Source organism: Panthera uncia (assembly GCF_023721935.1).
Source record: "Panthera uncia isolate 11264 chromosome C1 unlocalized genomic scaffold, Puncia_PCG_1.0 HiC_scaffold_4, whole genome shotgun sequence".
NCBI classification, from domain to species: domain Eukaryota; kingdom Metazoa; phylum Chordata; class Mammalia; order Carnivora; family Felidae; genus Panthera; species Panthera uncia.
In genome coordinates this window covers 75,358,224-75,430,312 of record NW_026057585.1, presented here as the reverse complement: position 1 = coordinate 75,430,312, position 72,089 = coordinate 75,358,224, and the positions used below count along the sequence as shown (strand labels likewise).

General features: G+C 48.2%; 1 long non-coding RNA gene across 1 annotated transcript; it reads right to left on the bottom strand.

Moving 5' to 3' along the window:
- Positions 1-47,374: 47,374 nt before the first annotated feature.
- Positions 47,375-50,367, bottom strand: LOC125912743 (uncharacterized). Its single transcript, XR_007454819.1, has 2 exons — positions 50,105-50,367; positions 47,375-47,996 (listed from the first exon to the last, which is right to left on the bottom strand). It is a non-coding gene; the product is annotated as an uncharacterized LOC125912743 (long non-coding RNA).
- Positions 50,368-72,089: the final 21,722 nt, after the last annotated feature.

The window sequence follows — 72,089 nt, the reverse complement described above, 5'->3', positions numbered from 1 at the left end:
ATTCATGATGACCATTTAGTCATTATGAGGAGTCCCACCCCTCCCAGACCAAGGAGGGGTCAGTGGACAGTGTGCTGGTAACTCTCTTGCCACAAGGGAGGGCACGGCTGGAAAATCATTTGAGGGGCTCCCTGCTGAGGGGCTGGAACCCAAAACACACCCGTGACGTGAGTGGCAGCAACTCCGAATGCCCCTTTACAGATGCCAGTCCCTACCTACCCCTTCCGCCCAGGTCTCTTGGGAGCGCTGGGATTTCTTTATCTTCCAGGACCCTGGCGCCCAGCCCTGGAGCACACACTACCGGCTAGGTCTCCTCCTTGCTCCCTCTTCCCACCCACCTCCCTGTGACCAGGGACTGTCCCAGTCCCCAGAGGGAGGGCATAGCACAAGGAATGAAGGAACGAGGCTTTGGAGCTGGCAGACCCACGTTCAAACCCTAGCCTGCCTCTTGGCTGCCTGCTGCTTAGCTGCTCTGGGCTCAGTTTCTTCACCTGTAAGATGAGGAACGTGATGCTGACATCAAAGACCAGCTGACACGAAGTCACTGATATGTGCGGCTGAGGTCGCAGACCACATTTAGCTGGGATCGAGACCAGTGTGAAGGGCATGCCACACACGCTTCAAAGCAAGGTTCACAGTCAGACTTCTGGGATCTCCCTCCCAGCTTCTGCACTTATTCACCCGCTGTGTGTCTCTGGGAAAGTTACTCGCCATCTCTGAGCCCCTGATTCCTCACCTGTAAAATGCAATAAAATACCCCGGGGCTACTTTGCAATAAAAGGAGATAATTCACGCTATCGGCTTAGCACAGGGTCTGGCACTTAACCAGACTTTAAAAATGTTACCCATTAATTATTAGCCGTTGTTAACTAGGCCAGTGGATTGGTGGCCAAGTCTGGAAGGAGCTGATTTCCGTGAGGTTTTGGCTAAGGGAATGAGAAGGGAAATGAGTTAATGTCTGGGGTCCTTGGCACACCTGATGTCTAAGACCCACTGAGGAGTGGGTGGGCAGCAGAGGGATTGAAGGTGAAGGAGCCGTGTTTTCAGTCACCTGGGTTACGAAAGGTGACATAGGCTAGAGCACTGGCATCTCCAGTGAATCTAAGATAGCTCTTTATTGAGCAGCTACTATGTCCCCGGGCCTGTGCTTGGTGCTGAGGATTGAGTGGTGAACAGGAAACGCAGCCCTGCCCTCCTGGAGCATGTGGTCTAGTGAGCTTCTGGGCCTGCGCACTCAGAGCCACTTCCCCAGGGGTGAACCTTGGAGGTCTTGGGGTGTCCAGTGGCAGAGGCAGGGTGACGTGTCCCCTTGACCAGCTCAAGGCTGCAGACATTCGTGGAGGAGTTTAGGGGGTCAGAACATCAGAGAAGAGTCACTGAGCTCACACAAGACACCCCAGGAGGCTTCCAGAAATAACGGGGTGAGGCTGTGGATGGGCAGACATTCTGCGGGCGGGAGCATGAGTGAATTCAGGGCTGTGATAGTTGAGGGTCCACATTATCACCAAGTGGCCCCCGGAACTTGGGGAAATGGAGGTGTGGAATGGGTCCTACACCCTCAATGAGGGATGGTGTGTGCCCCCCGCATGGCCCTCCTCAGACACAGACGCACTGGAACACATCACCCACCATCCCTGCTGCACACTGAGCTCCCCACAGGGGTACGCAGCTCAGGGTACTCAGCAGGCGTGTCCCTCCCACACCAGAGCACCCTCTCCTGCCCACACCCCTCTCCGCTGCCCCCTCTTCTCCAGCACTATGTGGGCTTTGGGGCTTGACCCCCAGGCCCAGGCCCCGATGCCAGCTCTGCCTTAACTGTGTGGCTTGGAAGTGTTGCTGAAACTCTTTCAGCCTCAGTTTCCCCTAGAAAGGGGAAAAGCGGGAACTGTTAAGTGTCCCTTCCTCACAAGGCTGCCGTGAGGATGAGATGAGCTCCTGCAGGTCAGGTCCTTAAAACTACATATGGCACCCATCAGGCGCTTAACAAATGGGAGTGGCCCACGCCCCAGCCCACAGACACGTGCACGCCTGCACCCCACAAACGGCGCCTGTCTCTGTGGAACCCGTGCCCGCCGCCACCGGGTGGCACAGCAGCTAGCCCGGAAGGCCATCCCACCAGGCGGGGACGCAGCCACCCGGACGCCACCCCAAAGACCCCGAACCTGGCTCTCCTTCTGGGGGAGGCCCTGTGAAAGCAGCCCTGCAGAGGCAGTTTTGCGGGAGTGCGCCCAAGTCCAAGCCACCCAGAGACGTCCAGGAGCAGGTCTGCAGACGGGGACTGAGCGGCCTTGACCCAGGGGTGCGTCCCCCCTCTCCTGCCCATCCTAACGTCACCCACTCAGGACTCCAGCCCCGCAGCCGCCTCCGCACCTTCCCCCCTCCCTCCTCAGCCTTTGTTATCTCAACTACTTTAAGAGAGTTCGCTCTTCTCCCCCTCCACTCCTCTGATGCTAATCTCTCTCCATAAATCATACCCTCTAATCTTTTCATCACCTTTCTGTGATTAAAGCAGCCTGGGGCTGGGAGCCACAATCCTCAGTGACTAAAGTGCTTTGATGTCCGAACTCAGGCCCGGGGGCTGCGGTGCTGGCTGACTGGCTGGCTGGCGGTCAGGCCTCGCTCACCCAGCCCGGCCTGGTGCCGTCTACGCGGACGCCATCCTGAGTTGTCCTGGGCTGCCAGTGCGGCCCGGCACCTCGAGGGTTTCACAGATCTCTTCATGAATATTTCTCACTACACACTGGATGTCATTATTCTATTGAGAATCAATTAGCCCAAATGTTGTTATGACAGCTACAGAAAAATGATATTTTTAGCTTTGCTTTATGCTGCTCTGTCTCTTCACAGAATTATTGAAAACCTTAAAACTGATCTAGTGGCGACACGGGCCTCCGTGGCAAGCCGGGGGGAGCGATTGATCTGGGCATGTGGAATCGTGGGGGGAGGACAAGGCTTTTCTCAATGAAGCAGGAGCTTGTCAGGACCAACTCCCAGGATGGAAGGCAGAGCGGGACTGTGGGCAAGATCGTCGCCCCGTCTGGGCCTCAGTTTCTGTGCCCGTAAAATGGTCATAGTAATGGCCTTGCCTTTAGCGTTGGGACGAGAACGGAGCGTGACTGTGCATAGAAAGCACTTAGTGAGTGAGGCACACGGCCGCAGGCCCTCAACATACGAGTGGTACCCTGGAGGGGCAGAGAGAGAGGGAGAGAGCATCGGACACAGGGCTCGAACTCACGGAACCATGACATCAGGACCTGAGCCAAATCCAGGAGTCAGATGCTTAACCGACTGAGCCACCCAGGTGCCCCGGCCCCTTAGCCCTTTTAACATCTTCCCCTTCCCATCGTCGCATGCTCAAATCCTTTCCATGTTGAAGTCTAGCTCAACTGTCACCTCTGCCGCTGTGCCTGACAGATGGAGGCTGGGATGCTGGTGCCAGTAATCGTCGGGTGGCCCTGGACAGGGCAGTTATCTTCTTTGTCTTAGCTTCCCTGTTGGTAGGAGGGGATAATCGCTTCCTTAGCCCTCAGATGAGGGGCTGGCCGTGTCCGATTCTGAAGCCGGCTGGGCAATTCTGCACTCAAAGGTCAGTCCTCCTTGGATAGGTTCTAAAGGTCACCCGTACACTTCTTCCCCCACCGGGAGCAGTTTTACAGATTTACAGTATATAAGGAGCCTGCTTTATGGTAAAAAGGAAGAAAAAAAAATCATCTTTGGTCCAGAGGCCCCGGAATAGAGTGGAAGGAAGAGGCAGTTCCAGGATACTCCCCTGCAGCTGCACGTTCTGCCAAGACGGGGGCCGGTGTCAGAGGAGAGGTTGAGCCCATCTGAACACCTTTGCCTGCAGCCAAGTCACACCCCGCTCTCCTGTCCAGCGGGTTTTGTCCAGCTGGGATTTAACAGCACCTGATGGCTGACATCTTTTGGCAAGGAAAGGGCCAGAAGAACAGGCTGGCGGAACCCCCCCGGGGAGCCCCAGTGTGCCCTATATCCTGAGCTTGCCACGGCTGGCTCTCTGCCTGAATAAATCCTTGCTGTGTTGCACAGCTCGATGTGAATCAACCCTTATTTATGCAGCTTCCAAGTCCCTTCATTTGGGATTACCTTCTTCTGCCGCCCCCCATGTCCCCCCGCTTCGCACTCTCTCTGGCCACTGCTATAGCCCTTGTCACGGTCCCAACCTCTGACCCCAATAGTCTGTGTGCAGGGCTGCCTCCCTGCTGGACTGTGAGCAAACAGAGAACCAAGATGTAGCTCTAATTTGCTGAGTATTTTCAGCTCTGTCTTCCTTATCTCGTCGCCACGCTGCTTCCTGGGCACAACTGTCCTCCCTGGGAACTGTCCCACCCACTGCCACCCCCTCTTTGGACACTGGAAGAGCACTCTGCCTGACCTATGACCAGGGTCACCTCATACAGCTATGTAGGCTGTGCACTGCACAAGTCCCTGGTGCCATGCATGTAGACCATGGTCTGAATGATGCCTCTATGTGCCACAGCAGCCGTGCTTGGGTACGGGGCCTTTTAAAGACTTTCATTGATTCTGGATCCTCTGACTTTTGAAGATCCCACCCCATATGAAAATCCCCATATTATAAAAGTTACCCATATACTTCAGTTAGCATAATTTCTTGCTGCAAAAATATTTTGAAAAAAATATTTATAATTTGACTCTTGCCATTATTTGGCTATGAGTAGCTGATGTATGTTTGGCTATGATTTCTCAGCAGTCATTCTTGAGGATTCTTGAGAAAAAGGAAGAATTAAATCTGCAAGCAGGTTTCAAATGTAAAGCAGTTCTTATGAATCTAGGAAGGAACAAAGTTGACCTGGCATTCTATAGACATTAAACACCTATTCTTTTTTATCTTCAACAAAGTTTGGTTGTGCTTTGCATTTTGGAATCAATAACAATTTCTTTCAGAATTCAGATATTTTCATGGCCTCTAGCATGAGCACCAGCCCTGGATGGCAGAGATCGATCTATAACTTTTAACGACACTTACGGGGCAACGGGGTGGCTAAGTCGGTTAAGCGTCCGACTTCAGCCCAGGTCACGATCTCACAGAGCCCACTTTGGATCCTCAGTCCCCCTCTTTCTCTGCCCATCCTTGACTTGTGCACTCTCTCTCTCTCTGTCTCTCTCTCTCTGTCTCTCTCTCAAAAATAAATAAACAGTAAAAAAAAAAAAAGACACTTTACCAAAGGATTAGTGATGAGTGGTTACATGGTCACGTGGCTACATGCTGCCATCAGTTCCTGCACAAGCATATTTATTAATGGCTCCCCTTTTCCTCTCAAGGGTGTGTGAGTTTGGACTATTAATTGCCACCTTGTCATAAGAGAAGAAAGTACCTTAGAGAGGACGGCATAGACCCAGACCCGCTGGGTCAGGCTGGTAGCCTTCCTCTTGGCCTGCTCCCATGAGCTCACCTTCTGCCCTCTCCCCCACCCCACCTCCTCTAGGGATGTTCTGGGGACTGGTGCAATACCTCAGAATCCAGAACATACTGCCCTTCAAACCACAGACAGAAAGTCTTTCCTCACCCCCACCCAACACCCGCCTGCCAAAGTCCTCATTTCCTGTTGTGCGAATGACATCTTTCTTAGAAAACTGACAATGGACATTTTCATTTCCTTTTGTGAAAACCCCACTCCCATCCATAAGGATATGCTCCGGCCCTATGACCCCAACAATACAATCGCAAGATAGTTGCACAGTGATACACGTCCCAGAGTCTTAATCTACATATCTTTAAATCTTAAATCTTTCACGGAACAAGGCAGAATATCAATTAATCAGTCAATCAATTTCTCTTTAGCACCTATCAGATTGTATTATGATCGTATCCTTGGGTCCCCCTCCCTGGACTGTGAGTCCTTGGAGAGAGATGTGGGCACCTCATTCATCCCTGCATCACCAATGCCGGTCCCAACCTGGCACACAGAAATGCTTCCCGAAGAATGAGGGGATTAATAAATATGGCAGCAATGTTCTGTTAGACTGTCGACCATTTGTGTTCATTTCTGTTTCTACCATAGTACGTGATGGCCCTCAAGAGAGGCTCACTGGAGGGCAGAAGCTATGTAACATTTGATTGAGTAAAGGGAGGAAGGGAGGGAAGGAGCTAGGGAGGGAGGGAGGGAGGGAGGGAGGGAGGGAAGGAGGGAGGGAGGGAGGGATGGATAGATCATGTGACAGACATTTGGATAGATGGACGGTTGGACAGACGCTTAGGTAGGAGAATCCTTAGCCTGAGAGATTGGTGTCTGGGGAAAAGACAGAGCTGCTTTGACCTGTCCCAGCTCTGATCCCCATGAGACCTGACTGCCTTATGGTTCCCATCCTCAGATTCCCAAGAGAATTTTCTGTATCCTTGTAATAAACCTGTTTCTATTGGAGGCAGTATAGTGGATCCCTGTTTCTTTTAACCAAAAGAGCCTGACTCAGATAGGGGCCCTCCTCCCACCCAGGTGGGTGGGAGGATATAGTGGGTGAGCAGGAACTAATACTTGCCTCTTGGCTGCACCACCAGCAGGTCTTAGAAACGGCGTGTTGTTCCCTCTTGTGGTCTCCCCCCAAGACAGTGCCGGAAGGCAGTACTAGCTCATCTCGGTTTAATGAATCTGTCTCGGGAGTCTCCTCGGGACCTGTCTCAGGTCTGTGCCAAGGTGGGCTTCTGTGAAGAACTTGCCCTTGCCTTTGAAGTGGCCCACCCGCTCCTAGCATCACCCCCGAACAGTTGCTGTGTCACCTGTCACCCCCTGTTCTAGGCCTCAATTCTCCATCTATAAAATATGAAGTTGGGGCAATCATCAAGCCTTTCCTGCTTTAACATTTTGAAAGTTGCTCCAAGTCACAGATATAATCCCTCTTTATATGCCCCCCCCCATTCTTTGGGTGGGATAACAGGTTTTAGCTCACCAATCCTGATGCCACACCCCACCCCCTTTACTAGTCACTACAAAAGCACAGAGAGCATGCTGTGATTTTGCTATTTTTCTGAAGATGCGTGGGTTCACACACTTGCTTAACTCACGTTCTTCCTGCCATCCGGAATTCCTTCTCCATTTTCACATTTAAGGTTATGTATTTATTTTGAGAGAGAGAGAGAGAGAAAGAGAGCGCTCACAGGGCAGAGAGAGAGGGAGAAAGAATCTCAAGCAGGCTCCACACTGTCAGCACAGAGCCCGATGTGGGGCTCAAAACCCACAAACCACGAGATCATGACCTGAGCTGAAACCAAGAGTCGGATGCTTAACCGAATGAGCCACCCAGGCGCCCCTCCATTTTCACATTTAAACTTAGCCCACACTTCTATGCCAACCTTCTCCTCCAGGATACCTTCGCTGCCCCCACTTTTGGAAATGTCCCCTCCCTCCTGGCACTCCTCCCTCAGGGCTCAACACCTCCTGTCTTGTGTTTCTGGTCCCATCTCTCTTAGGTGCTCTGTTTTCCTTTGCAGGATGGTGAGGTCCAGGAGGCAGATAGCCTTTCTCCACTCATCCCTGCCATCTTCCAGCGAGGGGCTCCCTCACAGCTCTGCACACAGTAGGCACCGCTGTTTACTGGTATGGGCAGATAGGAAGTGATTTTTATGACGTTGTAGAATAGTTTATGACAAACCAAAGTTCACAAACTGTCGTTGGAATTTTTTAAAAGAAGATCACAAAACAGGAAGTATCATACACCATTTTTCTAAAATGTACTTGAAGGAGTGTGGGGAGATGTGCGTGCACCCAAGAACATTCATTCGTGGAGGCAGGATGTGGGGTGACTCTTAGTTTCTTCTTTCACCATATCTGTACCTCTAAGTGTTCTAGAATGAGCATGTATTACCTTCACAATGGGAAAAAGGAGAAAAGCTATTTACAAATAAATAAGTAAATGTGTGTTTAGTGAATGAAAAAACAGGGCTCTGGTGTGTTACCAGACTCTCATTTGAGCTGGATCTCGAAGCTGAAGTGAACCCCTGCCAGCCCAGCACCCCCTTACCCCACCCCCACCCCCACCCCTCGCCACTGGACCTCCAGAGGAGGGAGCTTCTAACAAGTAGAGTTGCCCCTACGGAGTTTTCAGTGATCATTCCCGGTTGAGTAGGACTCATGGGGTCGTGCTTTTGCTGACAGCAATCATCACAACCCCTCCATGAACACAGCACTTCACAGTTTACAAAGCATTTTTCTATACATTTCCTCACTTTCTCCTTAAGCCTCCTAAAAACAGATGAACAAACTGGGGCCTGGGGAGAATAACGGAGGTGGTCAAGGTCAAGGTCTCACAGCTAGCAAAGGGTAGAGCCCTTCCACTCAAGCCAGATCTAACTCCCCCAGGGCGTACCAATCTCTCCCGCAGCGCGGATCAGACAGGGCATCTGGGTTAACCGGGCACGTGGGCGGGTCCGTCCGCAGAAAGGCAGGTTTGGGGGGCCCGGCATTTCCTGTCTGGGGTCCGCAGTGCTCGGAGGCGCTCCGAGGAAGGTCCCGCAGGCACCATCCCGGCGCGTCTGCCACGGAGGCCCGAGTAAACCAGGTCGTGGCGCGCGGCGGGGTGGCCAGAGGGCGGGCAGGGCGCGGCGCGCGGGCGGACGCAGGTCTGGGATCGGCAGGCCGCAGCAGGGCCTGGACCCCAGGGGGCGGTCGAGCCTCTGGCGGTGGAATCCGGGAGTCCATCCTCTTGCGCTGTACTCCGGGAGGGAGAAGCGCAGCGGCGGCCCCCAAATCCGGGACTGTTCCTGACCAGGCACTGCTTCCCGTGCCCGGGGAAAAAAATACCCTCTGACCTGACCTTCAGTTAGAAATTCCCCATTTGCTGCCACCGTCTCACCAAAAGGCCAATTCTTTCGCTCCTCCACAGCCCTCGTGCAGATCCATGGGGAGGCGTCAAAAATTAATTATATTTTCTTTATAAAATGTAATTACGATAAGAAAAAAAATACAAAACACTAGAGAAGATATTAAATATTGAATTTGTATATAAGTTCCAAATTAAATCCTTTCAAATGTTTTATTGAGAAACTTGAGTTTGCTTCTGGAAACGTATTTCTTTTACCATCAGGTTTTATACTGGAAATGAGTACACACAATTTATCAAATGACTCCACACAAATCATCACAATTTTTAACGAGGACCTTTTCAAATTCTTGACAAGTACCATCAATGAGAAAGTTTGTTCCCACGTGTCCGTGATGAAATATTTAAAAACCATTTTTAAACAAGCATGCGTTCAACACAACAGTTGCAATTATATTTACAGACTCGAATAGGTCTTTATTGACAAGAGTAATGCTGGAATTTCTTGCGCTAAAGCAAAGGGTGCAGGATCTAATCGAATTTTTTCACACAGAGTATTGCAAAATGACGCAGCTCTAATCTGCAGACCAGGCAGCAGGCAGGGGTAGAGCAGGCAGGCTGCAGGGAGCCAGGCTGCAGGCAGCCCAGATGCCTCTTAAAGGGCAAATCAGGTGAGGAAGGGCAGAAATATTCCAAACACAGGTGAAATGGAGATTCAGGGTCACTGCTGGAGCTTCACCACTACCCCCCCCCCCCTACCTTCCAGCCTTCTTGACCTCACCGGGGCTGGGACACCTTGGACACCTGTCACACAAATTCCAGACACCCCTGGGGCCCCTTGTGCACCATGGACAGTACTCTGAAATTGATTGAGGTAGCTGGAAATTCCTTGACCACACCCAGCCCATTTCAGCAGATGCAGTGGTTCACCCTGCTGGCCACTTGCAGCAACCTGAGGGTGCCCCCTCCCAAGCCCCTCCAAGGAACCCCCTTCGCTGCTTGCTCCCTGCCAGAGACAACCAGCTAGGGAGTTTCAGGTGGCCCAGGACCATGTGGCTATTCTGAGGGTGGGTGGGGGTGGAGAATGGTATTTCCTGGCTGACCAGGTGAGTGGTTCTGGCTTAGAGGTCCCAACTGCTAAGAGAGGAGGGAAGGTCTGGAATCTCCCAGCAGGAATTCTCAGCCAGCTTCTGAAACAGTGGTGAAGAGGGGAGGTTGGAAGAAAGGAGCCAAGGGAACAGAGAGAACAACTATAACAGCAATGGCAAACTGGACTGGTGCCCGGAGCCAACCCCTTGGAAGTTTGAGCATACGCTGGTTGTCCCTGAAGTCAGATGGATAATGGGGTGTTTGGTCGGAATTGAGATCCAAGAGTCCTTCCCCTCTACCTTCCTGGGTCTCCGGGGACCCTCTGAAAGGACTTGAAAAGTACACTGGGGCCAAGCATCAGGCCCACGCCACCGGTGGGAACATAAGGCAAGACCTGCATCCTTATTGTTTAAAGAAAAGGAAGAGGAAGAGACAAGGACAGAACATGGTGGATGGGGGCGGGGGGGGGGGGGGGGGGGGAGGCTAGGAGAGGGCCAAGTGGAGGGGAGAGAGTGGGATGGAGGAAAAGAAACAGATGAAGTCAGCGATGGGGAGAGAGAGCTGGACTTGGGAGAGGGGGACGGATAGAGGCAGAAATGGAAAGGGATGAGGCACAGAAGAGACGGAGGGGACTGGAGGAAGGCAGACGGGGAGAACCTAGAAGGAGAGAGGATGGGCTGGAGAGAGCCAGAGGGGAGCAGGGAGGCCACCGGGAGAACAGAGAAACCGGAAGCTGGTGAGGCAGAGAGAGAGAGAGAGAGAGAGGGAGAGAGAGAGCGCGCCAGAGAGACGGGGTCCGGGTCCGCTTGGGTTCCTCAAACACTCAATGCGAGCGCCCTTTGGCGAAGTCGCGCTCGGCAGAAACGCTAACTCCACGGGCAAGTGCAAATGTAAAGAGGCCCTGAGAGCACTTTGTGCAAATATCAGGCCGGGAAGTGCTGCGCCCGCGGCGCTGCCGGGCACCTCGGCGCCCCCGCCCCCGCCCCCTGCGCCCCCGGCTGCGAGCTAATTCACTTTGCCGTCACCTCCCTGGCCGGCCAGGCAGGCGCGGGCAGGGAGAGCGCACAGGGAGCGGGGCACGGGCGGCCGGGGCCGTGGCCCTGCCTAATGGAGCAAAAGACAGATCAGCAGAAGCGCAGGTGGGGCTGGAGGGGGAGCGCGGGCACCCGGGATGAAGTCAGAGGAAGAGCGGCCGCGGAGGAAAGTGCTGGGCCAGGCCCTGGGCTTGAGTTGGGGGCTTCCGCTTGCTGGCAGGGAGACTGTGAGCAAGACCTCCTGAGCCTCAGTTTCCTCTACTATAAACAGGAAAATAAAGCCTTCCCTATTTACCTCAAAGGGTCTTTTGTGAGCCTGAAATGTGAAGGGGTTTGGAAAGCCATTAAGTTCGTAAATGCTAACTAGTGATGGTAATGATAATAATAATAACAATAATAATAGTTAACCGTTCTACAACTATATAAGTGTCTGACGCTATTCAGAAGGCTTTACACACATTTGCTCATGTAATCCTCTTAACTGCATTTATGCCCATTTTACAGATTATAAGATTGAGGCACAGAGAGGTTAAGGCACTCACCCAAGTTCACACGGGTTGTGCGAACGCTGACAATACGGCTCCAGAATCCGTGTTACACTATAGTGCAGGGGCATGCTTTAATTATTGCCCACATTTTACAGATGAGGGAAAGAAGGTTCAAAAAGTTGGGGCTTTGCAGTAGCAAAATTAATACTTGGGCTTTCAGAGGAGACAGTGGAAAGAACATGGACTCTGGAGTAGGTAGACTGAGGCTCAATGTCTTGTTCTGCCACTGTGATGTTTCGAGAGTGATTTAGCTCTCTGCGATGGGGAATGTTGACCAACTCCACAAGGGGATTGTAGAGATTAAATGAGAAAAAGGATATGAGGAATCTGACACATGGTTGGTGCCCAGTAAATGCATTTGGTCATATTTATTGAGCACTCTGCTGGGTCCTAAAAATACGGTGATGACTAGGAGAAGTTGCCTGCCCTCGTAAGGGGACTTGACTCTCAATAGGGGAGACAGATCACAAACAACTCATTAAGATTGTGACTAGGAAGGCTAGGAAGAAAATGAAGGGATTCATGTAAGGAAACTGGCTCAGAGAAATCTGGGAAGACCTCTGTGAGGAGGTGATATCGAAAATGAAAGGTGAGATGGCGCTAACCAGGAGAGGAGCTGGGAACCGTGTCCCAAGAGAAAAGACAGCTAGTGCAAAGGCACAGGTGCAGAAAAGAGTTGGGCTCCTTCTAGGAATTGGTAGCAGAAGCACAGGGTGTGGACAAGGACAAAAGAGGGGTTCAGACTGGCAGGCAGGAGCCTGGCCCCCCAGGGTCATCTAAGCCATGGATTTTATCCTAAGCTCAATGGGAAGTCATGGACGGCTTTTAAGCGGGAGTGACATGATCCAATTTACACTCTCAAAAATTAACATGGCGGCCAGGTGGAAACTGGAGAGAAGGAAGAGTGAAAGCAAGAGATGTCAGGGGAGATGGAAAGACATGAATGGATGCCAAACTATGTTATTACGACATAAATGCTAACTGCCGTTCACCCTGCCATCACTCATCAGTGCTATCTGGTCTCGGGCTCAGTTTCCAGGTCTGGTAGAATGGGGTTCACCAGTTCTCTTACAAACATGGGGCTTGTGGCCCCCTGGGGATCTTTACCTGACCTCCCTATCCAGTTGCTTCCTAAGTTGAGTTGGGGGTAAGGCCCCGTCAAAGCAACTGTCAGATCTTGGGACTGTAGGCACTGACCCCAGGACCAGAGACCAGTTAGCTCTCCTTCCTCCTCCGCCCGTCTGTGTGTCAGGTCTGTGAGGGTAGAAGAAATGATCAGTGAGGTCCCTGCTTCCAAGATGGAGTCTTCTGGGAAACAGGTCACTCTGGAGGAGATCTCAGGAGAACAAACTGAGGATTATCCTGTTGTGTTTCTTTAAGCATTTGTTGTTGAAATGGAAGTTACAATCCAAGCTAATTTGAATAACAGAATCATAGGAAAAACACCCTCTAACCACTAAAATGAATATTCAACATTCCCACCTTATCTTCTTTGCTTTTTGGGCTGTTTCTCAGCTGCATATTAAACGGCCCCTTCATGTGAAGCTGGCAGAGTGGTGGTTTTGCAAGACAGAATGCTGCTGGGCTAAGGTGCTACACTCAGAACAGAAGTCATTCCTGGCACCCAGAATTTCAAGGATCTTACAGGGACAGGCCTAGGGGGATGGGGAAGGACTGGAAGATTTGGATCCAGACCTCGGAAAGTGTTGAGCGAGACTTGTGTGCTCCTGCCTGGGTCCTCCATACCCAGAGACCAAGCCAATCCTGGTCCAGGTGGGGCTCATAAAGAAACCCCCAGGAGGGAGCATCTGATACCTGGATATCTCAGATGGTACCCACCCCTCCTCAAACGAGCGTTGTGTGCCCGCAAGTGCCACGGCAGAAATCCCCCAGGTTGTATTGACACTGAAAACTGAGGGTCCCCCGGATTCAGCTGGCCCTTCGGAAGTACTCAAGACACTGATGCTCTCTCTTTCGCCCACTTTTTCCACCGGGCAGAGCTCCCACGTACTCAGCCGCACGCACTAGATGCACCGCACTTCGAGCGGCTCCCTGAACACGACGCTAACTTTCCTGTCTCCCTGTCTTTGTATTTGCCGTGCTTTCCCCCCCCCCCCAAAATGCCTTTCCTCCCAGTTGGGCTCCTGACAAACACCTGCTCCAGGTTACCTCTGCTTGTGTTTCCCTACACCCGTCCCCACCACCACCAGGTTCTGACAGAACCAACACGCTTTGCTGTAATTCATGTGCTGCTTTTGTGCCCTCCGCCGAACCAGACTGTAGGTGCCCCAAGGGGATTTCTGCATCTGCAGCGCTTGGCCAGAACCCAGAGCTGAGGCCAATCTGGTCTCGTAAAGGCGCATACGAGACATGGGTGGCTTTGGGATGGGACTGGTGGGTGACACAAAGTAGAAGAATAGCGAACATGTTGGGTGGTGGGATGTTAGAAGGTCTGACTTGCAGCATCAGTGGACCTAATCCATCAAGAGGACATTTAGCAGGAATACATGTCATGTCTTGTACCTGTATTTCAAACCGAGAGCCTCAGAACAGGAACCGGGGAGAGGAGAGGTGACAGAAGGAGAGCCACCCCCTTTCATAAAAGAAAAGCTGGGCGTGAAGGGCACTGGCAGGTATGACTGCCATAAAAGCCAAAGTCATACGCAGAATTAATAGAGGTATGGTGCCTAGGACAAGAGAAGAAATATCCTGATGAATTCCAAAGAGACTCCAAAGGATGTAGTAGGAGGAATATCTCAAGGAAGTAAGATTAAGACACGAAGAGGAGCTGGTTTCGGATCTCCAAGGGGTTGGACAAGAAAGGCAAGGGCACAGGGGTTCTGTGGGGTTTCGAGAGGCAAAATGGGGCCAATGGTTAGAAGTTCATAGTAAGGAAGAAAGACTGAAAGTGAAGCCTGTCCTGATATGGGCGATGTGGCCTCAGGTGGAAGTGAGTTCCCCCATCCTTGGAGGCATGCAAGCAGAGGCAGGACCCCCCATTTGGGAGGGGCGCTGTAGAGCCTTGCTACCTCTGCAGCCTCCTTTCCTATCATTCTCCTCCCCACTCACTGAGCTCCTGCCCCACCAGCCTCTTTGCTGTTTCCTGGCCACACCAAGCACATCCCCACCTCAGGGACTCTGCACTTGGCTTTCCCCCTTGCCTGGAAGGTTCTTCCCCGAGATATTGGCACATCTTTCTCCCTCACTTCAATCAGACGTCTGCCTAACTGTCATCTCCAGAGTGACACATTGCCCGACCACCCCATTTAAAGTTAAATCTGTCTGTTTATTATATGTATCTCACCCCAGCAATGTAAACTCCTTGCAGGCAGGATCTTGGTCTCACTCACTCGCTGCATCTCCAATGCCTAGAAGGGCCTGGCACATAGTAGATGTGTATTAAATATTTTCCAAATAAAATGGGGCGCCTGGGTGGCTCAGTCGGTTAAGCGTCCGACTTTGGCTCAGGTCATGATCTCACAGTCCGTGGGTTCGAGCCCCGCGTCGGGCTCTGTGCTGACAGCTCAGAGCCTGGAGCCTGCTTCAGATTCTGTGTCTCCCTCTCTCTCTGACCATCCCCCATTCATGCTCTGTCTCTCTCTGTCTCAAAAATAAATAAACATTAAAAAAATTTTAAAAATAAATATTTTCCAAATAAAGACACGAATTATCTCATTTATTCTCTGCAACCCCCCTTGCTCAATTTAATTCCCACAAAAGCTTCTCATGGAAGGATAGAGCAGAGAAAGTTCCATCACCCATGATCTGTTCACTGGAAAACACATGGAGACACGGGTGGGAAAGACACTTCCCCCTGAGTGGGGCCCTGCCCTGCCAGGCACTGGGCCTGGGGCTTCCTACACATTGCTTCTCTGTAATGATGCCGTGCGGTGGGATTATTCCTCCCAAATTTCAAAGCTCAAAGGTCCCAGTACCACTAGTATTTATCGATTGCAAGCGACAGAAATATTCTTGCTAATGGAGGCACACGGCGGGGGATTCCATGGCAGGAAGGAGAAATGTGATGGATCGAGGGACACAATGAAGAACCAAGCTTCTGAGAAGAGGGGCAGAAGGGACTCCCCTTTGGTCAGGGGATGTGAGGAGGACTTGACGGACAAGTTCACCAGCAGCGTCCGTGACGGGAGATGGAAAAGTGGAGGTGCTGTTACCCAGCCCAACGAATGCAGGATGGGTGCTGGACAGGTAAAAACAAGGTCAGGCCCTCACAGATCATGGGTCCAATCCCCTGGTTTTGCAGAAAGCTCAGAAGGGCAAGTGTGGTCACACTTGCAAGTGTGGGAACAGACACAGACCTCCTGGCTCCGAGTGTGGTATGAACGTCAAGTCTCATCAGGCTTTGGTATCCAGATCCTTCCTCTTCAAACAAACCCTCAAGGTCCAACTCTTGTTCACATCATATGTGGAAGTCTTAGCATCGCGGTGGACTTTCTGAACAGCCTTCGGATTCCAGGCCCTAAAAAACACCCACACAAAGGCTTTCCTGAACTCTTTCACTGCAACTCCGATGGCCATCGGACCTCAAATGAGTACTAGCATTGCCGACTCCAGGAAGTGACTGTCATAACTAATTTATTTTCATGTCTATTAGGGAGCCCTCCCGGGGTGGTATAATCCACAGATACAAGCCCGCTTCACCTCTACTAGAGGGTTTAAAAAATGAAATTAGACATGTTTTTGAGGCAAAATCTCCCACAGTTAACTCCCTGGTACGGCACGAATTCTCTTAGCATTCGTGACCAAAGGAGACTTCTCCAAACCATTCCCTGTCATCCCCTCTGAGCTGTCAACTTTGATTACTCCTTTCCTGGTCCTGTGCCTTGTCTTATACTAAAGGAATAATAAGTACCTCCTTCCCCCTTTCTGAATCTAGGACTCCAGCACTTTGTTTCCCGCTTTACGCAAAACTTTGCAGAAAAAGCACAAAGGCTGTAACAGCAACTTCAGTCAATCACCTGGGAAGGAAGGAGATGGAGACTATTTCCAGGCAGTGACCCAGAAACAGGGCTGTTTGTCCCAGGCTTGGTGAGGCCTACTATGTGCCAGGCCTTCCCCAGGCCCTTTGCAGGCAGGTTTTATCCCCACCCCCTCTCTCCCCTGCACACCACTGCCCCCCCCACCCCGGGCCCTCCAGAACTGGATGGGATTTCATTCTCTCCCCCCTCCCTTTCGCCCCTCACTAAATGTTTGCATTCCTTGGGGCTCTCTCCTTGTTCCTCTGCTCTTCCCACTCTGCAGAGAGAACGCTCCATGAGTGATCTCATCCACTCCCACACTTAAAACTTCCATCCCCACACTGATGCATCAAGCCGAAAGTAGGGAAAAAAAAAAAAGGAAGAAAAGTAAAATTGTCGAGCTGGAAGCCCTTAGACACCTCAAAGCTTGGCAGGTTGAAGGTGTGGCAGAATAATGGATTGAAATTTTAATTTACATTTTGTTTTCCCTGATGTAGGAGAATCAGAGAACGGTGTGTATTTTAGTCTCTGTAATGTTTTCCTCACCAATTCTAAGAAAATCCCCAGGATGTCTTGCCTCGGGGACGGTGGCGTAGGCCAGGCTGAAAGTGAAAGTAGCCCGAAGCTTGGTACTTGACTTTGAAAACATAAACTCAGCGAGATTCTTCTGGATCCGGGTTTCTCACCCTCAGCGCTGTTGACACTCGGGAATGGAATTCTTCGCTTCGAGGCTCTCCTGTGCATTCACGATCTTTAATAGCATCCTTGGCCTGTGGATGCTAGCTAGCACTACCCACCTCTCACCCCAACAAGGAGGCTCGACCAAATGTCTCCAGACATTGTCCCCAGGAGGCAACATTGACTAGAATCACTCTTCTAGATTATGCACCCAAAAAGATAGAGGAGGGGCCCTATGGAAATTGCCACAAACTTGGAGACTGGGTAAGCTTCCCCTAGACCGGGAAGGGGGATGTTTCAAGGTTCCAGGAGCCACAGGGAACACTTGTCTCCTCCTTCCTGCTGCAGGACAGGTCATATCCAGTAAAAAACCACAGGTCTATTTTCCCAGCATTCCACTAGGGAGCACAGCCCCCGAGTCTTCCAAGGGAGCCTTGGAGTCTCCAGAGGCATCGGGGGTGTTGTCTCCTCAGTCCCTCCCCACTCTGCCCGGGGTTAACTGCTTATATGCTTCCCCACACTAACCTGCCTGGGTTCACAGGCCAGTGAACTTGTCCTTCTGCGCTCGAAACTGCTCTTGGCTGCCTCTTGCTGTCAGGAGGCCCCACTGGAGCCAGACACCCTCGGATCTTGTCTGTGGGAAGTTTGGCAATTCACATTAGGTACTTTGTGGTTTTTTTTTTTTTTAAGTTTATTTCTTTAATTTTGAGAGAAAGAAAGAGAGTGTGCAGGAGAGGGCAGAGAGAGAGGGAGAGAGAGAGAGAGAGAGAGAGAGAGAGAGAATCCCAAGCAGGCTCTGCACCGTCAGTGTGGAGACTGACACGGGGCTCAAACTCATGAACTGTGAGATCATGACCTGAGACGAAATCAAGAGTCAAGACGCTCAACTGACTGAGCCACCCAGGCGCCCCACATTAGGGTAGTTTTTGACAAACTGCCTAAAGCATCCCCCGAATCCTCTAAATGTCTTTAATCCTCCAAGGCTGAATCTTCTGGAAACGACTGACATGTCTGCTGGATCTCTGCTCCCTCCTTGTCAGAAAGAAGTCCTCTATTGAGTGTAAGAGAATGACTACTGTTCAATGAGTGATATTTCAACCCCACCTCCTCAACGTGATCCGGCACTTTATGGAATCTCCTGCTCCATTGAGGTCCTTGTGAACAAGTGACTTGATTTAAGCACACCAGCACTTTCCAACAGCTGCTGGCAGGTGGCTTTCCAGAGGCGTCCTTTCCACCTGGTAAATCTTACTGGACAAATAGAGGGTACTTTATCCTTTTCTACCAGGAGTGTCTGGTAATTCCAGTTCTTACAAATAACCTGAATGTCCCTGGATTCCTGCTAATCTATCTAAGGCATCCCAAACTCAGGGCATGTTGCCTCCATCACTCCTGGTTTGTTCAGTGTCCTGCAATGGACATACATTCTTATGTCCCCAAATTTCTATGTACAACCATAGACGAAGTCACAGGTACACTCTGGGGCTTGCAAATAATGCTCTGAACTAACAGTTCCTTAATATGCTCCCTTAAACCACTTTTTGTTTGTGGAGGAATCCTTCTAGAATGCTTTCAGAAGGGTCCTGTAACTCCCTTCTGAGGGTTCCTTCCTTGACAGGCCACAGCCCAGAGAAAATACCTTCTTCCTGGCTTGAGGTGTCCACATTGGCTTCTCTGTCCATTCCTCAAGTAGTGAAATCACCAAAGTCAAAATGGGTTCAACCCTTAGGACACTGTTAGCTAAAGCATGTCAGAGATTGCCTCTGTCTCCCAGTCTCTACAGTGGTAAATATCAGCAAAAAGGTCACATTGTCCACTGAGTGATGACCTACCCATCATCTGCCCATTGCTAAATACGGTGGGTGGGGGATGTGTGGGGAGGCTGTCCGTTACCAGCAAAGGTAGGCTGACACCAGAATGAGGGGACACCTGGTTTTACTGGGTGGCCCTCTCTGTCCAGAGGTGCTGAGACATGCTTCACTATAGCTGTGTCACAGCACCTCAACCCCCACCACCCCCTTGCGAAACCCCAGGCTCCCACAGATACCCTCTGCACATGGGCCTCCAAGATCACATCCCAACCAAATTTGTAAAGGAATATGGCCAAGTAATGGCCACAGAATGACTGAAAATATAAATGATCTCTATGTTTGACATAGTTCTTTCTTCATTTGCCTGAACCCCTTGTCCTGAGGCTCCACTGGCCTTGTTAGAAAGGTCTGGAATTGCAGCATCATAGCTTCAGTGGGAAGGCCTGGGTCATCAGCAGATTTGAACCCATGATTTCTTGGGCCTGATGTGCCCTGGCCTCCATCACACGATTTGCCCTGATCCTGCCCAGCTCCTGCCCTGGGGAGCTGCCTGGCTGGGTACCAGGGGTCCCACTCACCCCTCCTGCCAGTGGACGTAAGATGCAAGTAGCAGTGCCATTCTCAGGGTGGCCCATGCCAGGCCCCCAGGGGCCCACCGAGCTGCACTGTCCTCCCAGGTCACTGGGAGTGGGGGCCCTGTGTTGAGTCTCTGCCTTATAGACAGGTTCATCTCCGCTGGTTCTTCTGGACTTACATAGATCACCCTGAACCTGGTTCTGCAAAACCTTTTATGATAAGAAGGACCTTGGCCCAGGGACCTTGCTGGCCATGGGTCAAACCTCAAAGCAGAACCCTTAAAAGTCTTTGTGGGGCACATGAAACCTGTTTTTCCTCTGGTTTGTGAGTTAGGACTCGTGCGGAGCAAACCCATCAGGGACTTAATTTTCTCAGCCTTAGACAGGCCTTGTTCTTCTGCCAGACCTGTAGGCCAGGTCTTCTGCCCTGTTCCTACACCCTGCACCCTCCCCAGCACCCCGCACAGAGGTTCTGGATGCCCAGGGCAGATACCACATGGATGGAGCGGTTGGTAATATAATTCTGTGGGTTCGGAAACAGTCGACTATCTATACCGATCAATTGGTGTCCACCTGGAGAACAGTTTAAAGACCTCTCTTAACGTCTGTTTTTAATGTCCTAAATCAGCATCCACTTTTTTGGGGCACTGTTTGTGCCGGTTGCTGTGCACAGCATTTTCACAAATCCCATCCCTGATGACCCAGATAAAGGCATCCGGGGCTGACAGAGTAGGAGGCCAGGAGCCAGAATCGCAACACAAGAAGAACTCACCGGCTGGAGAGAAGAGACAGGATGGAAGGTACTGGGCACTTGTTGGGGGCCCTGGACTTGTAGCAGTGCAGTGAACGGAGACGACACAAAAGGCCTTCCCACCGCCCACAGCTACATGGAAATGCTAAGTAACATACAAGGTGAAGATGACAAGCGTGTGGTCAAGATTAGAAGAAAATAACTGAAAGTCCCAGGAGTCAGATAAAAGGGACCTCAGAGCCAAAGCAGTGAGCAGAAAGAGGTACTATGGTGGCCTTGGACCCAGGGACTTGGGGGCTGGGCTTTTAACACTTGTAGGGCAGCACTGTGGCCTGCAGCCCATGCGAGGTGAAAACATAAAACTCTCATAAAGGGTCAAGAAAACCTTTTTCCATCAACCCCAGGAAGCATCAGGCAAATTGCTGGGGCCATGGATGGAAACAAATTTTAAGTCGTCTGCAAGAATTCAAAATCCCAGGTGACTCTCATGTGTAGGCCTGAATTTATATTCCTTAGATGGTGCAGGAGCCCCAAGCTGCCTGCCCCTCTCTCCCTCCCTCTCTCTCTCTCTCCCTCTCTCCCTTGCACACACACACAGGGACACTGACCTAAAGGAGATTCCACAACCACAACCCAGGAAACAATCTGTCAACAGGCGAACTAATAAATTATAGTGTCTTCACACAATGGGAAAGTATTATGTAGCATGTAGGATGAACAACGTATAATTCTATGTATCAACATGGATAATTTTTTAAACATAATTTGAATAAAAAGAACAAACTGCAGGATTATACTTGTTTATTTTTCCCTATGAATTTTATAATCACCTTGTCTGTCTAGTGCCCCATTCCCCCTGTTTCCCCCCAAAAGAGCTGTTGGAATTCTTATTAGGATTGTGTGAAGCTTAAGTATTAGCTTAGAAAAAAATTAACTTAGGAGCGATAAAATAGTTATGAGGTCAAATTTCCCCATCCAAGCATGCATACGGACTTGTAATTTGTCCAAGATTCTTTCTGTAGCCTTCAGAGATGGTTTTTTTTCCAGGGCTTTGCTTTTTTCATACATGCTTTGGACATTTAAAAAATATTATTACTAGGTATTTTATCTTTTTGTGGATATTGTAAATAAGTGCATCCCTTCCATTTTATTCTCTAACTGGTTATTTATATATATAAAAGTTAATGATTTCTATATATTTACCTTATACACTGCTACTTTATTGAATTTTCTTATTGTTTGCAGTAATTCCAAAATGTGTCTTTCTAGGTTTTCCAGATATACAATACTATCATCTGAGAATTATAATTTTATTTCCCCTTTTACAATGTTCACACATTTAATTTCTTCTTCTTACCTAATTGCATTGCTGCCTCCAGTACAATATGAAATAAGAGTACTGAAAGTAGAAAGTCTTCTCTTGTCCCTGACTTTATTTTAATTAAAATTTTTAATTAACATACGATGTCATATTAGCTTCAGGTATACAACATACTGATTCTATACATTACACAACAATTGTATACATCATTCAATGCTCACCATAAGCGTGGTCACCATCTGTCACCATACAATGTCATTACAATGTTTTTGACTCTATTCCTTATGCTGTACTTTTCATCTCCATGATTTATTATTTTATAACTGAAAGTTTGTGCCTTTTAATCTCCTTTCTCTATTTTTTTTCAGTATTTATTTATTTTTGAGAGAAAGAGACAGAGCGTGAGCAGGTGAGGGGCAGAGAGAGAGGGAGACACAGAATCCAAAGCAAGCTCCAGGCTCTGAGCTGTCACCACAGAGCCCGACGTGGGGCCTGAACCCACGAGCTGTGAGATCAAGACCTGAGCTGAAGTGGATGTTTAACCAACTGAGCCACCCAGGCGCCCCACCGCTTTTTCTATTTTGCCCATCCCCGACTCTTGTTCCTGACCTTCGCAAGAAATCTTCTAGGGTTTTCCCACTATGAACAATGCTGGTGTTTGAGCTGAGATAAATTTTTTTCATCTTAAGGAAATGTCCATCTATTCCTATTTTATTGAGTACTTTTTTAAAAATCAAGAGCTGATCATTCCTTTTCATCAGTTCAGTATCATGGAGCATTTTGATTGGCTTCTTAATGTTAAACCATCCTTGTATTCCCAGAGTAAAGGCCACTTGGATACAACTTATACGTTAAGGGCTGCTAATTCTGCTTGTTAAAGTTTTCTTTAGGATTTTTAAATTACCACGAATGAAATTAGCCTGGCATTTCCTTTGTGTGCGGTCTTCACTGGGATTTGGTACCAATGAATTTCTTAATTAATTTACATGATCTGGCTTTTTCCTTTCTTTTAAATTTCTAGAACAGAATAATTAGCATTAGAATATCGGGATTATTTGTTTTTAAAGCAGAAACTATTTGACTTAATGCCTTTAGGCATATAGCTCTTTGACAGCTTTCTCTCTTTTTCCATGGATATGGTACATCTAGAATGTTTTATGTCTTCTGGAATCATTTTGGTAAATTATGTGTTCTTAGAAAATCCCATAGTCATCCTGGTTTTCAAATTTGTTTTCAAAGAGTTAGGCCAATGGTGTATGGGATTAATTCTGTCTCTGTGTTAATTCCTCTTCATTATTTCATATTCTGTGTATATTTGCCTTCTAAATGTTTTCTTTATTAGAGCTATAAATTCATCTATCTTCCTGATGGCTATTAAACCTTTTTTTGGATTTTACTTATATTACTGTTACTCTATTTTCCAGCTAATTAAACTATTCTTTAAAGGTACTTTATTAAGGAATCCTTCTGTTTTCCTTAGGTCTCTTTTGTTATTCTTTTTCTAACTTCCTGGGTTAGATGCTTTGTTCTCATTCTTGTTTATAGAATTTAAGGTGGATGGATCACTTAAGGTGTACATTTGCCGTCTGGCCTTGCCAGTCTATTCCCACTGCGCCTCTGCCCCTATAAAACAGGGCATTTTTGTTTTCTGATTTTTGTTATTTTCTACCTTATTGAATTGTGATCTGAAAATTATGTCTGTACTATGTTTAGTTGAGGGAGAGATTTATTGAGGTTTAATTTATGGCCTTATATATGGGAAGGTTTTGGATATGTCCCATGGGCACTTAAAGGAAAACCGTAGCCAAGGAGTTCTCTCTGTCTCCCACTGTCATGTGCATGTTGTACCTTGTTAAGTATATTATTTAGGTCTCGTTTGTTTATATATGTGTATTTTTTAATAAAATAGGTTTAAAATTTTTTAATGTTTATTTATTTTTGAGAGACAGAGAGAGACAGAACATGAGCAGGGGAGGGGCAGAGAGAGAGGGAGACACAAAATCTGAAGCAGGTTCCAGGCTCCGAGCTGTCAGCACAGAGCCTGATGTGGGGCTTGAACCCATGAGCTGTGAGATCATGACCTGAGCTGAAGTCGGACGCTTAACCGACTGAGCCACCAGGCACCCCAAAACAGGTTTTTAAAAAATGTTTATTTATTTTGAGAAGAGAGAGAGAATATGCATGCAAACAGGGGAAGGGCAAGGACAGAGAGAGAGGAGAGAGAGAATCCCAAGGAGGCTCCACCTTGAGAATGTGGCTTGATCCCACGAATTGTGAGATCATGACCTGAGCCAAAATCAAGATGAACTGACTGAGCCACCCAGGCGCCCCATTGTTCATTTACACTTTTTTATCCACTTAATCTGTCACACAGAAAAAAAGCAAACTCTTCTGTTAGCGTGTTCTCATTACTTGTGGCTTTGCACGGCTGTGACTTTAGTTGGCACATAGGTGGTTCATAACCATTACATTTTTATTGCAATTAAGTACATAATATTACTAATATACATATAAACATGATTGTATTATTAGAATTGGAAAGTTCTCTTCTTTGCCTCATTGAATTACTTCATTCTGAATTCTACTTTATCTGATGGCAATCCAACCCCCTGGGCCTTAGCACCTGCATTAGTTTTCTAGGGCAACAATAATAGAGTACCACAAACTGGGGGGCTTAAAACAACAGAAATGTGTTGGCTCACAGTTCTGGAGGCCAGATGTCTGAGCGAAGATGTGGGCAGGGCCACGTCCCTCTAATGGCTCTAGGCGAGAATCCCTCCTTGCCTCTTCTGGCCTCTGCTGTTGGCCTACAATCCTCAGGGTTCCTTGTCTTATAGACGCATCACAAATCCTATGGCCTCCCTCTCCCTTGTGTCTTATACCATCTCCCCGTGTGTGTGTCTGCCTCTATATCCAAATCCCCCATTTTTATAAGGACACCAGACATACTGGATTGCACCCACTTGTATGACCTTTTTTCAGAAGACTTTTTGTTTTGAGATCTCAAAGCGATGAGCCCTCTTCCTACTGCTAAGATTTCTCTGTCAGTTTTTGTGTCCTTTTCCTTCATTGATATCCTGCTTGGTCTCAGCTGGCTTAGGCTGCCCTAATTTCACATAAATTAGAGTCTGGAGATTAGGCCTGCCTTCTAGTTTCACTTAGAAAATGAAGTTTGCAGACTTTTTGTCTTGTTGCTTTGCGATGCTTTCTAGGAGAAGAAGAGGAAAATGCTGTTTAACACCGCCATGGATCAGAAGTCTTTACCAGTTTCTAAATAATAGTGATCAATTCAAATTGCTCTTAAAAGATTGTTAGATTAGGGGTGTCTGGCTGGCTCAGTCGGTCAAGCGTCTGACTCTTGATTTCAACTCAGTTCATGATCTCATGGTTTGTGAGATCAAGCCCCACATTGGGCTCTGTGCTGATAGCTCAGAGCCTGCTTGGGATTCTCCCTCTCTCTCTGAGCCTCCCCTGTTTGCACTTTCTCTCTCTCTCAAAATAAACAAATAGGCTTGATTAAAAAAAAAAAAAGATTGTTAGATCAAATCTATCTGTGGGTCACATTGAGCCCATGGTATGGCAGCACAGGATTTCTTCATTAGGGCATCATGGTCAAGCACAAAGCTTTGGAAAGAGCCTAGATCAGTGTCATGGGTTGCATGATGTCCCTTGCCAAAAACAAAACAAAAAAAAAGGTAAAAATAAGAAAGACATGTCCACTAGAAACCTGTAAATGTGATGTAAGTGAGCAAAAGGGTCACTGCTAATGTAATTAAGTTAGGGATCTAGAGATTAGATCATCCTGGATCATATGGGTGGGGCTAAACCAGTAACAAGCATCCTTAAAGGAAGAGAAGACACACAGAGGAGAAGGGCCATGTGAAGGCAGAGGCAGAGATTGGAGTCATGTGTCTATAAACCAAGGAATGTTGTCAGTCACCAGAAGCTAGAAGAGGCCAGGAACAATCTCTCTTAGAAGGAACCAACACTTCCAACACCCCAATCTCAGATTTCTAGTTTCCAGGACTGTGAAAGAATATATTTCTGTGGTTTTAAAATAACTTATGGTCACTTATTTTAGCAGCCACAGGAGACTAATACATCCAATTTGAATCCTGCCACACCAGTTCCAAGGCATGTGACCTTGAGCTAGTCTCCAGGATGCAATGGAAGGAAATGAGCCAGGGGAAAGCAAGACAGAGTTCAAACCTTTGCAGAGTTGCTGAAGGGCATCAGTAGTACCTATGTGCTGTATAGCCAGAGAGGACGGGGCTAAGATTGGGAAGTAAGTCTGGGCCTCAGGTAAGAGAAAGCCTTTCCAAGATTTAGGACAATCCAGACATGGAAAGGCACCCAGCTTCAGTGATTGCAGGGGCCCTGTGACTGCAGGTACAGAAGGAGAGATGAGGACCACCTGCAACAAGAATGTTAATAGTGCAAGGGGTGTCTGGGTGGCTCAGTCAGTTGAGCATCCGACTCTTGATTTCGGCTCAGGTCATGATCTCACAGTTGGTGAGATCGAGCCCCATGTGGGGCTCTGTGCTGACAGTATGGAACCTGCTTAGGATTCTCTCTCTCCCTCTCTCCCTCTCCCTCTCTCTCTCTCTCTCTCTCTGCCTCTCTCTCTCTCTCTCTTTCAAAATAAATAAATAAACTTGTTTTTAAAAAATGTGTGTCCAGGACAAACTGAGTTGTTCTGTCTGATACAGAGACCCTGCTGCCTCCCACCAGATTCTGCCCTTGGCTGGCTCCCGTCTGTTAGCTATAGGCAGATTTGGGTTGGGGGAGCAACAAGAGAGGAAAAAAAAATTACAATTTTGCTGCATGCGGGGCAATTTCTACAGACAATTCCTGGGGTCCGGAAACGCCCACCACCTCTGGCGCTTCCACCTGAAGCCCAAGGAGCATCATTTTCCATTCTTGTCTCTGAGATAATAAGTTGGAGAGAAGCTTCATATTTCAAATCAAAACTATTTTCCAACGAGAGGAAAGTGGAAACTTTTCAGGCAAATTTCATATGCAGTAACACAATTTCCTCCTGTTCCACTTCTTTTTTCACCTAATACATAATAAATATTCAAGATCTCCTTGAGGAAACACAAGCGGAGCTGGGGCGGGATCCGCACGGCTGCTGGGTGGAGGCAGTCAGTGGGGCTGACACGGGTCCTTCTCCTTCGAGTCCCCTCTGGATCGCAGCCTCCGCTGCCGGCTACCCCACCTGTCCCTGAGAGAGCCCTCACTCCTGTAAGAATCAGCAGAATTAGATCACTGAAAATTTTTTATTACCTTAATAGCGGTCTTCAAATTCTTCTCAGGCAAAAACCACGTTCCTCGGGAAAATGCCCTGAAGAGGTACTTGGTAGAGAAGGTGAGACCCACCACGGACATCATTAGGGTGTATAGTCACCTGGAGGCTTCCTCTTTCAAGGCTTAGAGGTCAGGGGACAGGGATAGGGGACACGAGAAAGACAACCATCATCGAGGGGGATCAGTGGGCTCCAGCAACGTGGTAGAAGGTTCATGACAAACAAGAGGTGGTTGTGTTTGGGGGCCACAGATGACATAACCTGCTCTTCTCTATTGAGCACTGGCCATGTGCCCGGTACTGGGCTAATGCTTTACCTCCACCATGCCGCTGAATCCTCACAGCATCACCGTGAGGTGGGAACGATTATTATTCCCATTTTACTGACAAGAAACCAGTTTAAGGGAACCCAAAAGTTGCCTCAGGCCACGCTACTAGCCAAGTAAACCCTGAGATACCACTGCACACCCACTGAATGGTGCGATTAAAAAGACTCACCACACCAGGTGTTGGCGAGGATGTGAAGCAGTTGCAGTCCCATACACTGCTGGCGAAAGTGTGAAATGGCACAACCACTTTGGAAGGCTGGCGGTTGCTAATACATTTAAACATACACTTACCCCATGACCCACAATGCTACTCTTTGGTTTACCCAAGAGAAATGAGTGTGCTGGGTGCACAACAAGTGCTCAAGAATGCTCAGAGCAGCTTTATTCATTAGAGCCCCAAACTGGAAAACTCCGGAAGTCATCAACAGGTGACTGGATAAATACAGAAAACTACTCAGCAATAAAAAGGAGCAAAATACTGATACGCACAATGTGGTTGAATCTCAAAACTGATATGCTGAGCAAAAGGAGCCAGACACAAGAGTGCATACTGAGTGATGACAGTGACAGAAAGCAGAGTCATGGCTGCCCAGGGCTGAAGTGGGCAAGGATTGATGGCAAAGGGGAACAAGGGTGATGGAAATACTCTGTATCTTGATTTGAATGGTAGTTACATGGGTGCAGACATTTGTCAAAATCCATTGAATGAACACTTAAGATGGGTGAGTTTTAGGGGCACCTGGGTGGCTCAATTGGTTGGGTGACCGACTTCGGCTCAGGTCATGATCTCACAGTTTGTGAGTTCGAGCCCCGCATCGGGCTCTGTGCTGACAGCTCAGAGCCTGGAGCTTGCTTCAGATTCTGTGTCTCCCCCTCTCTCTACCCCTCCCCTGCTCACACTCTGTGTCTCTCTGTCTCTCAATAATAAATAAACGTTAAAATTTTTTTAAAAAAAAAAAGATGGGTGAGTTTTATTGCATATAAATGATATCTCAGTAAGGTTGCTTTAAACACAATTCAAAGTACTTGCCATGTCTATATGATCCAACTGTTGCCCTTCCCCACCTCTCCTCCTAGCCACCCCCCTTGCCCCCTTCATTCTGGTCACACCAGCCTCCCTGCTATCCTTCCCATCATCCAAACACATTCCCATCTCTAGGGCTGTGCCCTTGCTGTCTCCACCGCCTGCAAAACCCTCCCTGCGTATGTCCACCTTACTCACTCCCTCACCTCCTCCAGATCTCTGTTCAAAAGCTACCTAACAGTGTGGTCTTCTCCGGTCCCAGCACCCCCTCCACATAAAATAACACCCACCCCATATAATTCTCTAGCCCTTTACCCTCTTTATTTTCCATAGCACTCACCACATCCTAGTATATCATTATACTTACATTGGTTTACTGTCTGTCTCTCCAACTAGAGTGAGCCCCATGGGAACAGACACTTGGCTTGCACCGACAGTGCTCTGGGGTCTAGAATAGTGCCTTACATGAAGCAAGCAATCACCCCTTATTTAATGAATGAATTAGAACATTCCTATCAAGCTTTCCCTACAGTTCTTCCCCTAAGAAAAAAGAAGAACTCCGTTATTATCAAAAAGACCTCTTTCAGAGATGTACACACCCTACCATGAAAGTCTTTCCCTGAAAATCAATAATAATAATAGACTGTTTTACTTCTCAGTTTCATTACTCCCCCATGCTCAGTATTACCCCCAAGAACATTCAATGGATATTTATCCTACATTTATGTAACTAAAGAACCTCCAAAACAAAGAATCATTTTTCCAAGGTGACTTCTGTCTCTAACACCAGAAACTGGTAGGAACTTTAATCTGCTAGCAACTTTTAAAACCTGCAGAATCTCCCTACAATATTTTTGTTCTGCCTCACTGATCACCCTTCTACATGTATATTTATTTATTTACATAATCAGGATTACACAGCATGACGACATACATTGTTCAGTATCCTGCTTTCTCATTTAACATTACAGAGTATTTTTCTATGTCTTTAATAATTCTTGGAAAATATAATTATTAATGGCTATGGAATGTAATATCATATAGATGCACCATAGTTTATTTAACTAATCTCTGACTATGTAATATTTAAGTTGTTTCCTTTTTTTAAATTTCAATTATAAATAATGAATGTCATTGTGTATGAATGCGTGAATTTCTGAATATTTCCTAGAGGCAGTATCCTAGCCCCAAAGGATATGGTGTGTAGTTTTTTTTTTTAAGGTTTTTATACATAGTCCCTACTTGTTTTCCAGAAAAGAGATGCCAATTCAAATTATCAACAATAGAATATGAGAGCTCTGTGTCGCTTCGTCCTTGCAGGCACTGGGTTTTATATTTCTTAAATCTTTGCTCGTTTGGTAGATAAAAATGCTATTCTAATTTATATTTCTCTAATTACTGGTAAGATGGAACATCTTTTCACGTGTTCATTGACTATTTGTATTTCATCTCCCATAAATTGTTTATGTTATTTTCCCATTTTGTAATTGAAGTGTCAGAATTATCTTCAGGAATTGTCAAGCTCTTGGTATATAAGACGAATATTAACTCTTTTGGTAATTTTTTATACTTGTTGAAAAAAATATTTTTTGAGCCTGCCTGCCTTTTGTTATGTTTATGTTCCTTCTTGAAATATACAGATCTTTAACCCTCTTGCTGTGGTTGCTCTTGCTTTGTTTGGGAAGTCCTTCCCCATCCCAGAGTGGGGTCAGAGCCCTCCTGAGTCCCAGGCACATTATGTAAATTATCTCCTGTCATCCCCACTTTGTTATTTTTTATTATGCAAAATTTCAAACATACACAAGAGGAGCGAAAAATAAATATATTGATTCTGGGATTTGCTTCAAGACAATGTGCAGAGAGGGTAGGGAAGGTCATAGATCCAATGAGAGTGGCCATAAGTTGGTGACCATTGTAGTTGGAGGTTCTCTCTATTTTTGTAGAAGTGATGTGACCTGGTTGACAGCTTAGGGGGCCAAAGGGCAGTCATTTCAGGACCCCTTTCCTGTACCAGGCACTACCCTAGAAGACTTGCATCATCCCACTGAGCCCTACCAGCACCTTTGGAAGAAGGAAATACTAGTCCCACATTACAGATGATGGCATTGAGATCCAAATGGATTACCCAAGGCCACATAACCGGGAAGTACAGAGTAGGATCTGACCCTTCCACTGTGTCATCTATGCCCTTGGAGGCAGGAAGTTAAGTGAAAGGGAAGATGGGCTTCTCTTGTAGATCTTGGCTAACTCCCAGGCTCCTCCCAGGCACAGTCCCAGGGGAGGGGCTCAGATTAGAAATTAATCTGATTGTTTAAAATAAGAAATGTAGAGGCGCCTGGGTGGCTCAGTTCGTTAAGCATCTCACTCTTGGTTTTGGCTCAGGTCAAGATCTCATGGTTCATGAGATCAAACCCCGTGTCAGGCTCTATTCTGAGAGCACAAAGCCTGCTTGGGATTCTCCATCTCTCTCTGCCCCTCCCCGCGTGCACTCTAAACAAACAAACAAACATTTTAAATTAATTAATTAATAATAATAAATGTACACAGGACGGTGACTACAGTTAATCATATTTTACTGTATATATGAAAGTTGCTAACAGCGTAGATTTTAAAAGTTCTCGACACTAGGTAAAATGTGTAACTATGTGTGGTGATGGAAACTAACTTAACTAACTTAACTAGACTTAACTGCAATGATCACATTGTAATATATACAAATGCCAAGTCATTATGTGGTACACCTGAAACGAATATAGTGTTGTATGTCACTTACACCTCAATAAAAAAAATTAAAGAAAGAATGTAATTATTCTTGAACAGCTGAATTTGTGAACCAAGGTTCAGGCCTGCTACTCATCCATTTCCTTTGTCACTATTTCAGCAATCATTTCTAAGCTCCAACAGTGTGCCAAGCCTTGGACTAGGACAAAATTAATGAAAAATAAAAGGACAGATAAAGTAAGAGTCCAACACCCACCAATACCATCAGGATCACCCCACCCGACATGGTCCCCTGGCCCTCACATCACAGACATTTAGCCAAGAGCTTTCTTACTAACACGGCACTTTGATTCTCATGCTTTGACTATTAGCCAACTATTGCTATGATAATGCTGCATAACATACAGCCCCCAAATTTGAGTGGCTTACAACAGCAATCATTTCTTTCTCGCCCATGTCTGCAGATTGGTGTCTCTGGACATGAGCCTACCTCCTACACCAGGGGTCTTATCTTTTTATCTTCTCAAATATATTAAAAAGTTCACCTGTATACTAAAGTCTCACAAGCACACCCAGATTCTGATGAGACCAAAGTGCTTTCAAGACATTGAAGCACTACATGAATTTGTAACCCTGCTAACGGTATTTCAGTGGCTGTTATTTCTTTTTTTTTATTTTTTTAATGTTTATTTATTTCTGAGAGAGAGAGAGCAGGGGAGGGGCAGAGAGAGAGGGAGACACAGAATCTGAAGCAGGCTCCAGGCTCCAAGATGTCAGCATAGAGCCCAACATGGTGCTCGAACCAACGAACTGTGAGATCATGACTTGAGCCGGAGCTGGATGCTCAACCGACCAAGCCACCCAGGTGCCCCTCAGTGGCTGTTATTTCTGAAAAGCTGAGGTAGAGATGGGGCTGGAGACACCGTTCCTATTTCCCTTGTTGCGACTCCTCCTCTGTCTCTTTCACTCAGAAACCGTGTTGAAATTTGATAAAGTAAGAGAGCTATCATGATGCCGAGGACCTTGAATCTCCTCTGATTTATCCTTTTCTTACAAAATAAATCACTCCCAGCCATGGTCCTTTATTATTCACCACAAATCACTCATGGTACATTCTACCACTGAGAACTGCCGAATTACACAGCAGTGGGTAGGAATGGCCGGCCATTTAGCTATTTGGACAGCATATGTTAATTGAACATCTACTCTGTGCCAGACACTGGGAAGATCTTGCTCTCATAGAGCTACGTTCTAGTGTTGGGGGGGGGCAGTGGGGGAGACAGGCAATAAATAAATATATTTTTAAAAGATCATTTCAATAGGTGACACGTGGAATACATGTAAGGGAAATAAAACATAGTAGTGGGATGAGTGGGAGGGACAACAGCAGGGCCAACCTCTTGGAGGAGGTTGATTGGAGTTGAGTTCTGAATGGCAAGGAGTCAGCTCTGCATGTCTGGAAGAAGAACATTCCAAGCAGAGGGACCTGCAGGGACAAAGTGTGAAACAGAAGCAGTCTTGGAACAGAAAGAATTCTGCCTGGCCAGAGCAGAATGAACAAGGGGAGATGGTCAACGAGGAGGAGAGGTGGAAAGGGACAGCCCCTGGGAGGCCGTGAAGGCCCAGAGTAGAGGTCGGGAGTTTCCTCTAAGGACACTGGAAGGCCCTGGAGTGCTCCTCAGGGGAGTGTTGTGATCTGATGTCTCTCTGACAGCCCCAGGGACCAACCCGTAGAGCTGACTCATCTGGCTGATTGGACATGTGCCTCTCCTTCCCATTTTCCACAGCCCTGCTCCCAAATCACACCTGGAAGAAAAAGAAGACCTCCTCAAAGAAGAGGAGGAGACCCTGTGGTCCAGGACAACCAGTAGTCGGGCTTCCCTGCCTGAATTTCTGGGCCTCCATGTACAACAAAAGCCTCCATACTTTCCCTTCCAAGCGTCACTGGCCTTCCACATACACACGAACTAAATCTACATGGGAGGCTCAAATGGTGAGATCACCAGGCACTGGGGCACTAGCCCACGTGTGTCGTCACCTTTAGACCATTACCAGGCCGAGCGGAGTCTCTCGGACACTGTGGTTCTCCACCAGGTGAATCGCGTGGTGAATTGCCACCACCTTCCAGCTCCTGAAGAGCTGTACCTCACCTGAGATGCAGGAAGCAGTCAGGGCAAAGTTGCCAATGCCCATTCCCCAGGGAAGAAACTGAGGCACAGAGAAATGAAGTTTGAGGCTGGAGTCACAGAGGCCTAAATGACAATGCCAAGAATCAAAGCAGACTCTTCTCGCCACAAACTCTGTGCCCTCTGACCTCTTCCTTGGCTCCTGGGGCAGTCCAAAGCAACCCCAGGAGAGCTCACTACACTCCAGGCACTGTCCTGAGGCTTGACGCATATTAACTTAAAAACCCATGACCATTACTAGCCCCATTTCTATAGATGAAGCAACAGACACATAGGGACATGAAATAATCTGCTCGAGGTCACATGGAGCTAGAAAGCAGCAGGCCCAAGATTTGAAGCAAGCAGTCTTTGCCACTATGCATTACTGCATCTGGCGCTCAATTGTGGGAGGGAGGGGAGGACGGAGAGGTGTGTGAACACAGCACACTGTGTGTATATTTGCGTGTACAGCTGTGTGTCGATGGGTGCACGTGAGTACGGTGGTGTGCGTATGCACCCTTGGGTGTGTGTGCGGGTCTGCTTTTGCATGTGGCTTTTGCTGAATGCTTGTGCACCTGCTTTTTGAGTACCTCTGCATTCATGAGCATCTAGCTGTGGCTGTAGGTATCTCTTCTGCACACAGGCACTGGTGTGTGTACTTCCATGTGCCCATGTACAGGGATGGTCTTGTTAGTGTAGCTGCGCCTGCCCACGCGTGTATGCCAGGGGTGCAAGAATGCTTTCTCAGGGTGTGTGTGACTATGCAGGTGTGTGGAACCTTGAGCATGCGCCCTTGCAGATGGATGTGGTTTTGAAAGCTGGGACGCCAGCTTCTTTCTATGCTGGTGTCTGCGGCTGTGTTGGTGTGCCCGGGGGCGCACATCCCCCTGGGGGTCTGTTCTGCCCTGCCCAACACCCGTCAGGGCTCCACAATGGGAGACACAGGGAACCCCAGAGCTAGCAGAGCTCCTTTGCAGAGTCCAAGTTCGGCACCAGCATCACCAGAAACTCAGCTGAAAAGCGGTTTTGAAAGTGGAAAAATTGATACGTGTTTGTTCCCTAAACTCTGAATTATTTCCCCCTTTGCTTTAGAGCATTTGGAAATTGCCTGCAGCACCTTGGAGGGTGCCGTGTGCAACCCAGTGCAGCCTGTGTGTGAGCCGGTGCTGGAGGACAGGTGAAGGTCATTTCCAGGTGAGCTAGCTCTTCAGAGGATGCCACCGCCAGCAGGCTCAAGAAGTATCAGCTGCCTCTCTCCCTGCCTCTGCCCTGTCCCTGCACCCACCTCTGCCAGAAATTTACAGGGAAAAGAGAGGAGGGGGCTGCAGAGTGGGAGCCTGGGAAGAGGTGAGGGAGGGCCTGGCTGTACTGTGAGGCCAGGGCAGGGGTGAGGGCACCGAACCCTCCCTCTCTGCTTCAATGAGACTCTGGTTTATAATTTCACCCTCGAATTGAGTGTCTCCAAACATGAAATACGGGATTGTACTGTCTTCTGAACAGGCCCCTGGTTAAACCCTGTCCCAGTGGTCATTCTGCCTCAGCTTGCATAAACCCAGGGATGGGCAACCCATTGCCTCCTGAAACCACTGGTTCCCATTGAACAGCTGTTAGGAAATGAGAGTATTTGGCATTTCCTGACCTACTGTGTGCCCAGCACATGCCAGGCCCTGGGGTACAGAGGAGAGTTGGGAAAGGCCTTCACCCTCCCTGAGCTCACATCACAGCAGGGAAGAGGCACAGCCACTTTTTCATGACCCTAGAGGCTGCTCAGGCTAATGGCTCCCTCTACCCCCCACTCCACAGAAGTCCCTGCAGAAGTGGGCACACCCCTTTTCCTCTAACCAAACATCCCCCTCCCTTTTACAGCTCCTCAAAAGTTGGAGAGCTCTGTCTCCATTTCCCTTATCACATTCCAGGCCTGCCCCCACCTGCCACCTCTTCTCTATCCCCTGCTTCCCCAGAGTGAGCCCTAAAGACGAGGCCTTCGCCCCCAGGCTTGGCAAGGCTATGGGGTCCAGGCAGTTCTCAGGCTCCAGAGGCTAGGTGCCAACACAAGAGGAAGAAGAGGAATCTCTCAATGCCTTCTCTGCATTAGGCAATACCCCGTGTGCAGGCTAGGCCTCTCCTACTCAGGAAATCCCTGATTATTGGCTGAAGACCAGACATGAAGTTCTCTGAGAACACCAGCAAGATGGCCACATTTTATAACAATCCTAGTACTAAGTCTCTGGCTAAAATGGTGATGGCGGGAGATGGAGAGAAAAAGCCAAAGATTCACAGGGGGAGAGAGGGACCAACAGAAGTAAAACCAGAGAAAAATAGGCTCAGAACAGAGAGAGATGGAGAGAGAGAGACAGAAGCAGAGAAATAGTCAGAAACAGAGCCTCACAGAGACAAAGGTGAGAGGTGCAAAGATAGGAACATAAAAAGACAACACTAGAGACAAAGAGGTGCTCACGGATTGAGTAGCCAGTCGCAGAAGCAGTAAGAGGTGCCCAAGACCCAGAAAAACAGGCCAACAGACAGGCAGGACCATGAACACTTGTACTTACTGCTCTCCTGATTAATTCGAAAGAAAGAAAGAAAGAAAGAAAGAAAGAAAGAAAGAAAGAAAGAGAAAAAGAAAGAAAAGAAGAAGGAAAGAAATAAAGAAAGAAGGGAAGAAGGAAGGAAGGAAGGAAGGAAGGAAGAGAAAGAAAGAAAGAAAGAAAGAGAAAGAAAGAAGGGAGGAAAGAAAGAAAGAGAAAGAAAGAAGGAAAGAAGGAAAGAAGGAAAGAAAGAAAGAAAGAAAGAAAGAAAGAAAGAAAGAAAAAGACGTGATTTGATGGGGTGCTTGGGTGCTGACTTCAGCTCAAGTCATGATCTCATGGTCCGTGGGTTCAAGTCCTGCGTCAGGCTCTGTGCTGACAGGCTCAGAGCCTGGAGCCTGCTTCAGATTCTGTGTCTCCCTCTCTCTCTGCCCCTCCCCCACTCATGGTCTCTCACTCTCTCTCAAAAATAAACATCTAAAAAACTTTTAAAGAAAAACATTTGATCTGAGGTCACTTGCAATAAAGATTCTTGTGTAATAAGGGGTAACCACAGAAGTAAAAATTCAAAGCCAAACTATTATGGAAGAAGGAGCAAATAATGATGCTGAAGGTCCAGGTGTGGTAAACTGTTACTTGTATGGTCTGCGGTGAACCACTTAGTTTTCATGCTTTTTGGTACCCACCTCCTCCTGATTCTGGGCTGGCCCTGGGACATATTTCAATCGATAGAATGTTGTGGAAGTGATACTATTCCAGTTCCAAGAAGGCCTTAAGAAGTCATGGCGGCTCCCATTCTTTTGTGCTCTGGGGAGAAAGCCAACCACTATGTTGGCAGCGTGACTATACCGAGGCCATCTTGCTGCTGTGAAGATGCCTGAGTTAACCACCTGGAGAGACCACACGAAGAAAAGAGGAGCTCAGACAAAAATGAGAACCAGGACCTCAGACATCAGGACACAAATCGAGCTATGCCAGCCAACCCTCAGCTGAAGCCACATGGAGCAGAGATGAGCCCTCCCCACCAAGCCCTGCCCAAATGCAAAACCACAAGCAAATAATGAAATGGTTGCATTGTAAGTCAGGGTCTTTGGGGTAGTGTGTTATGCAGATAGCTGAAACATTGGGTTAATTTAGTAAATAAACCCAATGGATTCCATCATTTCCTTTGGCCAATGGATAAAGAACATCTCTTTATCTCTTTCCCCTAAAGAAACACAAATGATACTCAGCTCCTTAATGGGAAAGTCAGCAAAGGTCCGCCATTAGCAAACTCAGAAGAACATGGTCACGCGCACACTTGCCCAGCAAAGACAGTAACTACAATGCTACCGTTGAACACTGATTGAGTGATGGTGGTGAAACAGTCAGGGGTGGTTGTTTTAGCACTGACCACAGGCCAATCCATTCCCTTAGAGACATGAAAGACTGAGGCTCTTTCCGGGGAGTGAATGACTATCGGAGATCTCATAGCCAGGACTCATCAGAGCCACAATTGGAGCCCCGACCCCACATTAGGCTGTGAGCAAGCAACTAAAACAAGAAGAATGAATAAATGCCTGCCCAGGAACTCTGAATTCAGAGCCACGTCTGCATCCCAAAGACAGGAGCCTACATGATTCCCAGGCCCTCTTGTCCAGGGAAAGAGGGAACGGACAGGCTGAGCTCTCACCTCCTCAGGGTGGGCTGACTCTCCTTTATCTGGACCAGACCCCCTCCCCACCAGGGGATGAACATCCTGGCGAGGCTCCACAACAGGGTCCACCCCAGCCCAGCCCCAGCCCTGGCCCCAGTGCATTTGTCAGGCAGCCAGGGCCCCACGCCTGCAGGCTTCATCGCCAGGCCCGCAGGAATCACTTGACTCTGAAATTGGTTCCAGGAACACTTTTGCTCCCATTATTATACTGCCTTCCCTGACACCCCCTCCCCCACCCCCTCTTTTTTTTTTTTTTTACACTAAACTTTCTCTGAATTCACCTGATTTTTCCCATCTCCTTTACATTCTTTATGGCAATGGAGAAATAATCACCGCTTCTCCGGCAGGGTGATGGGAGTGTGCAATATTAACTGTAAATCAGGCAGAAATTGGTGGAAGGGGAAGGGTTTGATGAGGTGCAGAGACATTATATCATTTTAAAGCACTTTTCTGGTCTCCAGTAATCCCCATGTAAATGAAAAGGAGTTGACGACGTGCCTCTCTCTCTGAGGCTGCCTTTAGGAATGCCGAGAAAATGCTCCTGGAAGGAGGACGCAGGGCAGAGGAAGGTTGGCTGGGGCCTGACAGGGGGAGGCAGAAATGTCCAGGACTGTGCCCCCAGCCCCTCCAAACCAGGGCTGGGCACACACCCCAGGCTGGAATAATCCTGGCGGGGCTGTGGCTTCTTGGAAGATGGCAGCGGGGAGGAGTGGGGAGCGCTGTGCACCAACAGGGGTGGGGCTCGGTCAAACCTCCCACATCCTACAGCCCAGTGGACTCATCAGGAGTGGTGCTGCCCCCAAGGGGGCGTCTGAAACATATGGTGACTTTGGGGATTTTGTCCGTGGTCATAATGCCTGGGAGGCACTACAGAACACCGTAGAAGCCAAGGATGTTAAACATCCTGCAACACAGGACTACTCCCACGAAACTATCCCTCCTAAAATGCCCTTGGCTCCCCCTCTGTATAGTCTCCATACAAAGAAATGATCATCCTGCAAAATGACCGTCTATCAAGACCCATTGCCACCGACCGGCAGGGGCCATCTCACCAAGGAAAGGTTCGTGACCTCCTGGGCTCCTTTAAATCTAAGTTCATTAGTCAGTTGAACTGAATTCAGCCACCTGTATTTCAGCCAGACTGGGAGGGATGTCACTGATTTTAGTAAAGGGAATCACTGCTTCAGTTACTGCTGAGAAAGGAAATGATGCTGTGACCCAGTGCTTACTCATCACTTCGATTTTTACTTGATACTTATTGACAATGTTCGTTAATACTTATTTAATCATTGTTATATGTCATGGAATGTTGTGAGCGCACATATTTTAAATGGAATGAATTGCTTACAGTATCTCGAGCCTTCCTACTCAGGGTCCACACTTGCCGGCTTCAGGGTCCAGCTTGCTCCGGATCATGTTTCGACTCAGAGCCATCCGTGTCCACGTCTCCCACGCAGTGTCATCCTCTGAGACGCCAGGCGTAGAGGATGCTGCACTTTCTCACAGAGCACTCTGCCCGCATCTCCGAGATTTTCTTCCGAGCTACTGATACTTATTTTGCATTTGCGACTCTGGCTCTTTCTTGATCTTCCCAGAAGGTGTCCACAGAAGGCTTTCAGATCACAAACAAGACTTATGCCTTCCTCAAACGGCCATAGGGTATTTTGTCGACTGACCCATCCAGGGGCTGGCTGTGGGTGCCTGGTCAGGCGTCCCTGCAGCTCCACAAAGATCACACGTGTTCGGTAAGTGCTGGCCACACCACCATCGCTGCCAGAAGAACAACAATTTTAAGATCACAAGATGGGTCCTGGTTATAAAGATGCTAAAATAGGAAGAAGTGGATTTTGTAGCATCTATATGAGATATGATATTAGAAAATTAGTTGGTCCATGTGGACCCACACCCAGAGCTAGTGTGTACAGACACACCCTGGGAAGCTGCCTCAGAGACCCTGTCGGCTGACATGTCCAGCTTCCTGTCTCAGGACGGTGCATGTAGATGTGCCTATGCTGTTGAGTTGGGAGATTTAGCAAATAAAAATGCAGGACACCTAGTTAAATCTGAATTTCAGATTAAAAAAAAAACTTTTAGTTTCAGTAACTCCCAAATATTTCATGGAACATTCTTATATACTGAAAAAAAAGAAATTATCTGAGATCCTAATTTAATTGGGCATCCTATATTTTATCTGGCAATCTCACTGTGGTGCTTAACGTAAAGCTAATATGTACAGACATGGCCCAGACTTGGGTTCCTGTATGACTCTGGCTGTCCTGCCTGCTCTCTCCTCATGAGTATGAGCTCAGTGTGTGGTGGATGCAGGGGTGAGGTGACCTGGTCTAAGCCTCCTGGCGCATTTATAACCAGCCTAGGATCGGCCTCAGTGGCTGGCTTACCACTCATCTTGCACTAGTCACTGATGAGGTTGGGATAATGAGGAGGAAGCTAGGCCCAGGGCCCTGGGGGTTCACAGCCAAATGCAAGGACAGACCTTCACAAGCTGGGGTCAGGCTCTAACAGAGAGACACCTGAAAGGGAAGCAATGACTGTTTGAGGGGCTCAGGGAGCTTTCCCAGACCAGGGAGTGTTTTGGACAAGCAGAGAGGTGGAAAAAGGTTGCCAGGGAGAGGGAATGATTTGCCCAATGCAGCATGAGTATGAAGGTGCCAGAGAAGTCCTAGGAAAATGTGCCAGAAGGCCAGGGTGCCTGGACAATGAACGCATTGGGAACTGGGTTGGACTTCCAGCTGTGTAACTTCACAGTGACACAGTTAAGTACCCGAACTCAGTTTCTGAACATCACACGGACAGGTGCTCAGTATTGGAACACCTGGGCACCGAGCGAGGCAGTTTGAAAACCACTTCCGAGGGCTTGAGCATGCGAGAGGATTTCAGACACGAGACCCACACAATCAGACGTGTTAATAATCATCATCACAACCATTAGAGCCTACCAGTGATGGAGTACTTGCTATCTGCTTTGCTTTTATTAATAACAACAGAGGGGTGCCTGGGTGGCTCAGTCGGTTAAGCATCTGACTTTGGTTCAGGACATGATCTCACAGCTCATGAGTTTGAGCCCCACGTTGGGCTCTGTGCTGACAGCTCAGAGCCTGGAGCCTGCTTTGGATTCTGTGTCTCCCTCTCTCTCTCATGCTCTGTCTCTCTCTGTCTCAAAAATAAATAAACATTAAAAAAAACCAAACATGACATTAGGTGCCAGACAGGGTGATAAGCATTTACTTGCATTATCTCATTTGGTCTTCCCAACACCCCTCAGAGGCTGGTTTTTATTCTCCCCATGTGGTAAAGAATGAAACCGACGCTCAGCACGATGACCAGACTTGCCCAAAGTGGCATAGAGGTTGTGGCAGAGCCGGGATCAGAACCCTGACTGCTGACATTGAGGCCGGCTTGTCATGTCTCCCTGTGTAACTGAAACTCCTGGAAAGCCACAGGGGTGCCTCGCATAGCACATTCTGCAGCCTTCCCTGGGAAAAGGCAGAAGCCTTGTCTCTCCAAGCACAAAGAAAGGCTAGATTCAGAATTCCATGAGCATCCTAATTTCTGTGCATATTTTAAACGACAAATCAGGCTGCAATTAGAAAGCCCCTAACCAAAATTCAAGCCACATGCTAACAGGCTGCAGTCAACATCCACAGTGGGGTGGGGGGGTGGGGGGGGCACGGGTGCAGGGATTGGCTCAGCTCAGGGAACCAAGCCTCAGCGGGAGGGTCTCGGAACCGGGGGTCCCCAGGGTATGCAGCCTAAGGGACTGGAGGCAGGCACCTGATTTCTCTGCCAAATGCCTGCAATTATAGCAATTCTCTCAGTGCCACAGACTCCCGGGAAAGAGTCATCTGGCATTTGGTTAAACTGATTAGGAATCACTTGCTCTGTTTTAGCGTCATGCCTGAGTCTCAGCAATGAGTAGGGCTCCTGCCCAGGCTTTCAAATCTGCATGGATCCCAACCATCCCAGGGTCATCTCCAGATGCCCCTCGCAGTCCTGGGGATTTTGTTTCTGCCCCTTCCCCTTGCCGGGTTCGTTCATAACATGTTACTTGCTTAACAGCACTACCCACTCACTCCTTTCCACTCTCACCTTGGGGAATTTCCAGAAATACAGTTCAGGAGCTTCTCCCCAGTGCCATTCAGAGTGGAGCTTGGGTTGGCCTGGGCGTGCTAGAAGGAGGCCCCTGGGTGACCACGTTTGGCCTGTGGTGACGTGGGCTTCCAGCTCCCTGGCGTTAATGGTGTGATAGCACCATTTTCTATCACACCCCGTTCCTAGATGCCTGTGAAGTGCTGTTCCTCAGCCCTTTTCTGGCAGTTTCTCTCACCTTTGTTGGTATATTAGTCCATCATTTGTCACACAACAACCTCCCAATCCCAGTGGTTTCCCACAACGCACATTTATTTTCAAATTCATGGGTCTACAGGTCGACCTAGGTTTGGCTACTCTAGACTGAGTTCACGTGGCCCCAACTAGACCCAGGCTTTGGGGTGGATTCAAGTCTCCCAGGCATGTGACACTCCAGGGTCCAGGCTGGAGCGGCAGTGGCTGCCTGGAGCATGCTCTTTTCATACCAGATCACAGGCGCACAAGAAGTCTGAGGAACGGGGACGGAGCTCAGGGTCTATGCACCAAACTAGCGCACGGTCCCTACTAGTCATGTTGCAGTGGCCAAAGCAAGTCAATTGGCCCAGGTCATTGCCATGCTACACACCCACCACTGTGGCTGCAAAAACTGCACGTAGGGGCACCTGGCTGGCTCAGTTGGTTGAGTGTCCGGCTCTTGGTTTCAGCTCAGGTCGTGATCTCACAGTTTGTGAGTCTGAGCCCCACGTCGTGCTGTCAGCGCGGAGCCTGCTTGGGAGTCTCTCTCCCTCTCTCTCTGTGCCTCCCTGCCTCCCTCTCTCTTTCTCTCTCTCAGTAAATAAACTTTAAAAAAACACCCTGCAAAGTCACATGATAAAGGGTGTGGATGTGTAATTCTAACCCCGGGATGGAGTGAAAAACCAGAGCCACAGAAACACGATCATCTGAGTTCTCACTGAGGCCCTCCACTCCCGCCCTCGGTGAGCACTGAGGCCAGACACTGAGGCTGTTCACGTGCACACACATCTGGAGCTGCCACGGGAACAGGCGTGGGGCCGTGGTTCCTTCCAGAGAGCACGTGACCCCACTGTGGCCCCGCTGTGACACTGAATCATTGAAACAATAGAACAACTTGAGTATCTGGATTCCCAGGACGAGTGTCTGTCCCCCAAGTACCTGGACTTGTCCTAGAGAACCCAGTCTCCTGGGAGGCAGGCTCGGGCCCTCATCGTCCACAGCCAGGGCTTCATTGGCTCAAAAAGGCCTCATGCGGCTCAAAGTCCCAAGAGGCTCAAGCCCACCTCCCCGCAGGGGTCTGTGGGACACCCCAGAGAGCTGGCAGAGACTCTCTACACCAGGACAGGAAGGGTATGTGCAGGGCGTCTCCCTGGACCCCCTTGTATGCAGATGGGGAAACTGAGGCCCAAGAAAGGAAAGGTACCAGAGACAGTCAGCGGCAAGCCTCCCTGTCTCCCACCTCAGGGCTTTTCTAATGCCCCAGAGAACCCGATGACCACAGGCCTCCCAGTCCCACGCCCTCCCAGTATCCCCCGCTGACCTTGCCTCTGGCCTGTCGTGGGCTCTTCAGGAATCCCGGCAGAAGCTGCAGGCCAGCTCCTCTGTTTCTACTTGAAAGGAACGGCCTTTTCCCAGGGACGATGAGTTGGTGATAGGACCAGGGACAGGAGCTCGTTCCGGAAAGCCAGGTCCTGGACAAGGCCGGGCTGGGCTGATGGAGAGGTGTCGTCGGGGTTTCAGCATCCAATTAGCACCCTCTGTTCTCAGAGCTGCTGTTGAGAGGGCTTCTGAGCAGCTGGAAGGGAGCAGGCTGGCCGGTCAGCTGGGGGATGAGCACTAATTGGGTGTCAAGCACACCAGGGCCCACAGGCTCCCCTCACTTCCCCACTAAATGCCCCGAGACCACCGCGGAGAGCCAAGGGGCGGAAGGCAGCTAATTGGTCTGGCCTGCCCGGTGAGCCCTCTCTCCGCATTCTGATGCCCTGTCACTCAGCTTCCTTTGTCTTCCATTTCAAGGGCTGGGGGAAAATTGCCCGCATCTGCTGAGAAGTTTCCTGTAAACCTCGGGGTGGGAGGGGAGCTTATTTTAAAAGAGGCTCTAGGCAGGGACATTTTGGCACATTTCCCACAACTGGTCCCAGTTGTCCTAACTGTGGGGAACTGTGGGGACAGCCCTCCCACACACTCCTTCACACTCCTGCTTGTCCGTATTTTTAGACAAGAGTTTCCAAGTCACCCGAAAGCTAATGAAATGCTTTTTGTTGCCTTTTGCCTGGCAGTATCACTCTTCATTGTGGGGAGGGGGGGGTGACTATTAATACGACTGCATGTTTCCCACACTTGAGCTAGAAGAAACCATACTTTACCTTAGAGGAAGCAAGTGTGGCTTTGAACAAGTGCGTGGGCACAAACGCACAGAGGTCTGGTGACCCTGGGTTTAAGCCCACCGGACACACAGAATGTTGAACTTCGAGGAGTAGTGAAGTGAGGCTGGAATTTCTCCAACAGGTGTGGCTGCGAGGATATTTTGAGATCTGAAGCTCTCCAATCTGGGCTTTCGCTCCCCTGTGTTTTCCCCACTCACTCCCACCCCCAAGCCGGTCGTCAGCACTGTGCTTACTGCCTTGGGAGAGAGGCGGGCAACAGGGCAAAAACCAGAAATAGCCTGCAAATCTCTCCGGCTTTTGTGTTCCATGGGGGAAGGGGATTTCTCAGGCCTGAAGAAGTGCCCAGAAGCAGTGGGGGGGGGGGGAGAGCTGGGGTTCGCTTTCCATCCCCTCCTTGGGTATAAGTCCCACCCACCCCATCCCACCCCACCCCGCCCCCAGGGCACAGAAGAGAGAGACAGGAGAGAGGATGGGTGGGACCCCATTCTCATTGGCCTCTGGGAGGGTCACTTAGGCAGGTGGAACTGTGAGTGACTCTTAAATCATTCCCCCACTTCAAGCATGACCCAGAAGCACGAACATACCACTAGGCCGTATAGGCAGCCGTAGAAGAGGGTGCCGTGGGGACCAATGACCAGGGGCAAGAGGCCTATTCCCTCACTCTCCTTCCCAATGCTTTGGCTCTGCCTAAGAGCCCAGAATCGCAACTCTTCCCCTGTGAGTGGGGATCTCTAAGGAAAATGGAGAGTAATCTCTATCCCTCAAGCTCTATGAAACAAGGATTCAGAGGCCAAAAGTCAATTTAGTAGTAGAAACCCGTTTAAGGTAATAGACATCACACACATGAATGGGGAAACACACAAGGTGGCCTTAAGTTGGTTTTGTATCACCTTCCTTCACTTTATCGGAAATAGCCCTCCCTCTCTGTGCAGCCTCCCTCCTCTTCACCTGCCCTTTCTCCATAGCATTCACCATTATCTCACAATAACTAAATAAGTGCTCAGATACCAAATGTTTAGTTATTGTCCTTACTCCTGAGGGCAGGGACGTTGTTTGTTCTGATGCTTAGAAGAGGGCATAGCCTCAACACACAGGAGGAGGAGAGCAGTGTGTGTGCTCAGTGGTGACACCTACTGGCAAAGGGGATATTGCAGCCCAACTCTACTAAACATTACCGCTGCTGAGCCAAAAGGAGGGAGCCCCTTCCTAGGTACTGTAAGTGATAGGACTGGGGAAACTCCAGGCAAGGGAGAAATTTGTCTGGACCTAAGATACAGACTTAAGAGGGAGCCTGAGTATGGGGAGGGGGGAGGAAGGGGTGGGAGTGAAGCATGCATCTTACAAAGAAAAGGGATGATAATGTAAGATCTTTGACTCTCACCTTGTAGCCCCCAAGCCTCACATTCTGCACAGCTGTCGCCTTCCTTCACTCTTGTTCTCCTCCCCTACCTCTTTTATTTCAATTGACTTCTCTCAAATTTTTTTTGAATTTAAGCATCAAGTGGGGAGAGAGAAGGTGAGGAGAGGAGACAGTTGCAAGGGAAGTAGAAGGCCCGCCCCAGAGAAGCTTAACACCAAGCTAAGGAGATAGCACAGGGGCATCTGGGTGGCTCAGTTGGCTGAGCATCCAACTCTTGATTTCGACTCAGGTCACGTCTCACAGTTCGTGAGACTGAGCCCCATGTTGGGCTCTGCGTTGACAGCGCTGAGCCTGCTTGAGATTCTCTCTCTCCTTCTCTCTCTTCCCTTACCTCACCATTTCTCTCTCTCTCTCAAGAAAAATAAATGAACTTAAAAAAAACGGAGATAGCACAGACTGAGTTTGTCTTGACGTCTAGCATCTTCAGAGCTCTTTGAAGCTTGCAGAGCACTTTCCCACCTGTTTCTTTATTGGATCTTCCTATGACCTATCCTGGTGGGCAGGGCAGTCATTCACAAGCTCTGTTTTATTGATAAGAAAACTTGAACCTGATGAAGAAAGTGACTTGTCCAAAGTCCCTTGACCAGCCAGGACTCACACCTAAGTCATCTCTGATTTTGTACCGTCAGATATTTTTGTTTTGGGGTCTCAGCCATTAGGGAGTAAACAGTCCCACTGGGGATATGAGGCATGCTGCTAAGAAGCAAATAGTAGACCACAGCAGAGCACTGGAATACACAGGACTCGGGGAGCCTGGGGGTGGAAGGGCGAACCCCACCCTCTATAACAGTTTTTACTACAGTTATCTTTCCCAGGAATGCTATCACGTTAGGGCTGGAACTTTAATAAAGTGGGAACTGTGAGGTTCTCCAGCAGGGGTCAGAAAGCCAGGGCCTCCCCATCAGGACATCCACATTCTGGTCTTTGCAAGAGGAAACCTCTCACTGCACCCCTGGGAATCTTTGCCCTAATTCATTATCAAACCGCTTGCAATTATCAAACTGTGCTCCCTCAAGTTGACCTTTAGCTGGGGAACAGCTATATTTAGAGAAAACCAGCCCTTTGTAATTACCCCCACTCAGATTACTTAAAGGTCGGCAGCAGATGTGACAGTTTGATCCGTGGGAAGGGCTGTTTCCAGGATCCCAGGATAATTATTCAAACCAGACAATAATTAGCAAATGTTTTCTACAAATGAATCCATCCCTGTTGTTCAGCCCCAGAAGGGAGCCCAGAAGGCTCACCAGGCCAAAGTTGCCCCCCGTAGATATGGTACCAACAATCCCCTCACGCACATCCACCCCCTTACGATTTACAAAGAACTTCATACGACTGAAGTTCAGCGACGCAACTTCATACGACTGACTCCTCACACCAGCCTTGTATGAGACACACTTCTGTACTTTACAGGTGAGGAAACTGAACCTCAGAGAGGTTGAGTGGACTGACCCAGTCACATGGTTGAACCAAGACTTAACTACAGGTCTTCTGGCTCCAAATTTCTTGCTCTTTCCTAAGAAAATGTCTCGTTCAGCGAATGTTTATTGTCTACTTTGATCCTGGCCTTTCAGCGGGCTGCAGAAAGGATAGGAAGACCTCAGCACTAGCCCGTGTTTGGAAACTCAGATTGCCGGGTGGGGTAGAGAGATGTGAAATGTTGACAGGCTAGAAATAGCAGCATCTCTAATGAGTGTCCATAAACTCCCTGCAAGAACAACTTTGGATATCAGAAGTTAAGAGTCCCTCTATCTAAAGAGATTAAGGAAGGGTTTTGTGACAAATCAGCCAAAGACAATGGAGGAAGGCTCCAGATGGGGAGGAAGAAAAAGCATTAAAAATGGAGTCAACTGACATCTTCACTTAGGACATTTAAAGTAACTAAGTAGGGGCACCTGGGTGGCTCAGTCGGTTAAGCTCCCTACTTAGGCTCAGGTCATGATCTCACAGCTCATGAGTTTGAGCCCCACGTTGGGCTCTGTGCTGACATCTCAGAGCCTGGAGCCTGCTTTGGATTCTGTGTCTCCCTCTCTCTGCCCCTCCCCTGCTCATTCTCATTCTCTCTCTCCCTCTCTCACAAAATAAATAAACGTTAAAATAATAATAAGGCTAATATTGGTAATTAACATCTATTTAGAGCTTACTACATTAGTGGCTCTTCTAAGTACTTTCCATGCATTCATTTATGTGCTTGTCCCTACAACCCCATGATGCAGGTACCATGGGTCCTAACATCATCCGCATTTTATAGGTGCAGTAACTGAGGCACAGAGGGCTCATGGGAGGTGATGCACACGGGATCATGCACTTCTGGTGAGCAACACCAGCAACACAGCTGCAGAGACACAGCGGTCCAGGTGAGAGAGGCGGAGGGCATCTGGAAGACTTCATGTTCTTTTTCAGTGGCCAGAGATGCTGGAGTCGGGAGGTCCTTAATCCAACATGACTGGGGTCCCTGTAGAAGGCTGCCAAATCAGTAGGAACTGGCGCACCTCCTACATGCGACTGTGACCTGGTGAGATGAGCTTGGAGTGGACGACTTCTAGGAATAGACGGAGTAGCTGCTGAGCACCCTTCTAATTCAGAGATTCTGTCGTTCCCATGATGTGCATGCAGAGGGAGCGTCTTGTCAACGACCCAGGCTTCGAGATAGCGAGCTCACAAGGACACACAAAGGTGGGTGTGGGGGTGACATTAGCTTCATTCCATCACCAACGGAGCGTCCCCTGGGGAGAAATTAATACCTCATGCAAATGTGAGTCTGAGGTTTGCTCATGCTAAGCTTGAGGGGGAGAGAGAGAGAGAAAGAGACAGAGAGAAATGACAAAGTCTTAATAAACCCTGAGGATAAGCTCCACCACGAAAATATCGTATACCTCTTTAGGGAAGAAGATATTTATCCGAGACTTCAGAAGCACTCATTTACCTACAAACATCATTTATGTTTCCATTTATTATACCAAATTTCCTCCATCTTCTTCATTCATGCAAATCCCCAAAGGTCTGCCCTGACTGCGGGTTCTTCAACCAGCTGGCATTTACTGGGCCCCCTCCCAGTGTCAGGCCTAGGCTAGGCTCTAGGGACACAGTGTGGAAAGAAAAGCCTGGAGCACAGGCCGTCGGTCTGCACTGTCCAATACTGCAGCCACTAGCCACATGTGGCTATTTGTATTTAAATGTATATTAATTAAAAGGACTTAAAACTCGGGGCGCCTGGGTGGCTCAGTCACTTAAGCGTCCAACTTCAGCTCAGGTCATGATCTCATAGTCCGTGAGTTCGAGCCCTGCGTCGGGCTCTGTGCTGACAGCTCAGAGCCTGGAGCCTGCTTCAGATTCTGTGTCTCCCTCTCTCTCTGCCGCTCCCCCACTCACTCTCTCTCTCTCTCTCTCTCCCTCAAAAATGAATAAACATTTAAAAAAATTGTAAAAGAAAAAGGACTTAAAATTAAAAACTCAGTTCCTCAGCCACAGTGGCCGCATTTCAAATGTCTAACATGTGGACGGCATTGTGTCCTGCAAAACACCGTGCAGACATGGAACAATTTCATCATCACAGAATTTTCTGTCAGAAGTGCTGGGAGATGAAACAATGCTCATACTGGGCAAAAGGTGAGCCTGTTGTAATTACTAGCTGTTCTGTACAGTAAGTGTTTGACGATTCTGGTTTTTAATCAATTCATACGGCCCTCAGCTCAGCTTGGGCCGAATGAGTGAGGTAGGGCAGTTCTCAGATACATTTCGGCACCACGAGTACGGTAACAAGAGACTTTTCAGGGGGACATAATGTATGGACACAACCAGACGGCAATCAGCAGTGCACCTGCTCATTGGAGCCCATATTGTGGTGCGTGTGCACGTGGGGACTCACATACACTCACACACACGCGCTCCTGCACGAATCTGCTCAGATACACACAACCGCACAAATAGGCACACACAGTCGTTAACCCACACACTCTTCCACGCCTGTGATTGCATATGCAATCACACCCCACTCTTGCAGATGCACACACACGCACACACACACGCACACACACACAGAGTGTTCTACACAAAGGCGTCCTGCATTACTGCCAGGTTGTCACACATGATTGAGTTGGCTACAGTTAAGTTCTGTGGCTTTTTGCTATCCTGATATAATACAGAAACAGATGGCCCAATTTTTCTTGCATTTTCCAGATTCAAGATAAATGCCTGGGAGCCCCACGGTAACCCTGTCCTTGGGATCCGTCCATTCATTCACCGTTCAGCAAACATTGATTGAGGGCCTAGAAATCGACAGAATCACAGAGGAGGTTGGTAACTAAACCACAGAAATTCCACCGCGGGTATCAGGCTCGGGGGAGGGAGGAGGTATCATCCTACAGCACACGGGGCCTCCAGGCCCCACCCTGGGACCAAAACTGCAAGGGAGACCCCACCACTGCCCCCCAGGTGCCCCTGCCAAGGATGACAGGCTGTAATTGAATGGGGGCAAGCTGAGGTGGGCGTTAAATCTCTAGGTGGGAGCAGATGGTGTAGATTAGAGGCATTCAGGGGTAGACAAACCTGCCAGCCTCAGCCAAATGTCCTCTATTCTCTTACCTGCGCCTTCAAGCCCTCTCTCCTACCCTGCACTTGCCGTCAGCATGCAACCGTGCTCAAGTCTTCCCATTTCAAAAAAACCCTCACTTTATTTCACGGCCCCCTTCCTAACATCCAACTATTGTCTAAATTCCCTCAGTCACAGCAAACTCCCCCAAACTACTGTCGAACCCTCATCCCAATTCTTGAGCCCATCGCAGCATGACTGGTGACTGTCCCCAGCTCCACAAAGCTGCTGTCCCCGACTCACCAGCAGCCACCACCCTGCCAAGTCTCCTGGTCGCCGTTCACTCCTGTCCTGCCAGACCACTGTGCTGCACTTTATGTGGCAGGCCAGTTCCTCCAGAGTCCCTTCCCGTTCTCAAACTCTGCCATGCACCAGGCACCACGGGGGACAGTAGTAAGTGTGAGTCTCCATTCCCGCTGTCTGGGGATTCAGGGTTTAGTTTGCCATTGTGATGAGACCCTGCTAGGACGCTTTATGATGCAATAAACACCCTTGGTTTAGGGAAAAATTACGTCCTCCAACATGCCATCTTCCCTGCAGGTGAACCCCAACATTCAGCTTTATTTTCCTGGCACATTGAACCAATGGCAGTGGAAGAATTCATTGATGGGTCCAAGAGGGTAGATAGAATCTAGAGTCTTAGAAGTCTGTTCTGGGTTAAATTGTGTCCCCAAAAAGATGTATCAGAGTCCCAGAATACCAATACCTCAGAATGTAACCTTATTCGCCAAAAAAGGTGATTGCAGATGTAATTAGTTAAGATGAGGTCATACCAGAGTAGGGCAGGTCCTTCATCCAATATGACTGGTGTCCCTATAGGAAGGTGGCCATGTGACAGAGGATGAAAGTGCTGCATCTGTAAGCCTAGGGGCACCTGGGGCTACCTGAGCCAGGAGAGTTGTAGAGCCTATTCTGATTCAGAAGTCTAAGAAGGATCCAACCCTCCTGCACCTTGACTCTGGACCTCCAGCCTCCAGAACTGAGACAGTACATTTCTGTTCTTTCAAGACACCCAGTTTGTAGTGCTTTATTATGGCAGCCCCAGCAGACTCATGGGGTCCTGCCCTCCATTCTTTGAAATGGAGCTAATCACAATGAGGAACCACCAAGGGCAACTTTGCCCAAGGCCCAGCTCCCCACACCAATGATGAGAGGCAGCAGACCACAGGGAAAGATATGAGATAGACCTGAGTTCAAGTCCTGGCTCCATGGGGAACTGAACACCCAAACTACCTCACCCTCAAGGAATTCTGTCTTCCCATCTCTTAAGTGGGGATATTGAGGGGGGGGGGGATTAACCAAACACATAGGTGTAATCTCACCAGCCCTTGACCAGAAAATAAGGTCACATTGACTTCTCGTGACCAAATTATGGTGGCTCCAGGCCACTTGACTGATGAAAATTAGTCTCTCCAAAGCGTGCTGCAATTTCTCTAGGAGTTGTCCAAGGGAATCTCACACATCTTCACAAAACCAGACAGCCGGCCTCCCCATTTGTTCCTTTTCTCCCCCTCATTTCTGGCCCCCACATCACCCCCACCCTCCACCATGAAGCTACTTGGAGAATTCCAGCTACAACGGGTGAGTCTGCAGCCACCACAGCCCCCAGCTCCTTCAGGGTCTGCCCCAGAAGCTCTACCCTCGGCTTCCTTCCTGGGCAGCCCGTGTCTGGTAACAGCGGGGTGGGCGTATGAGGGCTGTGCATTTCTGCCAACTTCTGCCAACTTCTGCTCTGATGGACAAACTCATTTCAAAGCTCCCCATCAAGTTGGCCAAGACCTTGTTGGGCTTGTGTGGTATTGGAGTGTCTTCCTCTACCTGTTCCTGCACATGCTCCCTCTCCTTCGTAGGTGCTGACCCCCAAAACATCTCGCTATCAACATCTGCCTCTGGAGAACACAATCTGCAACGAGAAGCCTCACCCCTGCCCCGTCCATTGTAAGGTGGCCACCAACAGCTGGCTGCTTCCAAAGCCACCGACCTTTGGGGTCCAGGCAGAAGTGGGGAGAGGGGTCACCCTCTGAAGCAGTTTTGCTTTGCCTAGAGCCTCACAAAGTCTCCCTGGATTTCTGTGTCCATTTCTGTCCCAGATTTCTTGTCCAGAATCTTAGCAGGTGTCTCATGGGGAAAAAAAAAAAAGCATTCTGCCCATTCCTGGCCTTCTGCTGACCAAACAGCTCAAACCCAGACCACATGAAAGGCCAGATGGGAAACAATACATATCATCCACTCCAACCTCGTCCTCAGAACACCCTCTCCTCCCCTGCTCTAAAATAAAAGCTGCCATGCAAATCATTGGTTATGAACCAGACCCAGGGTGGGGGGGTGGAGGGTGGAGAGAATCGGAGGAGGAACAGGAGTAGGCTCTGTTCCGCATGTAAAACACCTAGCCCCGAGCCAGGTCCACAGCGAGTGTCCAATAAATGATAGCTATTATCATCATTATTATTATTACGAACCACGAAGCTATCACCAGTAGTTGGTCTGCTGGCAGCAGGAGGCAACGTGGGCTGGGCTGCTCCCTGCTCCAGATCACTAACCCAGGCTAAGTGGTGGTAATTACGACTTTGAGGAATACTAGTAACTGTGCCAAGTTCCAGAACAGCTACAGCAATGAGTCAAGAGGCCTCTGGCTCAGCTCCGGGCTGCAAGGCTGAGCAGAGATTTGCACAGTTGGCCGTGTGGGTACAGTCCAAGGACATTGTGGGAATACTGTCTCTTGTGGCACCTGGGAGAGGAGAGCCCCTCGGGGACACGCAGTGGAAAGGAGGCTTGGCGGCAGCCTCAGGAGGACTTCAGGGTTCCCAGCCTGTTGCAAGGACCCTGTCCCAGCAGCCTGGGCCCTGTGGAAGCCCTTCTGTGGCTCATTAAGGATCTCTGCATGGGCCTGGCTTCACAAGGAGCCACAGACCCCTATGCAGCCTGGCTGGGCCCATGCCAGGGCTGCACTGAGCAGCCAATGATTTCACCAGGAAAGTGCCAGTGCTAGGCAAGGCCTCACGGGAATTGTCCGGGGCTGAAAGAAGCCCCGGTGCACGTGAAGCTTGTGACACAAGGAGTCGACGTCTTCCTTTTCAGAAAAGTGATCTCTTCCCCCTGCCCCCTTGGAAATTTGCCCCTGCCTTACCCTGAATAACCAATGGGCCAGCAGACAGGCCCGGTGAAGTCTCAGCTGAGAGGCAGGTAAAATGCTTTCTTCCCCGCAATTTCCTCTGCCTCCCTTACTCCCCATAGCTCACAGTCCCAAAGGCAGCAGGACAGGACAAGGTGGGCAGGGGCCCAGCAAGGAGCTCCCCCTGGCCCAGTACCTGGCCCCTATTTCCTGCATGTTCATAGCTCATCAGCTCCCTCCAGCTTGGAGGGGAAGGTGGAGCTCTCCCCCCAATTCCTTCTGGCCAGGAGACTGAACCTCTGCAGAATGCTTTTGCTCAGAGTGTGGAATGAGCTTCTATGATCAGTTACTTCCCACCAAGTCCACACCCCCCGAGATCCAGGCTCATGGACCCACCATCCTCTCCCCACCTCCAAGCTTCTGTCACATGCTGTTCCTTTTCCCTGGAAGGCCTGTGTCCCACTGTGAACTCCCAAGCATTGGTCAGTGCCCATCTCAAGCATCCATTCCTCTTTGTAACTCTCCCTGACCTCCTTCTCTCCCCTGCCTCCCCCTTTCCCAATACCCACTGATTTAATCCTTGATCCCTCCCCTGTGCTCTCACTTCACCTGAAGCTTCCTCCTAACTTTGCAAAGTATTTCTCTGTCTCCCCTGCAAGCTCCTCCACATTTAGGGGACCCTGACCCACATTAGGGGACCTCTGGCATCTGGCAACTGGGAGGCATTGCTATGTATTTATCACAATGATGGGAAAGGAACATTTTCAGGTCAGAGGACAGGACAGATCAATGGGGAGAGATAAGAAACGACTCAGAAGAAACTGGGGGAAAAAAAGAGAAAGAAGGGAGTAGAGAAGGAGGGAAGAAGAAGGGACAGGCGTGAGATGGAGGGAGAGTGAGCTTAGAGATGGGGAAGTGGGGATAGGCTGGTGGCTCACGGACCGGGCCCCATTATACCTTCTGTGGGAGGCTCCTTTCTCCGGGTGCTGCTCTTGAAGGCTGGGGATGGCGGCCCTGGGAGACACCCAGATGGCAGTACAGGGCGAAAGCAGCAGCTCCATAAAAGATGTGCCTGAAGAAGGCGCTGTTGGTACCAAGTGGCCCCTAAGCCAAACCCGAGATCAACCCTGGTCACACGCCAGGTTCTAGCAAAAACCCCGGGTCTGAATTCTACTTACTCTTCAGGCTTTGTGGTCCATCTGCCAGTCTGCCAAGTGGCCCTGACGCCAACCCTTGACCAAGCACTCCCCTGGCCTACAAGGGGCATCCTGCCTTTCCTTCATCCTCACAACTATGTTAAAACCAAGTCGATTGTTCTCTTGGTTCCGGTCCCTCCCCACCTCCCCACTCGTGTCTGGCTTCAGATATTGACACTGTGAGTTTGGTTAGAGTGTCAATGGTTTCAAACTGATTGCTACATAACGGTTCCCTATGCTGTCCACGCTCACTAACGCAAGGCCCATATCTTGCTTTCAGACAGCGGCGTAGGACCATGAGGTCTGGGCCTGGATCTTCATTGATAAAATGGGAGCTAACTGGAAAACTCATGTGCTGTTTTATTTACTCATAAGTCCTTGGGGCCATGTGCCTCCAGTGAATTGCCTATCTGGGCCTGGACAGCACATACAATTGCCCCTCAGCTCCCAGTTCCGGTCCTCTGATCGGATGCTGGGAGCAGTCCCCACTCTCACAGACCCCACACGCTCTGGGAATTTGCAGGCTTTTTCATAGTTAGTAACTTGAGTCTTAGCGTATACCTTGCAGAACCTCCCAGGGATGGATCCTCTTCCCCCGGCCTGTGCGTAGGCCAGCAGGGGCCTAGCAAATGCCTACTGAATCAATGAATGAATGAAACAAGTAAATGGAGGAGTGAATGAATGGATGTGTGTACAAAAAAAAAAATCCATGAATGATAGTATGAATGAATAAATGAGTGAATCAGGAAGTCGGGAGACCCACTGAGCACTAGAGGCTACTCCAGACATCCAGGAGGCAAGACTGCGAGATGAGCCCCTGAGAACCTGCATCGCAGCCTTTATAAACACTTCCTTTTTCCATTACAAGCGTGACCTGCCTTTTGGAAAGACAATTTAAAGCACATTGTCCCATTCTCTTTAATGTTAACTAGTCGGGACTTCGTGATCATTTTCTATCTCAAACCCTCAAACAACCTCGGATTTGAAGTCTGGGACTGTTTGGGCTCCAGGTATCCAATGAAGGCGTAGGGTGCTGCAAGAGGTAGTGAGCTCCCCATTGATGGGGTTTATCAGCAGACAGTGGATATGGTGAAGACAATCTTCTCTGATAGACAGGGTTCCTCCCAAGTCTGAGTTTCTCTGCGCTGCATGTAAGTGGAAAATCATCACCCAGATCCTTCCCCTAGTTTTTCCCTTTGGGTGACACTCAGTACCTGATAGAAAGAAAGCATTCAATAAACAGTCGCTACATGCCATTCATCTGGGAAATGACAGGCTGGATTCCCAAGCATAAAAATTCTATAGCACCCCCTACTGGCACTTATCATAGTTGCAGCTTAACATGTATCTATTCAAGTCTGGTTCACCTACTAGGAGATGAATATTTCTCAACACTTTTTAGGAAGCAATGTAGTATGGTGGTTAGGAGCATGAGCTGAGTTTATACTGCGTCTCTTCTGCCTCTCCTGTGTGACTTTGGGCAAGTTACTTACCCTCTCTGTGCCTCAAATTCCTCATCTATAAAAAGGATGAGAGTGCCTACCTTGTGTGGTTGCTGAGGGTGTTAAGTGAAATTATTCAATCTATATGATTTGAACAGTGCCTGTCACATAGTAAGTAACCAGAGCTATTATTTTAATAGTTTTATTTCAGTAAGTAACTGAAGCAGTTACGATTTTAATAGTTTATTTATAGGAAAAACTATAGAGTCACGATTACTTATCCTCCAAACTTCATAAATATTTTCCATCATATGTCAGCATAGTTTGAAGGCAAAGCAGTCAACAATTTGATTCCCTAAAGTTTTTTTAAAAATTTTTTTTACATTTATTTATTTATTTTTGAGAGACAGAGCACAAGTTGGGGATGGGCAGAGAGAGAGGGAGACACAGAATCGGAAGCAGGCTCCAGGCTCCGAGCTGTCAGCACAGAGCCCAACGTGGGGCTCGAACTCATGGACCGTGAGATCATGACCTGAGCCAAAGTCGGACGCTCAACCGACTGAGCCACCCAGGCGCCCCTCTCTAAAGTTTTGAACTTCCTTCAATGTTCCTTCCCCAAGCCTACTTGAAGATGTATTTTGTTTTTCAACTCAAGGACACTCTCTTCTTCAATTATAGAGTCACCTCTGTAAAGCAGTCTGCTTCTGGGATTTCCACCAAATGGACAGTGAATTTCCTGGGGCTCTGGCCCTCCCTGTCTACTTTTACTTATATTCCACATTCATTCTGAAGTTCTTTTCCTTTTTGCTTATCATTTGTGTACTACCTCTTCAAAATCTTCATCTGAATTTTGGGAGAATTTCTTAAGCTAGTTTTCTAATTAATCAGCTGCTCTTCAAAGTTTTCATTTGGCTAGGTACAGCCTTGATGGAGTAGAAGCGGATGAAAAGCATACCTTTTCTTCCTAAGACCTCTTTATTGTTTTCAGGTTATTTTATTTATTTTTATTTTGCAGAGAGAGAGCACAAGCAGGGAAGAGGGGCAGAGGGAGAGAGAGAGAGAGAGAGAGAGAGAGAGAGAGAGAGAGAATCTTAAGCAGGCTCCACACTCAGCACAAAGCCTGATGTGGAGCTCGATCCCATGACCCTGGGATCATGACCTGAGCTGAAATCAAGAATCAGGCACTCAACCGACTGAGCCACCCAGGTGCCCCTTCAGATTGAGCTTTTAAAATCAACATAATGGCATCTCATACAATAAGGAGGGCTTTTTAAAGTTCTTCTATACTTTCTGCAATATTTTTCCCATCACATACAATGTTTGTGCTGAATGGGCAGCCCTTCTCTTTGAACTGCTAAGTCTTTTCACAAAACCAACATCTTTTCACCATTTCCTCATACTTGTTGATCTTCACCTTCGGTAATCTGCTAGTAATTAGTAAGTTACTATATCTTCCCCAAAAGTGACCAAGGGCAATGAGTAATTGGGGTTCATAAATTAAAATTAGCTTCAGCTACAATGACAAAATTAAAAAATATATATAACAGTGGTTTAAAGAAGATATAAGTTCATTTCTCTCTCAAGAAACAAATTCAGAAGCTGTCAGTGTATCTTTTTTTTAATGTTTATTTTGAAAGAGAGAGATAGAGAGCAAGCAGGGGAGAGTCAGAGAGAGGGAGACAGAGAATCCCAAGCAGGCTGCACACTATCAGCACAGAGCCCGACGTGGGACTTGAACTCACGAATCGTGAGATCATGACCTGAGTTGAAACCAAGAGTCGAATGTTTAACCAACTGAGCCACCCAGGCGTCCCTGTCAGTGTAGCTTTGATTCAGTGTTCCACTGTGTCAAGGGTTCTGGCTCATTCAGTCTTGCTGCTGTAGCTCCCTCAGCATGGGGTCTGACCTCATAGCTCAAAGTGGATGCTTCAACTCCAGCCCTCAAGTCCATAATCCAGCCAGAAGTAGGAAGCTGGGGGGAAACTCATACACCTCCCTTTAAGAACACTTCCTGGGAATGGCCATCATCATTTCTACTTATCTTCCAGAGGCTAAACCTCAACCATATAAACATACCTAGCTGTAAGGGAGACTAAGAAATGTAATTTTTATTCTGAGTTGCCACTTGACCAACTAAAAATTCTGCTATGAAAAAAAGGGAGAATGGATATTAGGTATGTTTTGTTTAGGTTTATTTATTTATTTATTTTTGCAGTCTTGGAGATGGCCGTAAAAGGCCTGAATCTTACTCCTTCTTCTGCCACCAAAATTTCTAACATAGAACTTTTCCCTTATTTCCATTTGTACCACTCTGATCCAAGAAGAACTAAGGAGCAGGGCAGAGTAAAATTGTTTCATTCCCTCCACCAACCAATGGATAGCAGAGCAAGCAGCCAGTACCTGCCTCTACCTGAGTTGCCCACTTCCATTTTTATCTTGTTTTGTTTTGCTAAAACTCTCGGAGGTCTCAGAGAAGTGGCTAAGATCTCTTTGTGGTTTTCAGAAATTATGTAGAATTTCCCTGTTACTTTGGTTGTAACAACTTCAGCAGGAACAATGAGAAGAAATCAAATTCAAGAACTTAGTTGGCACCTTGGTTCAAGAGCCTAAAACACAGACTGGACCCCATGAGTCCACTGTTTAAAATCCTGCCCTCAGTAAATCCACAGGTAGATGCCAATATCCCCTGTCCTCAGCAAAACACAAATTACAACAGCATGAGAAGCCACTAGAAACCCATCAGAATGGCTCAGGTTTCAAAGATGTAGAGCCCCTGGAATTATCATACATTGCTGGTAGGAATGCAAAATGTTACTACCTTGGAAAACAGTATGGGAGAAGTTAAACATATGCTCCTCATTTGACCCAACAATTCCGCCCCTGGATATTTACCCAAAATATCTAGGTATTTATCTAGATGTTTACTCTAAAAATAATTGGCAAAGTTTTCCATGATCTGGCTCCTGTCTCCTTCTCCAGGCTTCAGATATCCATATAATGGATAGCCGTGACTGCTACTGCTCAAAACTCCAACCAACCAGCTATGTCTTCGATGCAGAAAGTACAGAGGGCGGGGCAGTCCATTATTGCTTAATACATGCAGGATTCCTGGCAAATACTGTCTTTCAGGTCCCAGGATGTAGGGAAATAATAAAAGAAGACCTAAGTGGCCAGGGGCTGGGAACTGTTGAAAAGATGCTCTCTTAGTCATTCAACACCTGGACATCAGTCCATCGATGCCCACCAGAGCTTGCCAGTTGCAGCAACAAACTCCTAAGTATTTTTGCTAAGACAGCCCTCTTATTTTCCTGCTGGAGAACACATTTCAAATTTTAAAGAGAAAAAAAAAACCTCAGATACTTTTAGTCACTCATTGCATACCACCCATAATTTGTCACTCTGTCTTGAAACCCTCCCCTGCATGGCTTGGCTTTAATGGGTTCAGCATTTAGTGAGCTAGGCAGTGGATTATGTGTGAAATGCATTAACCTCTCATATGATTGTAGAAATTGCCTTAATAAAATAGAGCTAAATCCTACTTAATAGCAATAAAACAGAAGCCACTGTGTTCCAGGGATGCTAATGACCTGTGAGTCATCCCTTTTGATTTTTAGAAGGTTGAACATTCAGAGTTTGTCCCTTTTTATGAAACTTTTCAGCTTGAATAACTGCTGGAAAACACACAAGTTAAGGTAAGTTTCCTGCTCACAGACAGCCAGAGAGCCAAGTAACTTCCATCAGCTTCTTAAAGCTCATCATCCTGAGACAGCCTGAGCCTCTGAGGGCACAAATGCAGAAGACAAAGAGGAAAGAACTGATTATGGAATATTTGCCTAGTGTTTTCCTGCTCACAAAGCTCTTCTTCACCCATCACAATTGAGTCACCTCACATCACAGGCTTGGGAAGTATGTACTATTATCTCCATTTAATGGGTAAAGAAACTGAGATTCAGGGAGGTACCATAATTTGCCAAATTCTCACAGCCAATAAGATGAAGAACCAGTTCTTGGATCCAGGTCCTCTGAATTCAAGTCCCACGCTGCCTCTAAATGCTGTTTTCATATTTATCCTTGATGATAGTAACCTCCTTATGAGATGGAAGGAAAAGGTAATAGGTGCTCAGTAACCTGAAAACGGCCAAGATTTGACCTCCTCCCTGTCCCCACCAACTGAGATACATCACGCCAGTGTCTGTTACCTCTTATCAGGACCATGGTTTTCTGCCAGTCCTTGTAGTAACTGTAATCATAGGAATGATTATTATGTAATAACAGTAACAAAAACAGTAATAATAGTAATTGCTGGTCTTATTATTGTCATGGGGTCAAGGCATGAGCTAGATTAACTATACAGTTGTCCTTAATTTTCCACCCCTCCCTGTATCAATGAGACTTCACTGATCCTTCCATAAAGAAGTGGAGACATTTCCATACCCTTTGAATCTAGTCTCCGATTTGCTTTGGTCAAGAGGAAACAGCAAAAATGATGATGCACCAGTTGTGAGCTGGTGCCCTTCCCCTCTCTCTCTCTCTCTCTCTCTCTCTCTCTCTCTCTCTCCGAACCTGCCACAGCCATGACTACATGCCTTGGCTTACCCACTGGAGGATAAGAGACTGCATGGAACAAAGCTGGTTTGTCCCAGCTCAGGACATCCCAGACCAGCCAGCCCCCAGCTGACCTAGTAGATGACCACAGACACAAGCAAACCTATCAAAGGTTAATTGAGTCAGGCCTAGATTAGCAGGACCCCCACCAACCCATAAACTAATGAGAAATTATAAATTATTGTTGTTTTAAGTCACTACATTATGGGATGATTTGTTACACAGCAATAGCTAGCTGCTATAAAGTGGAAGCAGAATTAGACCGAGGTCTTAGAGGCTCCATAGCCTGGATTCTTTCTTATGGAAGAAATCCATAGGAGGAGGATTCTTACTCTGTATGGTAAGAAGCCATACAGAGGCTCCATTCTGTATGGACAGGTAACGTCCTTCTAAACAACCCCAGGCAGCAGTGTTGGGAGGGATGTCAATGTCATCCTAATGGAGAAGGATAGGCTGTCTCGTACACTGAGACTTTGGACCATTGTCTATTTGAACAGGAAAGTGGAAAGACTCAGATGACCTGGGTTCTGAACCCAGCTAGATCGGTATAACCTTAAACAAGCCACACATCTGTCTAGGCTTCAGTGATCTTACCCATAAGGTGAAGAGTCAGGATGTACTTGTTAAAGAACTAGTATTTGCCAACAGCTGCTGTGTTAAGTAATGTGATACATGCCAAGGATATGAATTTTATACAATTCTCATCCTCGAGAAGCTCACAGTCTGACAGAGACATAGACATTGTGAACAAACAAACCAAAAAAGGCAAAACATATAGGTCCCATGGTAGACAGAATAATGGCCCCCAAAGAAGTCCACATTTTAGTCCTATGTCTGGGAACTTGTGACTAGGTTATCTTATGTGGCAGAGAGCAGTTTGCAGATGTGACTTAGTTAAGGATCTTGAGATGGAGAGACAATCCTGGATTATCCAGGTTGTTACAATTACAACTAATCACAAGGATCCTTATAAGAGAGAGGCAGGAAGGTCAGCATCAAAGAGAAAGCTGTGAAAATACTACTTGTACGTAGCCGACTTGGAAGAGGAGGGAAGGGGCACCAGCCAAAGAATACAGACGGCTTCTAGAAGCCAGGAATACAAGGAAATGGATGCTCCTGAAGAGCCTCCAGAAGGAACGCAGGCCTGCCAACACTTTGATTTTAAACAAATAAAACCCATTTTGGACTTTTGACTTCCGGAACAAGAAGAGAATAAATTTGTGTTGTTTTAAGCCACAAAATCTGTGGTCCTTCCTTAGCTCAGTACCTGGCTCTTAAGACATCCTCTGGCACACAAGAGATGCCTCCCAATGATTCCCTGGTGACACTGCCAGTGTCAGGCCCGAGGGAGCTTTCAAGAAGGTCTTTTGGGGTGCTCAGTTCTCAGGTCCATGGCTTCTCAGATAGACCTGGGGGAAGAGTGTCCTGAGATGTCTTTGGCTGGCAACCAAACTCCACCTCCTCTTGGCTTCTGCTGCTCCTATCCAGCCACATGTTTGTTGCAGACTGAGGCAGAGAGACAGAGAAAGAACCAACCTCAACCTTAGGACCCCTGCAACAGGGCTGCTAGGCACAGAAACTGGTACACGGTTTCCACAAAGGCATTTGGGCCACCTGAGCAGGGAGACAAGAGAAACCAGCGTCTCATTGTTGGCCAAGCGGGCACTCTCAAGGCTGCCTCCTTCCAGAAGGGGCTCCCTTTTGTAGTTCTTACTCAGATGCTGTATAGACTAGCCCTGCATAAGAACCACTGCCCATTAATGCCTCCTATGACATCTGCTAATCTCATTTCCTCATTGCCCTGTGAAGAGAGGATGCATTCTGAGGTGTGTCCCCTCACAGACATCAGAGGTTGTCATGGATAGGTCAAACCAAGCAAGACTCACGGCTTCAAGCATGGGATCAATCCCACCCCTCCCCTTTAGTTAATTTCATCCCCTTTGTGTTTAACATAGACTCAGCCTATTCCTCAAACTACTTCATTTGTCTCTGCAAGAGAAGATTCTCAGAGATATGCGTTTTAAACAAGTCTTCACTTTCATCAGGGTAACATATGTGATTATAGCTTTCCACCTGAGTTCTGTTGTAATACCAAGTGGTCCTTGTCCCTCAAAACCGGCCTCAGGAATTACAAATGACCCCCCAGCCAAGTTCTAGGAAGCAGATTGACCCTATGTACTGTAAGACCATCTTACCCCTCCTGCCTTATGAGCAGGTCACTTACCTACTGCCCTAAGAGCAAGACGAGCTCCACTGACTCAAAGGCCAGAGCTCTTGCTTTTTAAAAGCGATCTCTTAGCTCTGTCCCAAGAATGTCATTCTTAGAAAAGATATACATATAGTATCACAACCATGGACAACCTCAGAGAAACTGTGGGTATTTCATGGGGATCCAAAAGTGGCACCAAAACAATTGTCTGTGTTGCTTCAGATCAATGACAGTCTTTAACCCTTGACCGCAGGAATCCCTAAAGTCACCAAGTTATGCCCTCTGTGCCCCAGGCAATCACAGCATAGCACTTCCCCAGTCAGAGACAGAGAGTCCCACAGTCTAGCCTGGGAGCTCCAAGACCACTGACCCCCACGCAGAGTTTCCGCTCACCCTGACACTGGTCCAGAGCCCTGACTGCCCTTCCTGCATTCATCTGGCTTTAGGGGGGCTGAGTGGTGGTGCCGGAAAGTCAGTCCAACCAGGAACGGATGGGCACCAAGGGAATGAAAATGTGTTTTAGAAATCATGAAGCACTACATAAACAGTCTATAAATGTGAGGTCCCATTTCGAGACTATCCTTGTCACACACATCCCCCACCCTGTTGCCCGCCCTGCCCCACCCCCTCCCACCCTCCTTACCTAGATCTTGCTCTGGGGTTGGGTGAAGCTTGGTTTTCCATCTCAACCTCTCTACTCACCAGCCGTGGGACTTTAGCCACATTGTCTGACTTCCCTATGCCTCAGTTTCCTAATTTGTAAACTAGAGGTAAAAATAGTTCTTACCTTGTGGGATTAGGAAGAGTTCATGAACGTGAAGTGCTCAACGCGGTGTCTGACACAGAGGGATAAATGCACAACCCAGCCTCATACTTCCCGGCTTTTGCACATGCTGTTCCCTCTGCCCGGAGAATTCCTACTCTCTTTTCAAGGTGCACCGTTGATGTTATTAGATCTTCTAGGAAATGTTCTCCATCCCCTCCAAGCTGAGTCCTCCACCGCCTCCTCTGTGCTCCTGCACAATGGTGCCCCTCCTCCATGACAGCATTGGCCACACCAGAGTTACCATTTTCATTGCATGTTTCTCTCTCCCCAGTTACGAAGTCCTGAGGGCAGGAACTACGCCATCCATCTTTGGATCTCCAAATTATGGTTTCATGCCTGGTATAAAGCAGACACTCAATAAAGGTTGGCTGACTTAATGGAAGTAATGAACTCGTTACGCTCGTTAATGAGGGAGAGGCAAGGAAAACACACAGAAGAGTGTGACAGCCATGTAAGATATAGTGGGATCAAGCGTTCCTTCAAGCAGTGTAAGTAATAAACTCTACAGCTGTGACCCTCCACCCTACTGACTTAATTCATCTGGGGTGGGACCTGGGAATTCAAAAAAAATTTTTTAAGCTTCCCAGGTGATTCTAATGTGCAGCCAGATTTGAGAACTACTACTCTACCCTCCTGCCCTAAAGTCTTGTCCTATGAGTTCAGAGGGGCAATTCGTTGGGCTTCCCAGGTCCCACACAGCCCAGCCCCATCCCCCAAGAGGTGATGCCTTCCAAGGGGGGTTGGCCCTGGGGATCTAATCTGGCAGCCGAGCACCTGAAAGGTAGGGCAAATAAGAAAGGGGGGCTGGACAGACAGGTGAAGTGCACAAGACAGGTAAGAGGGGTGTGAGCTGAGCAATCGGTCCCAGATCAAGTCAGACCCATCACTCTTCAAGATCCAAGCCGAGGGTCCCTTCTGAGAAGGCTTTGCTCACGCACCTCCATGCCCAGAGCTCTCTGTAGCTCTCCATCAGCCCCTGCCCACCTCTCTCCAAGGCAACGCTCTCCTGTGAGCAACCCTACCTCAATCCTGGGGATCCTCAATGGTTAGTAAATAGCGAGGTGAAGAGAAGAGTCCAAATTACAGAGTATTTTTAAAGAAAAGCAGGATAACTAACTCTTCAAATGTAAAAAAATGCTCCCACCAAAAGCTAACAGAATAGACCCAAGGCAGCACAGAGAAAGAGAGGAGTCATCTGCAATTAGCACACTGTTGATATGTAAACAGCAGCCTCAAAGTAGTTGAAAATAGTTTGTTTGCTTGTGTGAATTAACATTCCCTTGCAATATTATGATAACAATGGCCTACCTTAGTTTCCCTGCGCGCCTCCCCCCCAATCTTGTTTACACTCTTATTAATAGTGAAAAGGAAGCCCGGTTTTACTGGCTTCAAATCACCCTAGACTGCAGACCACCGAAGTCTGAATTAATGAGCTTGAACTGTATGCATCTGTATCCTGAAGCTGTCTCAGCTCCCCTGCACAGGTTTTCCTTCCAGGACCATGTCTCAGATGACAGAGCCTCTGTCCTCTTGGAAAATTCTATTACTGATCCTGTTTACAGATGAGGGAGTGGAGGCACAGAAAGCTGAGGCAAATGGCCTGAGTTGCACAGCATCTCAGCCCAGGGAATCTGCACCAGCACCTGTGTTCTTAATCATAAGCATCCCAGTTCTGGGGAGAAGATCCAATTCCCAGATCGGCCATCAACTGTGATCTCTTCTACCTGACCAGCCCTGGGGCTTCCTCCCCTGGCCCTGCGTGGCTCCCTCCTCTTGGTAACTGTGAGTACCAACCTGTCTTTCCAGTGGCAACCGTTTCCTGATCTATTGGCCTCACCATACCTGAACCTGTTTCCTCATCTGCATCGATTGAGAATAGCACTGCCCTCTCAGGTTTGTTGTGGGGACGAAATGAGATGATGCATGTAGAGAGCACCTAATGTAGCACCTACTACACAGTAAGAACTTCATAAAAGCAGTATTATCACTGGCCTTGCTGCTGATGGTATATTCTCTTTGCTCCTAAGATCCACGCTTCACAGATAAGGAATCCAAGACCCAGGGATGTGTGACTTAGGGCATCCTGCCCAGTGCCACTTGGCAAGCTGACAATGGGGCAGGGATTGGAACTCAAGTCTCCTGCCCCCCAACAGCCCCTCTCGAGCAGCTAAATCCCCGTGCTGGTGCTGGGGTCCGTTCCCTCTGCAGATGCCATGAATCATCAGGACCAGTCTTAACATACACACATGCATACACACACACACACACACACACACACACCACTTCCGTTTTCTTCCCACTAAGGAGGTCTTGCTTTTGAATTGCACATGGAGGTGAAATCACTGAGCCTCTCCTTTTGCTTTGCGCCCCAGTGTACACAACAGGGTTGTCAACATGTGACACAGTGACAGAAGACGGTGTAAGTGCACGTAGCGGGCCCTTTACTTTCCACCATCAACACCACTCAGGAGAACAGAGAGTGGGCTCCAGCTAAGCCGGCTTTTCTTTAGCTTCTTTACTTCTTTTCTGATTCTTCGAGGGTGGTGAGCAGGGGTGGGGGTTGCCTCCACTTTTCCCACCTCCCCAAAATATCCTCGGCAGCAGCTGCCAGGGACCCTCCTCCAGCACAGAGCACAGATGGAGTGGAGGCCTCCATAACCAATAGCCCCATCCGTCCTCCTGCACCAAACTCTGTCTCCCCACCGACAGGCTCCTTCTGGGGGCAGGACCAGCCGGTGCCCAAGTCCTTCTGAAATCAAAACCCTCTGGATATGATTTAATCAACAAATAAATAAAATAGTATTGGACTACAACCAAAGTATAAAATAAATATATATGAGTCCATACAAAGATAAATGAGTGAACCAATAAATAAAGGGGGAGAAGAGACAAATGTCTGATGCAAAGAATTCCAAATAATTTATGTAGATCCTCTGTCCTCAACGAGGTGGACCATAACTCTCCACCTTCAGGTCCTAGGGCGTCCTTCCAAAGAGTACGGAGTATGGAAAGAGTATGGAAAGTATGGAAAGGGATAAAGAGCAACTTTTCAGTGGGGAAACCAACCAACATGCCTCACTCAGCTGATCAAGCAGTGATGAGTCACGTGGATCGGATACATCCTTGATATGGTGTGATGTGAAGAGGATGGCATTCACCTCCGGGGTCTTTCTCCAAAAGCCATAACCCCAGGCTAATCATGAGAAAAATACCAGACTAATCCCAGCCAAGGGACATTCTACCCAAAACTGTCAAGATCATCAATAAGAGGGAAGTCTAAGAAACTATCCCAGCCATGAGGAGCCTGAGAAGCCATGATGAGTTGGCGTCCTCATCATCCACATGATGGAATGTGGTATCCTGCATGGGGTCCAGGAACAGAGGAAAGACATTAGGGGAAAACTAAGGAAGTGTTCATGAAGTATGGACTTTAGTTAATAACAACACATCAGTATTGGTTGGGATTGTGATAGATGTACCAGACTGACATAAGTAGTTAATAACAGGGGGAATTTGGTGTGGGTTATATGGCAGCTCTCTGTACTCTCTTCACACTTTTTCTCTCAATCTAAAACTAATTTAGGGCAACTGGGTGGCTCAGTCAGTTGAGCGTCTGACTTAGGCTCAGGTCATGATCTCTTGGTTAGTGAGTTCGAGCCCTGTGTTGGGCTCTCTCCTGTCAGTGCAGAGCCCGCCTCACCTCCAAAGCTCAGTCTCCCTCTTTCTGCTCATCCCCCACTTGCTCACATGGGTACATATGCCTGTGCTCTCGCTCTCTCTCTCTCTCTCTCTCTCTGTCAAAAATAAACATTTAAATAATATAAAAACAGGGAGGGGGACAAAACAAAAGAGACTCATAAATATGGAGAACAGACTGAGGGTTACTGGAGGAGTTGTGGGAAGGGGATGGGCTGAATGGGTAAGGGGCACTAAGGAATCTACTCCTGAAATCATTGTTTCACTATATGCTAACTAATTTGGATGTAAATTTTTAAAAAACAAAAAATAAAAGTAAAAAAAATAAAAGTAAACATTTAAAAAAATAAATAAAACTAATTTAAAATAAAAATCTATTTAGGGGTGCCTGGGTGGCTCAATCAGTTAAGCGTTTAACTTCGGCTCAGGTTATGATCTCGGGGTTGGTGAGCTCGAGGCCCTTCCCCCCTCCCCCTGCCACCTCTGTCCAGCTCTGGGATGACAGCTCAGAGCCTGGAGCCTGCTTCAGATTCTTTGTTTCTCTCTCTCTCTCTCTCTCTCTCTCTCTCTCTCTGCCTTTCTCCAGCTTGTGCTCTCTGTCTCTCTCTATCAATAATAAATAAATAAACTTTAAAACAATTATAAAAAATTAAATAAATAAATAATAAATAAAAATTGATTTAGAAAACAAAAAATAAAAAAACCTCCTGGGCAGTCCAGGACACCCTGCTTACATTGCATTACCTCACGAAATCATGAATACTGCTGGAGGGCCCTTGTCCCCACCCTTGGTGTGCCTGAGGTGGGGGAGTAGGAGAAGGGCGGGCAGGGACCCAGCAAATGGACGGAGCCCACCTCTCCTTTCCACATCAGCTCCCTTTCATCTGTTTTTATCCTCACTTTCCACATAGGATTTTCACTAGAACAAAGAATTCCTCTGCTCACAGGAAGGAACACTACTGACCCAGTCCAGTCCCACCATAAAAGTTCCAGAGAGAGGAAGGGGAATCTTCAGGGGATTCACCTAGAAAGGGACAGAGCTGGAGCTGAAGTCACAGATCATGGGGGGTACCTCACAGCGTCCCCCAGGTGCTGCCCACAACCTCACCTGTGAGCCTGGAGCTCCTTGAGGCCCATCTGTGTCTGTCGGACCCAGAAGAGAACTTGAGACAGGGAGGAGGTCAACAACCCCTGAGGAAAGAATGAAGGACATCATTCCCGTCGCATGACTGTTCTAAAATGCCAGTGCTGTCCAAAACTAGAGAATTCCGCCCACATTTCAGATAACCGCAGAGAGGTTTCCCCGATCTATGCCCATGGAGTGTGTGATTTTATTAAAACAGACTCTTTTATATCTTTCAGTGAGCCTGTGTACCAGAGGCTGGCTTTGGAGAGACGTTCATGTATCCATTCACTCATCTTAAAAGCTTTATAGAGTGCCTCCCACACATTATTAACAACGGGAACCCTAATATTCATACAATTGGCATTCACCGAGCACCTGCTATGTGTCAGGCTCGGTTCCAGGAGCCTGGAATGCAGCCCCAAACAAGCCTGGCACATGCGTGCCCTCGGAAAGCTTATACTCCGGCACCCTACCAGCGCCCCTCCTTGCCACTCGATGCTTCCTGAGTGCCCCTCTTTGCCACTCGGTGCTTCCTGGGTGCCCCTCCTTGCCACTCGGTGCTTCCTGGGTGCCCCTCCTTGCCACTCGGTGCTTCCTGGGTGCCCTCCTTGCCACTCGGTGCTTCCTGGGTGCCAGGCATCATGATCAGAATCTCTCACCTGATCTTCACAACAGCCCTCACAGGTGAACACCATGGATGTCCCCATTCTTTAGATGAGGAAATGCAGGCCTGGCCCCTGGCCCAAAGTCATTCAGTCCACAAGTAGCCAAGCCAGGATTTGAACCCAGCCACTCTGAATTGGGGACGTGCATTTCAGTGACCACATGAGGGTGTCAGCGTGGGCCACGGAGGCCTGGCTGGTGAAGCACACACATCAGGCACCGTAGTCACATAGGAAACAAAGCAGCCTTTATTCCTGGCAACTGGTAATGGGTCCAGTGTCTATCCCTCACCCCCTTATATGCAGGGCTCTGTGGAAAAAGCTGAGACCAGGAGGAAAGCTTTGCCGGGGGGGGGGGCCTGAACCTCCAAACCTAGGATGGTGAGACCCTCAGAGCAGGCCCCATGTGACACCTCTCTCATCAGAGAGGAAGGAGGCAGGGCTGCATGCCTGGCTGGTTTCGCAGGTGGAAGAGGGGCAGAGCCTCCATCCCTGCCTTTAAGATCCAGACATGCCACCCACGAGTGCAATTTGTTCCAGAGAATGTCCTTACTCTGACCCATCAGATTATCAACATCTCCCATGGGAGGGCACAGTTAAGAAGGGGTTGGAGAGGGGACACTTCCAGGCACGAAGGGAGGCAGGAGCAGAGAGAAAGCATGGGGAGAGGAGAAAAGATGTCCCCTTGTCACACTGTGGGCCTGGTCACAGGTGCCACAGGAGAATAAGATGGGCTTCCTGTCCTAAAGCAACTCAACTCACAAGAGGGTTACACAGGCTCTAAGCTTCTACATGAGTAATACAACCCAGCAGGGCTGAACCAGCTGGTTGGGGGTGGAAGAGGCTTCTCAGAGGAGGGGAAGGCCTTGGTTCCTTCATCCAAGCTGGGTTTGAAGGGTATGTTGAAGTTCTCCACAGAGAAGGGAAAAGAAGAATACAGCAGTAAGCACCAAGACCAGAGCATGGCAGCCACGTGTGGGTCACAAGATTCTGAAGGGGCAGGTGTACCTGGAAGGTGCAGGGTCCAGCAGGCTTGTGAGGCAATGAGGCTGGGAAGATGGGCTGGGAGTCTGACTCCAGTGGCCCATGTGTGTGATGCTGGGGAACTTTGCCTTTTTTTTTTTTTTTCAACAAGCCCTGGGATAAGTTTGAGTTACTTGGTTTTGTTGTGGGTTGGGGGCTTATGGGGTCAGATTTGTGATTTAGAGATTTATTCTGACAACCAGTCCAAAGAACTCATTTTCATTCAAGTAATGTCCCTGACACTCCACAGGGGGCTGGAGATATAATGGCAAACTGCGCCAACCTGATCCCAGCCATCACTGAGCTTAGGGATTGGCAGACAAGTTAGACACGAGATCGGTATTTAATTCCAACTGTGACAAGTCCATAGACAAAAAGTCCAGGGGATGCCTGAACATTTATCTAAGGACTCTATAACCTATCGGGCATATCAGAGAAGACTTCCCTGAATGAGAGACATCTAAAGTAAAACCTGAAAACTGAGAAGTGTCCTCTTGGGGGCAAGACGAAAGAGCTCCATGTGAGGGGACAGCCTGTGCAAAGGCCATGAGGGATTTGGAGCATGACACACAAAGATGGCCAGTGTGCCTGGAATGCAGCGAGATGAGATTGAAAAGAGACATAAGGAGCCAGAGAGGGCAGTGTTTCAAAAACCATGGCAGGGATTTTGGACTTTTTCCTAACATCAGGGTCAAACCACTAAAGGGTTTTAAGAAAAATTATACCAAGATCCCGTTAGCATTTTAGAAAGACTTTTCTCCCTGGCACATGGAAAACAAGGCTCAGTGAGAGCAGGGGGAATGACTGGGGGTAGAATTAGAATCAGGAGATTTGGCGACTGTCTTTGTTGAGGTGAAGAGGCAAGGGAGAATGTGAGTCTGAGGATTTGAGCTTAGAGGGAGGGCAGTTGGTGACCTAGGACCAAGAGGGAGCACAAGAAAGGAACATTGTTGGCAGGGACCAGGAATATCTGTGCAAGAATTCCTACAACCCTCACTATTCAAGAACAAGTTGCAAAGGTGGTCTTCCGAGGAGGCAGGAGGAAGAGAGACCACGAGAGGCAGCAGGTGGAAGGCACCCTGGCCTCTCTAGAATCCACTGCTAGTATCTCCCAGAGAAGCTGGCAGGGAGAGGGGCCAGGAGTCTTCTGAGCCACCATCCTGACCCCGTGGGGACACAAACTTACTTCCCACTGGCTCAGTGAAGCAGAACTAGAGGCACAAAAGTTCCCCACTGGCTGACATTTTGGGGAGCTCACAGAAGGGTGAGTTTCTCATATCCAATCCCAGCACCAATGAGGAGCTGAAACATATTGTACCCATTAAAACAGAAATGCAAATCAGAAAGTCAGGCATTTGTGTCCATGACAACAGGGGGAACGTATTTTGGCAAATCTGAGTTCATTTATATTCAAATAAATATTTCAGTCTATGACTCTGGCACTTTTTTGCATGAGATATTTCAGAACCATATTGAATGTTGCTCTCACGCTAAGAACTTGAGAATTAAAATGAGGGCCAATTTCAAAGTCTATCAGGCTCCAAGATTTAGGGTTGGTTTTACCTCAAAGAATGATAAAGTAGAGGGTGATTCAGCACATTTGTATACAGACTTTTTGAACCAGAAAGGCCAGCTCACTATTATCCCATGCGGCCCGGCCCCTTCTTTGTACAAATAGGAAAACAGGCCCAAGCGAGGCTAAGGCTCACCCAGCAACTCAGTCCAAAAGTCAGGGTTCCTGCTTCTCAGGCCCATGGTGTCCCTGGCTCATCAAGCCAAATGCTGCAATCAGAGGGAAAGCAGCCAGGGGCACCTGGGTGGCTCAGTTGGTTGAGTGTCTGCCTTCGGCTCAGGTCATGGTCTCATGGTTCTGTGAGTTTGAGCCCTGCATCAGGCTCTGTGCTGATGGCTCGGAGCCTGGAGCCTGCTTCGTATTCTGTGTCTCCCTCTCTCTCTCTGCCCCTCCCCCACTCGCGCTCTGTCTCTCTCTCTCTCTCTTTCTCTCAAAAATAAATAAACACTAAAAACTTAAAAAAAAAAAAAAAAGAAGAGCAGCAGGAATAAGAAGGCTTTAATAACATCATCAATTCTTTCTCTTTCAAGGGAGATTCTTTTCCCTAATTATAAAAGCCATCTACACCCTTTGTGGCAAATCTGTATATTAATGAAAACTCTACAACATTGTCTCTATAAACCCTACAATTCCCTATAAAATCACCACAAACATATTAACAGATTCCTTTTCCAGTTTTTTTCTGTGCACATGTCTTTCCTGAGCTGCAATGTTTATTTATGTATAATTTTGCACGATAAGCTTTTCTCAAGTCATGA